General features: G+C 44.9%; 1 pseudogene across 1 annotated transcript; it reads right to left on the bottom strand.

The window, feature by feature from the left end:
* Nucleotides 1-18,521: 18,521 nt before the first annotated feature.
* Nucleotides 18,522-54,363, bottom strand: LOC309550276 (large ribosomal subunit protein eL42-like; annotated as a pseudogene). The gene is made up of 2 exons: nucleotides 54,294-54,363; nucleotides 18,522-18,892 (listed from the first exon to the last, which is right to left on the bottom strand). The product of its transcript is annotated as a large ribosomal subunit protein eL42-like (transcript).
* Nucleotides 54,364-72,089: the final 17,726 nt, after the last annotated feature.

The following is a 72,089-nucleotide window of genomic DNA, read 5'->3' as shown; positions in this document are numbered from 1 at the left end:
TGCTGAGAAATCCAGGCAGATACTTATCCATCATGCCATACCCCCAGGGAAGCCTGTGATTGGCCCCAAATTATTTCTGCAACAGGACAACCACCCCAAACATACAAGACAAATAAACATTGGATATTGGTGCAAAGATGTAGATACTAGTGTGTGCCTGCAATTCTCAATGTAATCAATATTCATGAATTATACCTGGATCTATAAGATAGTCCATGATGTCCATCAAAAGTCCATAGGCAGGCTCACTTTAGTGGCAGCTCAATGTTGAAGCAAGAAGCAGCTCAAAGGCACAACTGAGGAGAGAAAGCACAAGCGCCATACTAAGTGTAGCATGTATGGATTTTAATGTAGACTCTCAAGAATAAAAACATCGAGTATCACTGGAGTGGGGCGTCAGGATGGTCTCAGCAGCTGGGTTCTCAGAGGGACATTTCAGGTGGATTCTGGCACTTCCTGGAGCCATGCAACGTACAGAGATTCGATCGTGAAGTCACTCTGGATGTGAAGTAATGACGTAGGCAACGCGTTTGCAGAGCATGCGCTCCTTCCTAAGGCCTTGTTTTTGTATCATACTTTATTCATGGCGGTGTTCTTAGGCAAAATTGTGAGTAAGCCCTCTCCCTTGGCTGAGAAGAAGCCACACACATGAATGTTCCCAGGATGCTTTACTGTTGGCATGACACAGGACCAGACTTGTATAAAGTACTCGAAATTTCTACTTGAGTAAAAGTACAAGTGCTCGATCAAAAAATTACTTGAGTAGAAGTGGAAGTGCTCGCAGAAAAAGTTACTTAAGTAGAAGTACTAAAGTATTCAACATTTTTTTTACTTAAGTATTGCAAGTAGTTTTTTCAAAAAATTTGCTACTTAAGTACTAAAAGTAAAAAGTACCAGTAGTTTTGAAAAAAAAATTCTACTCAAGTACTGAAAGTAGAAGTACAAGTACTGTGTTATGTAGTTATTAAAGAAATAAGTCAAAAGTTTGAACATCATATTGTTTTTATTATTTCAAATGATTTATTCAAATGATTAACCTGTGTTTGTTAGTAGTTTCTTGATGCACTTTAAGCGCTGTAGCACCATTTATTTGTTTGTTTCATATTTTCTTTTTATTGGAAAGATTTGGTATAGCAGCTTTTATTATACACAGCCTTTATTTTCGTATGCGCTGATTTACAAATGACATTATACACATTTTTTTGAGCTTTATGCAACCTGCCATCTACTGTTCTGGCAGTGGTAATTTTTTTAAAAGTAACGAGTAACTATGCAGCACAAAAAAAAAATACTTGAGTAGAAGTATCGAAATCATCGAAAAAATGTAGTGAAGTAAAAGTAGAAGTAGGAGGAAAAAATTCTACTCTAGGAAAGTACAGATACCGCATTTCGGTACTTAAGTACAGTACTTAAGTAGTTCTACTTCGTTACTATACATCTCTGCACAGGACTGATGGTAGTGCTTGCCTTTTCTTCTCCGGACAAGGTTTTTTCTGAAGCCCCAAACAAACGGAAAGGGGATTCATCAGAGAAAAATACTTTCCCCCAGTCCTCAGCCATTCAATCCCTGTATCTTTTACAGAGTATTAATCTGTCCCTGATGTTTTTCCTGGAGAGAAGTGGCTTCTTTGCTGCCCTTCTTGACACCAGGCCATCCTCCAGAAGTCTTCTCCTCATTATGCGTACAGATGTACTCACACCTACCTGCTGCCATTCCTGAACAAGCTCTGCACTGGTGGTGCCCCGATCCCACAGCTGAATCATCTGTAGGAGACGGTCCTGGTGCTTGCTGGACTTTCTTGGGTGCCCTGAAGCCTTTTTCACGACAACTGAATCTCTCTCCTTGAAGTTCTTGATGATCCGATAAATGGTTGATTTGGGTGCAATCTTAGTAGCATCAATATCCTTGCCTGTGAATCCCAGTCTGTGAAAAGCAATGATGACCGCACGTGTTTCCTTGCAGGTAACCATGGTTTACAGAGGAAGAACAATGATTTCGAGCACCACCCTTCCTTTAGTTTAAAGCTTCCAGTCTGTTATTCAAACTCAATCAGCATTACAGAGTGATTTCCAGCCTTGCCCTCGTCAACACTGACAACACTGACATGATGCCAGCTGGTCCTTTGATGGAAGGGCTGAAATGCAGTGGAAATGTTTTTTTGGGATTAAGTTCATTTTCGTGGAAGAGAGAAACTTTGCAATTTATTGCAATTCATCTAATCACTCTTCATAACATTCTGGAGTATGTACAAATTACCATCATAAAAACTTGGGCAGCAGACTTTGTGAAAATTAATATTGTAGCACCCTTGTCTTAAAGCAGGGTTGCTATTGAAATTTAGTTTGCTGGGCTGTAACTAGCTTGGCTATATTAATACTGTGGTAAATTGGACTTCCTCTTAATCTGGGTTTGGCTGTGATTCTCCCTTCCGTCAGTAGGTGGCACTGTTGCCTCTGACATTAGAGTGAGGAATACAGTTAAACAAGCTATTAATATCCATGTCTCTCTTAGCCAATTACAGTGTGGCTGTGGCATGCTGGGAGAGACTATTTAACTGAGGGGAGGTCCAATGATCACTCTCTTGCCGCCCGGACCCCCTTCGGGGTGGGTGTGTGCCACTATGCTGCTGCTGGCTAGGCCTGAAGCCTGGGGCCTAGCCACATGCCTGGGACTCTGCTGATGAGAGCCAGCGATCTGCATGAAAGAGAGCATCCACAGAGATCCAGCAACCTGTGTGAGGTACCTGCCTGTTTCATATGGAAGACAGCTGTCCAGCCAGTACAGACCACTAAAAAGAGATTGGATCTGGTGGAGAGGAGTTGCCTCCCAGATCAATATGAAGCTTTATGGATACTGAATGAACCTCAAGGTCTGTTATTCTGTACCGCTGTCTGAGTACCTGTCTTTTTGTAATCGGAGTCTGCCAAATTGACTGTTCTCCAAGGGTGTCCTGAGCCCTACCCCTCTCTCCCCCAGTTTATTTTTGTCATGTTGAGAAGAAATAAACTCTTCTGTTATTTCAAGCATAAAAGTGACTGGCGCCCATCGTTTCTTCTACTTGTATCATTACCCTCCATGCCTGACAATCCACACCCAAAGGAGGTATGTTGGCCCTCTCTACCCCTAAGTGTCACCACCAGGCCCTAGGGGGTTTCAGGGGTCCGCTACAATATTTGTGTCATTCTCAAAACGTTTGGCCACGGCTGTATAGTACATAGGATGGCGTACATCTATTCTATAGTACATAGGATAACGTACATCTATTCTATAGTTCATAGGATGGCGTACATCTATTCTATAGTACATAGGATGGTGTACATCTATTCTATAGTACATTGGATGGCCCACATCTATTCTATAGTACATAGGATGGCGTACATCTATTCTATAGTACATAGGATGGCGTACATCTATTCTATAGTACATAGGATGGCGTACATCTATTTTACAGTACATAGGATGGCGTAAATCTATTCTATAGTCCATAGGATGGCGTACATCTATTCTATAGTACATAGGATGGCGTACATCTATTCTATAGTACATAGGATGGCGTACATCTATTATTCTAGTATGCAGAATACGAAACAAATGGTGCAGCTGACTCCCTCTGAAGACCAGCAACATTTATAGGGCAACAATGCACACGTTTTCCAAATCATCGAGCAGCGGCACAGTTCCCGGTTGTGAACGCTATTTGTGCGCGGGGTCATGTCAGAACACCAGCGACAAGCCGTTCTGCATCAGGACGCAAATGCTTTAATTTGGGGGCCGTTGGAAGTTGACTGTTTTATAGAAGCAGTTTTATCGCCTATGAAGAAAAAGGATTTATTGTATCAATGAGAAGAATGCAGGGATCAAGGTGAATGCATTGTATCGTTGCTGCTGGAGGCCTTTCCTGCAATTATTCCGCCGAGCTGAAAAATCAGAATAATTGCTGCAGAGTTAATGTTTGAGGTCAGCTCTGTCACCGCTTTTACAGCTCCGATGAACCGTCTTCCTTTCCACCGCTAATTCACATTCTTGTTGACTAAGTCAGAGCTAGAATGTTTTACTAACTACCGTACACAACGCTGACCCTGGACCACTTTAAGACATAAGTGGACGGAGGGAAAGATCACTTGAAGGGGCCCCAGCCACTCCATTATTACCGAACACCAGGCAGATATAAAAAGCACACATTATTGCAGCTCTTTCATGATTAATATATCATTATTTTTTTCCATGTAAGGTAGGGTGACCAGACGTCCCCGGACTGAGGACACTGTCCCCAGACCAAGTCTATCCCTGGATAGGGTTGCCATCTGTCCGGTATTGCCCAGGACAGTCCAGGTTTAGACACTTGTGCCCGGGTCTCTGTCCACCTGTGACCCGGGCACAACATACTTCCAGTCCCATCCATCCACCCATCCAGGTTATATGGCCTTAAGGAATGGAGCTAGTGCCGGACCAAGTTCCGGCACTGCGCTCCATTCAATGAGATTCTTGTCGGCTGTGCAGTGGCGGCTGGTGCTCAAAATTTTTGGGGGAGCGAAAACAGAAAAACGTAATAGGCATTGCTTTGCGGCAAAAAACGCTGTAAAAAATTGCGTGACTTGGAGGTCACAAAAGTGTGAAAGGGGCCTTCAGTAATTAAGGTATAGCATGCCCCCTTTCAATGCACAGAGACCAGCGTGCCCCCTTTCAATGCACAGAGACCAGCGTGCCCCCTTTCAATGCAGTGACCAGCATGCCCCCTTTCAATGCAGAGAGACCAGTGTGCCCCCTTTCAATGCAGAGATACCAGCATGCCCCCTTAAATGCAGAGATCATCGTGCCCCCTTTCAATGCAGAGATGCCAGTGTGCCCCCTTTCAATGCAGAGATACCAGCGTGCCCCCTTCAATGCAGAGATCATCATGCCCCCTTTCAATGCAGAGATACCAGCGTGCCCCCTTTCAATGCAGAGATGCCAGTATGCCCCCTTTCAATGCAGAGATACCAGCGTAAGCGCGCCCCCCGTGAGACCATTGCACTTACCTCAGGCAGCGGCGGCTTCTCCACAGTCCCCGAGCATCTCCTCGAGTCCTCCCGCCTCCTCCTCGGCCAATGGCATGGGGTTTGCCTTTCGGCCAATCAGGAAGCGGTAGGACCCGCTTCCTGATTGGCCAGGAGGAGGATTCGTGTGACAATAGCAAATTTTCATTCGCTATTGTCACACAATGGGTGGGCTCGGGGCGCACTGCTCTGCGCCCCGGGTCCACCCTTTGCTGAAGCCTATTAGAGCCTCTGGCTCTAATCAGGTGATTAAAAAAAAAACCCATTGAACTCCATGCGTCCGGCGCCCCGCATGTAGATTAGGGGGCCAGACGCATGGATAGGAGGGGCGGCGCCCCTGCGCCCCAACGCACCGGCCGCCACTGCGGCTGTGCCTCTCTACCTCCTCTGCCCGATGCCTCTCTCACCCCCCCTCGCCACTTTCGCCACCTTGATAATCTCCTTTGTAGTCATTGGTTGCTGTCCTAGCAACCAATGATATGCTTTTTCTGCTGTTCACACTGCATAGTGTGAGGTGAATAGTCGTAGGGCGGCTCCACCTCCCAGCTCCACCCCCCCCCCCCTTCCCCGGCTTGGCTCTCACACTTCCCTCCTTGGTTGCAGTAGCTTCCGGGTCCCGCTGGTAGGGCAATCTGAATGGATCTGTTAAAGAGGGCAGGGGGCACTGATATAAGGGGGGGTCCTCTATGATCTCTGGGGGTCTCTAAGGAAGGGGGAGGGGGGCACTGATAGAAGGGGACTGTGAGCTAATGGGGGTCTCTAAGAGGGGGTACTGACTGCTGATCTAATGGTTGGTGATCAACCCTTAGATTGGCCTGACCCCCCTTAGAGACCCACAGTCCCCTTACATAAGTGCCCCCTCCCCCTTCCTTAGAGACCCCCAGAGATCAGAGAGGATCCCCACCCCTTATATCAGTGCCCCCCCTTCCTTATCAGTAATGCCTGTCAGTGCCACCTATTGGTGCCCATCATTGCTGCCTATCAGTGCCAATCATTGCTGCCTATCAGTGCCCATCAATGCAGCATCATCACCGGCATCTTCACTAAGGGAAACAGGAAGTAAAGGCTTGCGGCTTCACAGCCGGTTTCCTACTGCAAATGCGTGAGTAGCGCAGCACTTTCTGAATGGTCCCGCTGTCGTCTAGGACCTGTGTGTTTCCCAGAAGGCAGCAGGGGGGAGGGGCCAGAAATTGCATAGATCGATGCACAACGATTGCGGCGATCTTACCTGGAAGTGGGAGCGGGTACCTTGGTTTTGACAGGTATCTGTTCCCCCGCGAAATGTACCAAATGTGGCAGCGGAGGGGGTAGGAAGCAAACAAGCTGAGCTTCCACTTTTGGGTGGAGTTTCGCTTTAACTAGGTGGAAGCAGCATCGATCTGATGCTGCATCTGTCTCCTGCTGCCTCTAAGATATGAGCGATCAAACACTGCCAATCGCTCGGGTCTCAGGGCTCGCTGAGCAGAGAGCTGGTGACTGTCAGTCACCGGCTCTCTGCTCTGACCCCCGCACTCACTGAAGCGCTGGGCTGTGGAGGGGGCGGGAGCGGTCGGCTCAGGCTCTCAGCAGCTTGCCGGGTGCCGCTCCAGGCATTTTGACGTAGCCAAACCTCAGTGTCGTAATCTTGCCCAAGTCTGGACCAGCTCTGTGACGTCAGCAGACAGCGGAATTTAGCTGTGTTTCCCCTTTAAGAATAGCCAGTAAAGAAAACTGACTGCAAAGCATTGCAAAGCTGAAAAAAGCAGCCTGTGTGTTTAAAGGGTAATTCCAAAATAGCAAATAAAAATAAATAATAATATAGCGTGTACAATAGTGACACAAATCATATTGTAATTGAATGTTATTAAAAATGACTGTAGCGGAGTAGCCGTACGATCCACGATATCTCCACTGGTAGTCAGGCAGAGCATACAATAATCCTGGTAGCGTATAATATTAACAACCCATTAATAACCAGCAGACACATGGCTTGAAGGTCAACACTAGACTGCCTTGTTTATTGAAAAAACACAGGGATTACACTCAGCCAAAACCCCTCCCTCTTCGAGACATTCCACACACAAAACTGAACATCCCATAATACCTTACTCTGCCAGACAAACAATAGGACAATATCCAGTGGCTGTGTTTGCCACACGGGGTCTCCACAGAGGGACAGCAGGGGTTTCCAATACACATTCATGAGCCAGCAGCTAACACAATACAAAATCCTACAAGTGCTGCACGGGTTACGTTTGCACATACAATACACACATAATACAGTTGGACAATCATTCCTGACAGAATACTCTGTAAGTGGCGATGTTTGTCACAATGCTCCCCCCAGAACCAAGCCGGCATACACAGTCTGATCCATAACGGATCGGCTTGGGGATGTCCGGGGAATACTCACAGATAATTTTTCCAGTTCAGTTTGTCGAGATAACCGTCAGCATTGCCATTCTGTTTTCCGGGGCGGTAGTGAATAGTAAAGTCATAAGGTTGTACCACCAAACTCCAGTGCAACAACCGGGCTCAATACTGTTCTTAATCCAAACATTGAAGCGTCTGGACCTCAGAAGGCCAGTAGGTCTCCAGGATATTGGCCGGGGATCTGGACTGGCAGGATCGCTGAGGGCAACTGGCCTAGATCGTTCCCCAGTAAGATGTCGGTGGGGAGCTCCCGTATCAACCCCACGTCAATCAGACCTGCCCCGGCACCCCAATTCAAGTGGACTCTCGCAGTGGGTAGTCGGTGTACTGCTCCCCCTGCCATCCGTACCACCGCTGAGCCTCCGGTTCGGGCGGCATCTGGAACCAGGTGTCGCTTGACCAAGGTGAGAGTGGCTCCCGTGTCTCGGAGACCTTGAGCGGGCCTTCCATTTAACTGGACCGGTTGTAGATGATGCTGTTGGTTCTCCGTGGTGGCTTGCACCGGGTTAGCTTCATGAAGGGTACCCCATTGCTCCTCTGTGTGTTTGAACCTGGGTACAACTGGGGAAACCTCTGTGGGATAGTAGGGGACCGTTGTCCGTGCTGAAGGGGGTGACCCTGGTCGGATCCATGCAGCTTGGTTCCTGCTATGGGTACAGTCTCGTCGATAGTGCCCAAACTGCTTGCACCTGTGGCACTGTACCCCACTGCGGGACGGGTATCTGGGTGTCTGGTGTTTGGAGGAGTTTCGCCCCGTCTGTGGTAGTAGTGGTCCTGTGGTGCGAGCCTGCTGCTGGGTAACAACTGAATAAACTTCGTGGATGGTAGATTGGGGAACAAAAGCTGAAGTCAGCTCCCCCAGGTCGTTGCCCAAAATAACATCTGCGGGTAGATCCTGCATCATGCCCACCTCCACATTCCCTGACCCAGCTCCCCAATTCAGGTGTACTTTCGCAGTGGGAACTTTGAAAATGGCTCCCCCAGCTACTCGCACAGCTACAGAATCCCCAGTGAGTTGTCTGGATGCAATAAGGTGATTCCGGACCAATGTGATGGTAGCCCCAGAGTCACGTAACCCTTCTAGTTGTCTCCCCTCCAGGTGAACAGCTTGCCGGTGGTTTTGTCGATTGTCCGATGCCGCTTGGATGGGGTTAACCTCGTGTAGGGTGCCCAGGGGTTCCTCCATTTGGAGTGCTGTGGGGGGTTGTAATGCAGCGGCTGCTTGGTAACAGTGTACAGTGGCTCGAGGTGCTGGTGCGTAGCCCTGATTCGGCCAGGGCTGACGAGGCCGATTTCGGGGACAGTCTTTCTGTATGTGCCCCATTTGGTTGCAGAGATGGCACCGGGTATGGGCTCCTGGTTGGTACCTGGGGTACTGACAGTTACCTCCTCCTGAACGTGGGCGTGCTGGTTCAGTAACTGCTGGTCGGTGATAGGGTTGCTGGGCAACTACCCTAGGCGGTGGTCGTTGTTCCCGTCTAGTGTCTTGGTGCTCATCTGCTAATTTAGCAGCCTCTGGAAGGGTGCAAGGTTTACGGTCCCTTATCCAGAGCTGCATTTCTTGAGGTAGTCTCCGGAAAAACTGCTCCAACAATAATAATTGCAAAACATCCTCTCGTGAAGTGGCTTGTGTTGCATCTAACCATCCGGTGGCCGCCCTGTGCAACCGATGGGCAAACTCAGTGTGGGAATCTTGGTCCTGCTTTTTAAGATCCCGGAATTGGAGTCGGTATGCCTCGGAGGTGATGGCATACCTGGTCAAAATCGCCTGCTTAACTTTCTGGTAGTCCCGGATGTCGGCATTAGGGACTGCCCGATACGCATCGGCCGCCCGGCCAGACAATTTCCCAGCCAATATCTGTACCTGATCCTCTGGGTCAATGTTATGTAACTGGCACAGCCTCTCGAAGTCTTGCAAATACCCATCTATTTCTCCCTCTGTGTCCGTGAAGTTTTTAAATGCCTGGTACGGTATTTTGGGTTTACCTTGCGGCATGCTGAGTGGAGTTGGGTGTACTTGGAGAGGTTGTGGCTGGGGCCCCCTTATGGCCATGATGTATTCATGTACGTCCGCTGCGACCCGTTCATGGGTCTCCATTGATGGGGTACTTGGATACAACGCTATCCTGCTGAGAAATTCCAGTTCAAATTCCCGGTCTGTTTCTGGCCTTGCATCCATGGCTGCTCTGTCTTCTTCCATGAGTTCTTCGATCAGTGTCGCCTTGTTCTTGTTGCTGGCTATCTTGCCTCTTGCCTCCAGCAATGCTTTCAATGTCTGCCGCTTTAGCCGTGTATAATCCGTTCCCATTCACCAGCCTTTCGTGTAGTTTTACGCACTGCCGAACTCCGGTTTCATCTGAATGGTTTCTTTTCTCTTTGTTCGCATGAATACTGCCAAACGCTGCTTCGCTGTGTGGATAAAGATCCCGTCGCTTGCCACCAATTGTAGCGGAGTAGCCGTACGATCCACGATATCTCCACTGGTAGTCAGGCAGAGCATACAATAATCCTGGTAGCGTATAATATTAACAACCCTATAATAACCAGCAGACACATGGCTTGAAGGTCAACACTAGACTGCCTTGTTTATTGAAAAAACACAGGGATTACACTCAGCCAAAACCCCTCCCTCTTCGAGACATTCCACACACAAAACTGAACATCCCATAATACCTTACTCTGCCAGACAAACAATAGGACAATATCCAGTGGCTGTGTTTGCCACACGGGGTCTCCACAGAGGGACAGCAGGGGTTTCCAATACACATTCATGAGCCAGCAGCTAACACAATACAAAATCCTACAGGTGCTGCACGGGTTACGTTTGCACATAAAATACACACATAATACAGTTGGACAATCATTCCTGACAGAATACTCTGTAAGTGGCGATGTTTGTCACAATGACTTTTCCTTTTCAATCTGCAGCTGTTGTAATTTTCTGAAAATGCAATGCAATATGGCCGCCTGGAGCCGTTCTGTACACAGAATGTATACTGACCACACCCCCAGAAACATCATTTCCTGCTTGTGTGATTGGCTCACCATTTTTCCCAGAAGTCTGCACTAAGTCAGATTTCTGGCATCCCCTGCAACACAAATGTCATTTTTGGTGAGATACTCCCAATAGGAGCACTTCTAAAGGGATGCAGGCCCAGCAGATTTCCTCATTAGTGCTCTAAAGCTGCCACAGCTGATAGATAATTATGAAACCACTCCCATTAGACCCACTCAGCACAGAGGAACAAACAATGATTTCTTCAAAATAACAAAAGATAGGAATCTGCAACAAAGTTTGTTACAATCCCTGCAAGGCACAGAGATGACCCAGAGGGGAATGTTATTTTCTCAACAAAAGTGGATTTACACTTTAAATATGACCGCCCCGCGTACATACAGAATTACAAATAAGAAATCTGTTTTTAAGACACTAGCACAGTGCATACCTCCCAACTTTCTGATGGGAACATGGGACACCTTTTAGCAAAAGTTTGAAGGCATAGGACACACCCCTTGCCAAGCCCTCCCTTAAAGGAGAATTATATAAAAAATGATTGATAAAACCTGCAAGTGCTTTTTTTTTTTACCACTACTATTCCTTAATATTTGCTTTTGAAATTGGCAAATGGAGCAATTTAGAAATTGGATGAAAGTTTGAGCGCTGTAAAATAATTTTTGATATTTAGTGCATTTTATATACAACTATTTAGATCAGACAAAAATGAGGGACAAATGAGGAGGAAAGAGGGACAGAGGCAGTGGTGTACCTAGAGCATTTGGCACCCGGGGCAGATCCTATATCTGGCACCCCCCAACTTTAAAATGTAAAAACACCGGCAAAAGAGAAACCAGAGACAGAGGACATGATACAAAAGATGGTCAGAGACTGAGGACATGGTACAGGAGATAGTCAGAGACTGAGGACATGATACAAAAGATGGTCAGAGACTGAGGACATGATACAAGAGATGGTCAGAGACTTCGGACCTAATACAAGAGAAATCAGAGACTGAGGACATAATACAAGAGATGGTCAGAGACTACGGATGGGATAATAGAGATGGTCAGAGACTGCAGACAACATACAGGAGATGGTCAGAGTCTGAGGACATGATACAGGAGATGGTCAGAGACTGAGAACATGATACAGGAGATGGTCAGAGACTACAGACATGATACAGGAGATGACCAGAGACTACACACATGATACAGGAGATGCTCAGACACTGCGGACATGATACAGGAGATGGTCAGACACTGCAGACGTGATACAAGAGATGGTCAGACACTGCGGACATGATACAGGAGATGGTCAGACACTGCAGACGTGATACAAGAGATGATCAGAGACTGCGGACATGATACAAGAGATGATCCGAGACTGCGGACATGATACAGTAGATGGTCAGACACTGCAGATGTGATACAAGAGATGGTCAGAGACTGCGGACATGATACAAGAGATGATCCGAGACTGCGGACATGATTCAAGAGATGGTCAGAGACTGAGGACATGATCCAAAAGATGATCAGAGACTGAGGACATGATCCAAGAGATGATCAGAGACTGAGGACATGATTCAAGAGATGGTCAGAGACTGAGGACATGATCCAAAAGATGATCAGAGACTGAGGACATGATACAAGAGATGGTCAGAGACTCCAGACATGATACAAGAGATGGTCAGAGACTGCAGACATGATAGAAGAGCACTAGGGGGGCAGGAGAGCACAGGGCAAGCAGAGAGCACTGGAGGAGCTGAAGGGAGGGGGGGGGGCTGGAGAGAATTAAGAGGGGTGGTGTTAGGAGCAGGGGGGTGATAAGAGCCCTGGGGGGTGTTAAGAGCACTGGGGGAGGTGGTAAGAGCAAGGGGGGGGGGTCATAAGAGCACTGGGGGGGGGTGTTAAGAGCAGGGGGGTGTTAAGAGCACTGAGGGGGGTGTTAAGAGCAGGGGGGGGATAGGAGCGCTGGGGGGGGTGTTAAGAGCAGGGGGGTGATAAGAGCACTGGGGGGGGGGGTGTTAAGAGCACTGGGGGGTGTTAACAACAGGGGGGTGATAGGAGCACTGGGGGGGGGGGTGCTGGAGAGCAATAGGGGGCCAGCAAGTTGTATAGGAGGGGGATGGGGCAGCTGCATATAGATGATTTGATCTTTCCGTATTCCTCCTGCAGCCGCTGAATGACTGTAGGAGGGAGAGGAGAATCAGCCATTCAGCAGCTGCAGGAGGAATACGGAAAGATGAATTCCTCTATATGCAGCTGCCCCATCCCCCTCTCCTATCCAGTCACACACACGAGGCTGCTCACCTTCTTCCCGCCGGCCGCCGCCCCCGCGAGCAGCGCGGACTGAAGGAGCTGCCACTGCAGCTGCCTTCACACTGGACAGAGAGGCTTTGTTCTAAAACCAGGGACAGTTGGGAGCTGTGCACAGCGATTGTCAACTTATGACCTAAAGGGAGCCTAACATCACCAAAGGGCCATATATATGTAATGCTGGACAGGACTGCAGACCTAATAGAGGAAATAAGGGTCAGAGAGTGGACAGGATACGGGACTGGGAATATGATACATCAGGCTGGTAGAGATCAATGCTATTACCCCAATCAATTTTCCCAATACAGACTGTTGAGGTCCAAGGTAGGGTGACCAGACGTCCCCGGTTTCCAGGGACAGTCCCCGGATTGAGGGCCGGATTAATGTAGACAGGACATCACATGCTGGCTGAGAAACAGCCTGGTGGCTTGGATGCAGACGCCCCCTGCTGGACGATCTCACTGCGCCTTCTGCTGCTGTTCAGTGGAGGAGAGACAGAGACAAAAATTGACTGTGTCGAGGGCTGAGTGAGAACCGGAGATGAGCAGATGTGGGGGGGGGTGTCTGTTTGTACACAGGTGAGGGCAGTGGGGGAGCAGTGGTCAGAGCTGAAGCAGCTGTATGGAGAGATGGAGAGTTTAGCTGTTGTGGGGGAAGGGCTAAGAGGTGGCTGCAGAGATAAACTGTGAGAGAAGGGTGCAGAGGTGAGCTATGGATGTGGGGGCAGAAGTGTCCTCTGTGCATAGCAAACCTCTGAACCCTGCACTCTATGCCTAACACCCTCCTGTATATTATGCAGTCCTGTGCCCAGTGCTCTGTGTATTATGTAGTCCTGTGCACAGCGCTCTGTGTATTATGCAGTCCTGTGCCCAGTGCTCTGTGTATTATGCAGTCCTGTGTCCAGCGTTCTGTGTATTATGCAGTCCTGTGCCCAGCACTATGTATATTATGCAGTCCTGTGCCCAGCGCTCTGTGTATTATGCAGTCCCGTGCCCAGCGCTCTGTGTATTATGCAGCCCTGTGCCCAGTGCCCTGTGTATTATGTAGTCCTGTACCCAGCACTCTGTGTATTATGCAGTCCTGTGCCCAGCGCTCTGTGTATTATGCAGTCCTGTACCCAGTGTATTATGTAGTCCTGTACCCAGCGCTCTGTGTATTATGCAGTCCTGTGCCCAGCGCTCTGTGTATTATGTACTCCTGTACTCAGCACTCTGTGTATTATGCAGTCCTGTGCCCAGCGCTCTGTGTATTATGTAGTCCTGTACCCAGTGCCCTGTGTATTATGTAGTCCTGTACCCAGTGCTCTGTGTATTATGCAGTCCTGTGCCCAGCCCTCTGTGTATTATATAGTCCTGTGCCCAGCGCTCTGTGTATTATGCAGTCCTGTGCCCAGTGCTCTGTGTATTATGCAGTCCTGTGCCCAGCGCTCTGTGTATTATGCAGTCCTGTACCCAGTGCTCTGTGTATTATGCAGTCCTGTGCCCAGCGCTCTGTGTATTATGCAGTCCTGTACCCAGTGCTCTGTGTATTATGCAGTCCTGTGCCCAGCCCTCTGTGTATTATATAGTCCTGTGCCCAGTGATCTGTGTATTATGCAGTCCTGTGTCCAGCGTTCTGTGTATTATGCAGTCCTGTGCCCAGCACTCTGTATATTATGCAGTCCTGTGCCCAGCGCTCTGTGTATTATGCAGTCCCGTGCCCAGCGCTCTGTGTATTATGCAGCCCTGTGCCCAGTGCCCTGTGTATTATGTAGTCCTGTACCCAGCACTCTGTGTATTATGCAGTCCTGTGCCCAGCGCTCTGTGTATTATGCAGTCCTGTACCCAGTGTATTATGTAGTCCTGTACCCAGCGCTCTGTGTATTATGCAGTCCTGTGCCCAGCGCTCTGTGTATTATGTACTCCTGTACTCAGCACTCTGTGTATTATGCAGTCCTGTGCCCAGCGCTCTGTGTATTATGTAGTCCTGTACCCAGTGCCCTGTGTATTATGTAGTCCTGTACCCAGTGCTCTGTGTATTATGCAGTCCTGTGCCCAGCCCTCTGTGTATTATATAGTCCTGTGCCCAGCGCTCTGTGTATTATGCAGTCCTGTGCCCAGCGCTCTGTGTATTATGCAGTCCTGTGCCCAGCGCTCTGTGTATTATGCAGTCCTGTACCCAGCGCTCTGTGTATTATGCAGTCCTGTGCCCAGCGCTCTGTGTATTATGCAGTCCTGTACCCAGTGCTCTGTGTATTATGCAGTCCTGTGCCCAGCCCTCTGTGTATTATATAGTCCTGTGCCCAGCGCTCTGTGTATTATGCAGTCCTGTGCCCAGCCCTCTGTGTATTATATAGTCCTGTGCCCAGCGCTCTGTGTATTATGCAGTCCTGTCCCCAGCGCTCTGTGTATTATGCAGTCCTGTGCCCAGCGCTCTGTGTATTATGCAGTCCTGTGCCCAGCGCTCTGTGTATTATGCCGTCCTGTGCCATTTGCCAATAAAAAAAAAAAAACAATATGTCCCCGGATTTAATTTTAAAAATCTGATCACCTTAGTCCAAGGGCCGCACATAATATACCAAAGGGCCGCATGTGGTCCTGAGGCAGCAGGTTGGGTACCAGGGCAATCACACATACTGGTAGCCTAATGCACATTAAGCTGAGCTCTTCTAAATGTAACAAAGCTTGCACTGACTGCTGATTCCCTGTAAACCTGCAGTGACTGGGATATGCTTTGTACATATAGAGAGATTACTACAGTGCTGTCCGTGGTGCTGAAATACTCACAGTGCTCTCTGCAGCTCATACACTGTCACAGTGCTCTCTGCATCTCATACACTGTCACAGTGCTCTCTGCAGCTCATACACTGTAACAGTGCTCTCTGCAGCTCATACACTGTCACAGTGCTCTCTGCAGCTCATACACTGTCACAGTGCTCTCTGCAGCTCATACACTGTCACAGGGCTCTCTGCAGCTCATACACTGTGACAGGGCTCTCTGCAGCTCATACACTGTCACAGGGCTCTCTGCAGCTCATACACTGTCACAGGGCTCTCTGCAGCTCATACACTGTCACAGTGCTCTCTGCAGCTCATACACTTGTCACAGTGCTCTCTGCAGCTTATACACTGTCACATCGCTCTCTGCAGCTCATACACTGTCACAGCGCTCTCTGCAGCTCATACACGGTCACAGTGCTCTCTGCAGCTCATACACTGTCACAGCGCTCTCTGCAGCTCATACACTGTCACATCTATCTATCTATCTATCTATCTATCTATCTATCTATCTATCTATCTATCTATCTATCTATCTATCTATCTATCTATCTATCTATCTATCTATCTATCTATCTATCTATCTATCTATCTATCTATCTATCTATCTATCTATCTATCTATCTATCTATCGTAATATTATTCTGTCCTACTAGCATGGGATAAACAAGTGCCATTCATATTCTCTGTTTGTGGGTGCCTTGGATTTGATGAAGGATAGCTGGCTCCTAAAACAAAGGTTTGGTTTATTCACAAATAGAGGTGGGTTTGGTTCAAATCACCGGATGGTGAGCTGAAATATCGCTGGGATTGATGAGCTGCTGCTGTGCAGATTTACTTTCTGCTGCTAGAGAGACTGAACCATTTTGGAACTGACCATACAGCCATCTAGTAGCCTTATTTGCTGCCTGAAGCTTGACTAGGACAACTCTGATGCTCTACAGTGGTACAATTGGGCCCCAATGCTAGCCGGCTGAAGAGTTAAGACTAAAGATTGTCTCTTTACAGCTGCTACACAGAGAACTTGACTTATTTATTATGCCAGGAGGTCCCTCTCAGGGGACTTTGCACCATATCCAAGCCATTCTCCAAGAGTGCACTTTAGACTGGTTATAGTGTTATTATTCACATTGCAGGTTAATTGCTGATTTTGCTGGTTTATGTCTTATATCCAGTCTAGTGGTACACAATTCCATTCTAAGATACCTTGGCCTAGTGATTATACTGTATAGCAGACTGTGACTGAACCATAGGTGTGCGCAGGGGGTATGCCAGGTCTACTATGTGTGGTGCCGATTCCCCCTACTGCTCGGGTTTCCACCCATGTTTCCCCCCTCGCTCCGCAGTGCTTCTGGCTTTCCTCCTCTCCCCCCAGCTGCTGCAGGGGACGTTTCAGGATGGAGAGCTGGGAAGGGGACTAGTAAATATGTAATTTACCAGCACATTCACTCACTGTGTTCATCCTTTAACTGAAGCATAGGAAACTATGTTTCCTATGCTTCAGTCTGTGAATGAATAGAAAGCCGCTAAGCACAGAGCACTTCCCATTCTAGTATTATATGTAAATGCTGAGTTAACTGCACTTTATTTCTAGTGATCTGGTGGACAGGGACTGGTTGATGTGGCATGACACACCTTTTGTCCTTCTGACTCGCTTCCTGGCTTTTGAGCAGGAAAAGTTTGGCCCAAAGATCTTGTTTTTTTTGTAGGAACTTTTTTAATCTATTCTTTTCTGGTTAATATTTCATTTTTTTTCTCTCACTATGATCTCATGCAGCGGGTTAGGGGCACATGGTCCTACTGGGCTTTCAGTAAGGTCCTGTGCTCTCCTCTGCACCCCTTGTGGGATGTACCAATAGGTGTAGTACTCTCCCTATGCTGTTTGATGTTGATGGACTCCTTCAGATACACTATATTACCAAAAGTATTGGGACGCCTGCCTTTACACACACATGAACTTTAATTGCACCCCAGTCTTAGTCCTTAGGGTTATATATTGGGTTGGCCCACCCTTTGCAGCTATAACAGCTTCAACTCTTCTGGGAAGGCTGTCCACAAGGTTTAGGAGTGTGTCTATGGGAATGCTTGACTATTCTTCCAGAAGCACATTCGTGAGGTCAGGCACTGATGTGGACGAGAAGGCCTGGCTTGCAGTCTCCGCTCTAATTCATCCCAAAGGTGTTCTATCAGGTTGAGGTCAGGACTCTGTGCAGGCCAGTCAAGTTCCTCCACCCAAAACTCACTCATACAGTGGACCTTGCTTTGTGCAGGGGTGCGCAGTCATATTGGAACAGAATGAAAAGTTCTCTTGAACTTTCTTTGGGCATATCTAGCACTGTACTTTTGATCATGGACATACCAGACAACATAAGTACCCTATGTGAATGGGTTGCAAAGTCATCAGTGATCCCCCCCGTGGAGATTTGCACTCTCCCTGCAGTCCTCGCATCTCTATCTGATATATATGGGTATCACTGCCACAGTTCCCGGTGTAGACCCTCCTAGATGGCCCTTGGTCCTATACACCATATGTCAACAGTTTGAGCTGATTTACATATGGATTGGGCCTGCTCCTGAGGAAGTGGAGTGAATTCCACGAAACGCGTAGAGACATACATGGTGCAATCTTTCTGTTTTAATCATGTATTTAGATGTTTGTTTTTATACTTATTTTTGTTTATCACAGAACAACATTGTAACTTGATTGTGATTTTTCACAAATCGGCTCTCAATTTCACATATCCCCATTCCCCATCAGTGGGTTATGGCTCCCCTGTATCATGGATGTATTAATTTATTATATAAATTGTAGCAATTATGATGTTATATTTGATGAGACTACCCAATAAAATAATTATTCTTAACAATATTATCTTTTGCACTTAAATGTATACCATGTCTATAAGTAATATACCAACTGTTGGTTATGTGCCTCATTCAAAGTCCCAAACCTTTTTTCTTTTTTTTTTAGCAGTAAATTTTGAAGATTTTATTATATTTTTAAAGTGATACTGCAGCTTACAACTGGATGACTTCTCCCTTTCTCTTCTTGTCTCCTCCAGGCTCAGAGTGCTTGCATCTCCTTATAGCCAACATCTGCTTTGATCGGCAGTTGGAATCGACACACTCCAGCCTCAGCACAATCTTCTTGGTGGTCTTGGCCTTTTTACGGAAGATTGGCTTGGTCTGCCCACCGTAGCCGCTCTACTTGCGGTCGTATCTCCTCTGTCCCTGGGCGTAGAGGGAGTCTTTCCCCTTCTTGTACTGGGTGACCTTGTTGAGCTGATGCTTCCCACATTTCTTGCAGTAAGTTCAGCGGGTTTTAGGGATGTTCACAATCTTGGCCGGCCGCGTAAAAGAAGAAAGTCCCAAACCTTTTACCCATTTAATTCATCCTAAAGGTGTTCTGTCAGGTTGAGGTCAGGACTCTGTGCAGGCCAGTCAAGTTCCTCCACCCAAAACTCGCTCATCCATGGCTTTATGGACCTTGCTTTGTGCACTGTTCCAAATCATTTGGTGGAGGGGGGATTATGGTGTGGGGGTTGTTTTTCAGGGGTTGGGCTTGGCCCCTTAGTTCCAGTGAAGGGAAATCTTAAGGTGTCAGCATACCAAGACATTTTGGACAATTTCATGCACCAGTGCACAAAGCAAGGTCCATAAAGACATTGATGAGGGAGTTTGGGATGGAGGAACTTGACTGGCCTGGGATGCCATTAACCACTTAAGCCCCGGAAGATTTTACCCCCTTCATGACCAGGGCTTATTTTGCGATTCGGCACTGCGTGACTTTAATGGACAATTGCGCGGTCGTGCGACGCTGTACCCAAATTAAATTGACGTCCTTTTTTCCTCACAAACAGAGCTTTCTTTTGGTGGTATTTAATTACATGTACGATTTTTTGATCATGCGCTATACACAAAAAAAGAGCGACAATTTTGCAAAAATAACAATATTTTTCACATTTTTTTATATGAAATTCCCCCCCAAAAAAATTTAAAAATCAAAATGTTTTAACATTTTAGGCCAATTTGTTTTATGCTACATATGTTTGGTAAAAAAATCGCAAAAAGCGTATTTTGATTGGTTTGCGCAAAAGTTATTGCGTTTACTAACAAAGGGAAAGATTTTTGTCATTTTTAATGGTTTTTTTTTAACGAGTAATGGCGGTGATCTGCGATTTTTTTTTTTTGCGGGACTGCGACATTGCGGCGGACAGATTGGACCCTTGACTGACATTTTTGACACTTTTGGGGGTACCAGTGACATTACTTCAGTAATCAGTGCTATACATATGCACTGTTACTGTAAAATTACACTGGGATGGAAGGGGTTAACTTTATTGGAGAGGGAGGGGTTAAGTGTGTCCCTAGGTGTTTCTTACTGTCATTGGATGTGGCTGTTTGTGTAACAGCACAGATCAACAGTCCTACATAGCAGGACCGAGTGATCAGTGCTTTTACACAGGGGAGAGTGACAGGCGACTTTGTTTACATTAGCCGCCTGCCTTTCTCCCTCTCCACCCGACGATCGCGTGTGACCGGCGGACATCGGGTCCGCCGGTCACACGCGCCAGCTTCTTCGGGTACGAGCAGGGGCGGGAGCGCGCCTCCTGTGGCGCACGCTTGCCCCCTATTCGCTCCCAGGCTAGTAACATACCGTCACGGTACGTCACTTTGCCTGGGAGGGGCTGACCGCCGCCGTATATAGTCGGGCGGCTGTCGGCAAGTGGTTAAAATTCATGTGGGTGTAAGGGCAGGCATCCCAATACTTTTGATAATATGGTGTATAAAGTTACCTCAGGATAAAATTATGATCTACATTCCGATTTGACTCTGTAACAGGGTCCAAATTCTTTGGTAAGAGTCCTTTTTACTTGAGGTGACAGTGCACCCGGCGTTCACAAGTATTGGATTAACACATTCTTTATATCGGCACTGTGAAGCGCATTTGTGAGGTCAGGCGCTGATATTGCATGAGAAGGCCTGGCTCACAGTCTGCACTCTAATTCATCCCATAGGTTTTCTATCAGGTTGAGGTCAGGACTCTGTGCAGGCCAGTCAAGTTCCTCCACCAAAACTCGCTCATCCATGTCTTTATGGACCTTGCTTTGTGCACTGGTGCGCAGTCATGTTGGGACGGGGGGGGGGGGGGCATCCCCAAACTGTTCCCACATGCAAAATGTCTTGGTATGCTGACGCCTTAAGAGTTCCCTTCACTGGAACTAAGGAACCAAGCCCAACCCCTGAAAAACAACCCCACACCATAATCCCCCCTCCACCAAATGATTTGGATTTGTTTCATGCTACTCCATATCCTGCTCTCCCATAAGCAGCACATGCTTTAATTAAAGGAAAAAAAAATATTTACATTGAGCCTGCAACTTTAAATATAGCATATACGTAGCATATATAATTTGTATATTTGTTTTCTTTTATATACAGATATACATTAAAACAAAAAAATAGAAACATAGAAGACCAAGGCAAAAAAAGTGATCCACCAAGTGCTTAAAGGTTTGTTCCAAACCTCCATCACTCTTTTGGTAACATAATTTTCTCTCTTTTTATAATTACAATTTTCAGAAGTCCCAAAGTCGGTAGGGTCCTTTTTCTCTTTGGTCTTCTCCTTTCAATGGGTGCTCCTTTGAAACAATGCACTGTGAATGGAGGTCCCATGACACTCTGCATTCATCGGTTCACCAAGGTTGAATGATGCTGGGTGTCACTAAACCTGGAAGACTGAAGACATTTTGTAGCAAAAAGGAAATACTGTGGGGCATAACTCCTGATTGAAGGTAAGTGTTTCAGCAAATTCTTTATATTTTGTCATGAAATCTCCAAAGTGACCCTATAAAAATATATCATGAAGTAATCATTGCCTTTAGCCTCTCCTGATACATTGTTATTCCTCAGGCCATTTTTGTTGCTGGTCTCTGGAGTCGTTCTGTCTTATCTATATTTTTTAGTGAGTGAGGTCTCCAGATCTAGCCAGTATACTAAAAGAGGTTGAAATACATATCTATGTAAGAGAATCAGGACTTCATTCTTCTGCTGGTGATCCTTCTATTGATAAAGATATTTACAGTGAAATCAGGACCTCCTTCCTCCTGCTGGTGACCCCTCTAGTGATATAAAGATCTATATAGAGGAATCAGGACCTCCTTCCTCCTGCTGGTGACCCTCTCTATTGATAAAGATCTGTGTGGCTCCCCTGTACACCTGGATAGGAGGGGCGGCGGGGGCAGCATGTAGAGAAATCACTGTCCTCCTTTTTCTTCCTGTAGTTGCAGGAGGAAAATAGAGGAGATTGGTTCCTCTGTATGCTGCCCCGTGTTCTGCTGTCTTTGGGCCCCTGTGTGCTCCCCTGGTCCCCCCCCCCCCCACTGTGCCCTCTTCCCTCTCCTGCCCACAACGAGATTAAAGGGCCCCAGGATCAGTGGGAAGAGTCCCAGACTTGAAGGGAAGAGCCCCGGCCAGGGGTCTGGGTAGGCCCTGCATGGTTTCTTGCACCAGGGCCCTGAAGGTTCTAGTTACGCCTCTGCTTCAGGTGATCCCTCTAGTGATTTAAAGATCTATATAGGGGAATAAGAATCTCCTTCCTCCTTCTGGTGACCCCTCCAGTGATATAAATATCTATATAGAGGAATCAGGACCTTCCTCCTGCTGATGACCCATCTAGTGATATAAAGATCTATATACAGGAATCAGGACCTCCTTCCTTCTGCTGGTGACCCCTCTAGAGATATAAAGATCTACTGTATTTAGAAGTATCAGGACCTCCTTCCTCCTGCTGGTGATCCCTCTAGGGATATAACAATCTATATAGAGGAATCAGGACCTTCCTCCTGCTGGTGACCCCTCTATTGATATAAAGATTTATATAGAGGAATCAGGACCTCCTTCCTCCTGTTGGTGACCCCTCTAGGGATATAACAATCTATATAGAGGAATCAGGACCTTCCTCCTGCTGGTGACCCCTCTAGGGATATAAAGATCTATATAGAGGAATCAGGACCTCCTTCCTCCTGCTGGTGACCCCTCTAGTGATATAAATATCTATATAGAGGAATCAGGATCTCCTTCCTCCTGCTGGTGACCCCTCTAGTGATGCGTTTTAATCATACTGCTTGCTGTCCTTATATATGAGTTGGTTTACTGTGTCAGATGCAAAACTTTTAAGCGCTCAGCTGTGCATGAAATTTTTAATTGCTTATTTGCATGAAAATAACTCCTACTGACAGCTGTCGGAGGTGTCTCAGAACACGGGTTTCATGGTGTTCCAAACGAGATGAGGGCTATTCCCATGATATTAAGGGATAAATAACTCCACATGTAGCTCCATCTATATGCTACCTGAGTATAGTTCTCTTTTTGTTTGGCCAAAATGGAAAATGTTGCCAATAAGCCAAATCTGCTGTCCTCCTTTTTTCCAAATTCATCAGCTTGCAAAGATCTCTTGTAAACATGTTATAAATAGCAGCATATAGCTCTCTTTCTGTGCAACAGCCCTTAATGATGAACTCCAGGAACGTGACAAAAACAGTCATCTCCACCTCCGGCACTGCAAGATTTAAATGCTCATTTAGTCTAGGGGGAGCTTAAAGTGATACTAAAGTCTAAAGGTTTTTTCCTTAGTGCATTCTCTACATTACAGTAAAAAAAAAAAAGGCCCCACTATGTGTCCGACCCACTGCCATCCCTGAACACTTATATGGCTCCTGTCACTGCTCCAACACCACTCCCTCACTTCCTGCTGAGGGCAGCAGAATCATAGGCTCCTGCTGTTGTCAGTCAAATGTCTGGGAGCAAGGAGTGTGTGACAAACTCACTCAGGACAGGGGCTTTTGGAGGGGACTGCCGCCTGGCCTCTTGCCTACCGACTATGGGCCCTGGCTTGTGAGGGAGCACTGCTCTTTGTGGGGTGTATGCTGGGGGGGGGACCCTTGGAGTAATGTTACTTTGGATTCAAGTCCACATCTCCCCAAGACAAACAGACTCTGGGACTCTAGGCCTAGGATCCATGCTAAAGGCTTAGCTGCCTATTGTCAATAGGAGACTTCTCCGCACAGTCAAACTCATGGCAGATGCCAATTTCATCAGCTCAACCACCTGTCTTCCACACATTGTTGATTGTGCTGATTAACTCACCTATTGTCTATTGTGGGGAGAAGTTTACACTTATAATAATGTGTTTTGTACTTTATGAGCTCGATGACAGCACGTCTGCTAGTTAATCAGCTCAAGTGGTGCTAGTGGGAAAGTAGAATACTGTTTGTGTTGGTTGTTCCTTAGATATGTTAATTATATTTCTGTACACAATTTCATCTGCGTATGATAATGTCATCAGGCACCTGACCTGGTGGGGTATATATTCGGTGTGAGTTTGTTCAATAAATGTTCCGGATCTTATACAAGCTATTTTCAGCTAGTTTTGTATGGGGGGCGGCTAGAATATCTGATATCTATATTCAAGACTGAAGGCAGCAGTATTCTGACGTAAGCACACAAGCACAGTGTGGGGTTGTGGTCTGGTTACAGAGTGTTTTTTGGCAGCACTGTGTTGGCCTATGGAAGTGTAGGCAGGTGCAGTCTAATTTCTCCACTGCAGGTGGTGCTCAATCGCAGCAGCATTGCAGAGGTTGAAGAAGTCAAGAGGAATATGGTTCCTCTATGGTTTCCTGAGTCACTGGGGAAGCTATCCAGTTGGATGTTGCCCTCCCCATATGGCTCTGGCGGCCAACTTAGGTCAGGCAGGGTCTACTTAAAGTGATTGTAAACTCTTACATATACCACTGAAGTCACTGACCTCAGGTCAGGTGATACACAGAGATGAAACAAATCCTCCTACATAAGTTGTACCTGTCTATCTGCTGTCTTCTTTTCTCTACGGGCAGGTGGTTAGCTGGACTTTAGCACGTAGTTTAGCAACCTCGTGGGTTGAATGGTGGGGTTGAATGAAGGAAGTAGGGATTGTACCTGTGGGCATAAAGTGTAAAGCATGGAAGCTTACTGAACATCAGAGATCTCCTCATGAATTGTATCAATCTTCCATTTGAAGTGATTGGCAATCTCCTGGGCAGTGGGAGAGTCAGTGGGTGGAGGACAAAGTAGAGAGTTGAAGATAGAGAAGAGTTGCAGAAGATGTAGAGTCAGATTCATGAAGCCAGGTTTCGGTAATGGCGAGTAGATTAAATGAGGTAGCGATAAAAAAGGTCATGGAGAGAGGTGAGTTTATTACAGACAGAGCGGGCGTTCCAAAGGGCGAAAGAGAAAGGGAGTCTGGTCTTGGGAAGAAGAGAAATGGGAACTAAATTGTGTTGATTGCGGCTGCAGCCAGAGGGTGCGGGGTAATGGGTGGGTTGAATACAGGTAAATGATGGAGGCCCAGGGTTTGGGGATATATCTCCAGAGGTTAGGAGAAGTAGAAAGGTGAGGGTGATAATATGAGAGTGTGATTTATCCAGTTCCCGACCACCCGCCGCCTTTTTACTGCGGCAGGCAAAACGACGTAGACCTACGTCACTCGCCTGAGAGGAACTGGGGGGTGAGCGTGCGCCGCCACCGGCGCACTCCTACCCCTGATCGTCAGCGGGGAAGCCGGCACGTGTGTCAGGCGGCTCTGATTGCCGCCTGAAACCCGCAATCGTTCCCCGCTGAGAGAGAAGGGCGGTCGGCTGTTGTAAACACATCTGACCGTTCTATTCCCTGGGATGATCGCAGAGCTCATGTGATCCTTCTTATATAGGATCACATGTTTCTGTGGTCATCTCAGAAGCCACGCCCCCCCCCCCCCCCACAGTTAGAATCACTCCCCTAGGGTCACATTTAACCCCTTGATCACCCACACTGTTAACCCCTTCCCTGCCAGTGTAATTATTACAGTAACAGTACATATTTTTAGCACTGATTACTGTAGTAACAAAAACAAGGAGAGTTCCCTTATTGGTGGGACTTTAAAGGCACTTCAAAGTATCTGATACTTTGAAGTGCCTTTAAAGTCCCACCAATAGGGGAACTCTCCTTGTTTTTGTTCCAATTATCTAGGGATGTGGCACTCACCAAGAAAGCCTGTCAAGAGCACAATTTCTGATTACTGTAGTAACGTCACTGGTCCCCCCCAAAAGTGTCAAAAATGTCAGTTAGGGGTCCGATCTGTCCGTCGCAGTCCCGCAAAAAAATCGCAGATCGCCGCCATTACTAGTAAAAAAAAAAAACAATAAAAAATTACATAAATCTTTCCCGTAGTTAATAGACACAATAACGTTTGCGCAAACCAATCAAAATATGCTTATTGCGATTTTTTTTTAACCAAAAATATGTAGCAGAAAAAAAATTAAAATGTTAAAGAATTTTGATTTTTAAATTTTTTTTTTGGGAATGTTATATAGCAGAAAGTGAAAAATATTCGCTCTTTTTTTGTTTATAACGCAAAAAAAAAAAAAAAAAATCGCACAGGTGATCAAATACAACCAAAAGAAATCTCTATTTGTGGGGAAAAAAAGGACTTACATTTCGTTTGGGTCCAGTGTTGCGCGACCGCGCAATTGTCCGTTAAAGTAACAAAGTGCCGAATCGCAAAATAGGGCCTGGTCATTAAGTTAAATTAAATTAAATTATGGTCCTTCCGGTCCATAACTGGCTAAATGAAGGAACATGCCCCCAGTGTCCTGGAGATTTTGTGTGCGTGTGGATTTAGAAGTAGCAGGAGATGGTGAGTGCAGTAATAAGGAGAGGACAGAAGTTAAAATAATAATAATCAACCTCTTATTAACCCTAATCAGCCCGAATTATTTCCTCTCCCTCCCTCATTAGCTATTATTGCCTTTTTTTTTTTTTGTGCTTTTTTTCTTTTTTCACCATGAATATATTTTTTTCATCTGGTTTGTTATTTTTTTTTTTTTTCCAGTGTCGCAGAACAAGAAATGCACAAAATGTAAAAGTCAAGCCTTTTTTTATGCAAATAACTGCATTGCTTCATACCAGAAACATTATTTTTTTGTGTCATTTTAGGTGAGATAAATCAAAGAATAAAATGTATTCTTTATATTTAGAGTAAAACTACTTTTTAAAAGCTAATGCATTGTTTTTCATTTTTGCACATCTTTTTGTGTATAGATTGCATAGAAAATACAATCATTTTTACAAAATAATATTGCCAGGTTTTTTTTCCTTCCCAAAAACCCTTTGGGGTTGATGCACTAAAACTGGAGAGTGCAAAACCTGGTGCAGCTCTGCAAAGAAACCAATCAGCTTCCAGTCTTTCTGTCAAAACTTAATTGAACAAGCTGAAGTTAGAAGCTAATTGGCTCCCATGCACAGCTAGGGTTGCCACCTTTTCATCAAGCCAAACCCGAACACTTTAGCGGCGCAGCAATTTTTTTTGTTGTTACAGTTTACACTAAAGAATTGTAAAAGACCTGGGATACATTTGGGGGCCCCAAGAAGAATAGTATTGCAGCACATGTAGCGTCACATGATAAAACGTGGGTGTGGCTAAATTGTGTTAATAAAGGGAGAAGCTTAAGGAGCGTAGTTAAATAAAACAAGGTCAGCCTGTCCCCCAGTACACCCCCCCTAGGTCAGTCTGTCCTCCAGTATAATCCCTCCCTGGTAAGTCTGTCCACCAGTACATCCCCCCCAGGTCAGTCTGTACCCTAGTATAATCCCTCCTTGGTCAGTCTGTCCACCAGTACCCCACACCCCCAGGTCAGTCTGTATTCTAGTATAATCCCTCCTTGATCAGTCTGTCCACCAGTACAACACTCCCCCCCCCCCAGATCAGTCTGTACCCTAGTTTAATCCCTCGTTGGTCAGTCTGTCTACCAGTACACCCCCCCCCCCCCCAGGTCAGTCTGTACCCTAGTATAATCCCTCCTTGGTCAGTCTGTCCACCAGTACCCCACACCCCCAGGTCAGTCTGTATTCTAGTATAATCCCTCCTTGATCAGTCTGTCCACCAGTACAACACTCCCCCCCCCCCCCAGATCAGTCTGTACCCTAGTTTAATCCCTCGTTGGTCAGTCTGTCTACCAGTACACCTCCCCCCCAGGTCAGTCTGTACTCTAGTATAATCCCTCCTTCGTCAGTCTGTCCACCAGTACATCCCCCCTAGGTCAGTCTGTACCCTAGTATAATCCTTCCTTGGTCAGTCTGTCCACCAGTACATCCCCCCTAGGTCAGTGTGCACCCTAGTATAATCCCTCCTTGGTCAGTCTGTCCACCAGTACATCCCCCCCCAGGTCAGTCTGTACCCCAGTATAATCCCTCCTTGGTCAGTCTGTCCACCAGTACACCACCCCCCCCCCCCAGGTCAGTCTGTCCTCCGGTGTAATCCCTCCGTGGTCAGTCTGTCTACCAGTACAACACCCCACCCCCCAGGTCAGTCTGTACTCTAGTATAATCCCTCCTTGGCCAGTCTGTCCACCAGTCTATCCCCCCCCCCAGGTCAGTCTGTCCTCCAGTACTCCAGTATAATCCCTCCTTGGTCAGTTTGTTTACCAGTACCTCCCCCCCAGGCCAGTCTGTACCCTACTTTAATATCTCCTTGGTCAGTCTGTCCACCAGTACATGCCCCCTAGGCCAGTCTGTGCCCCAGTAGAATCCCTCCTTGGTCAGTCTGTGTACAAGTACATGCCCCCCCCCCCAGGTCAGTCTGTCTTTCAGTGTAATCCCTCCTTCGTCAGTCTGTCTACCAGTACAACACCCCCCACCCCCCGGTCAGTCTGTACTCTAGTTTAATCCCTCCCTGGTCAGTCTGTCCACCAGTACATCCCCCCAGGTCTGTCTGTCCCCCAGTATAATCCCCCCAGGCCAGTCTATACTCCAGTTAAAGCACCCCCCACCAATATAATTAAAGGCAGTGGAAGCCGCCAGGAGGAGAAAGAGGGTCAGGCGGACTGGTGCTGCAGGGCTGCCACTGATGTGTCCAGGTTTTAGGTGGACTGAAACCCGGACACAGCATCTAAAACCCGGACTGTCTGGGTGAATCCTGGACAGGTGGCAACCCTATGCACAGCTGCACCAGATTTTGCACTCTCAAATTGTATTAAATCAACCTGAATGTTTGTATTGCTTTGTTATCTTAAGTCAAAGTTTCTCCACCAGAGTGCTGCGGCACCCTGGGGTGTCATATGAATTCCCCTTGGGTGCCCCGAACATGGGACCTAGTTTGCACTGGATCAGCATCATGAGTTGCTATGGTGCGGGCAGGCTCGCTGTCAACACTATAATAACCAATGACCAATGGCTTTTTGTTGAGAGGACTGTGTGATTGGGGGATGCTCCTTGATTGGGGGATCTCTAATGTGATAGGGAGATTCTGATGTGATGGGGAGAACTCATGTTTAGGGGGTCACTGATGGGTTGTGGTCACTCTGATGTGATTAGGGTTTTCATGTACAGGGGGGCTTCTGATGTGTAGTGGGGGGGGGGGGTCTCTGAGGTGATGGAGATCCTCTGATGTGAAGCAGTGACTTTGATGTGAAGGGGGATAGGGGGACTTCTTACATAATGGGGGCCTCAAATGTGACGGTGGCCTCTGATGTAAAGTTCATGTTATTGAGGTGGTTGTGCGCCTTGTGCCAAGTTCAGCTATCCCATTGATACCTTACCATATAAAAGTGAAAATTAAAGAAAACCCCACATTCTGGAGATTTTGTGTGCGTGTGGATTTAGAAGTAGCAGGAGATGGTGAGTGCAGTAATAAGGAGAGGACAGAAGTTAAAATAATAATAATCAACCTCTTATTAACCCTAATCAGCCCGAATTATCTCTCCTTCCCTCCTTAGCTATTATTGTCTGCTGGTTTTTTGTTTTTTTTTTGTGTGTTTTTACTTTTTTTCACCATTATTATATGTTTTTCATCCGGTTTGTTATTTTTTTTTTCCAGTGTCGCAGAACAAGAACTGCACAAAATGTAAAAGTCAAGCCTTTTTTATGCAAATAACTGCATTCCTTCATACCAGAAACATAATTTTTTTGTGTCATTTTAGGTGAGATAAATCAAAGAATAAAATGTATTCTTTATATTTAGAGTAAAACTACTTTTTAAAAGCTAATGCATTGTTTTTCATTTTTGCACATCTTTTTGTGTATAGATTTCATAGAAAATACAATCATTTTTACAAAATAATATTGCCAGGAGTCCTAGTTTTTTTTCCTTCCCAAAAACCCTTTGGGGTTGATGTACTAAAACTGGAGAGTGCAAAACCTGGTGCAGCTCTGCAAAGAAACCAATCAGCTTTCAGTCTTTCTGTCAAAACTTAATTGAACAAGCTGAAGTTAGAAGCTAATTGGCTCCCATGCACAGCTAGGGTTGCCACCTTTTCATCAAGCCAAACCCGAACACTTTAGAGGCGCAGCAATTTTTTATTTTTTTTTGCAGTTTACGCTAAAGAATTGTAAAAGAACTGGGATACCTTTGGGGACCCCAAGAAGAATAGTATAGTGTCACGTGACAAAAAGTGGGTGTGGCTAAATTGTGTTAATAAAGGGAGAAGCTTAAGGAGCGTAGTTAAATAAAACAAGGTCAGCCTGTCCCCCAGTACACCCCCCCTAGGTCAGTCTGTACTCTAGTATAATCCCTCCTTGGTCAGTTTGTTCACCAGTACATCCCCCCAGGTCAGTCTGTACCCCAGTATAATCCCTCCTTGGTCAGTCTTGTCACCAGTACACCACCCCCCCAGGTCAGTCTGTCCTCCCGTGTAATCCCTCCGTGGTCAGTCTGTCTACCAGTACAACACCCCACCCCCCAGGTCAGTCTGTACTCTAGTATAATCCCTCCTTGGTTAGTCTGTCCACAAGTCTATCCCCCCCAAGGTCAGTCTGTCCTCCAGTACTCCAGTATAATACCTCCTTGGTCAGTTTGTTTACTAGTACCCCCCCCCCAGGCCAGTCTGTACCCTACTTTAATACCTCCTTGGTCAGTCTGTCCACCAGTACACCCCCCCCTAGGTCAGTCTGTGCCCCAGTAGAATCCCTCCTTGGTCAGTCTGTCTACCAGTACATCCCCCCCAGGTCAGTCTGTCTTTCAGTGTAATCCCTCCTTGGTCAGTCTGTCTACCAGTACACCTCCCCCTAGGTCAGTCTATACTCTAGTTTAATCCCTCCCTGGTCAGTCTATCCACCAGTACATTCCCCCCCAGGTCTGTCTGTCCCCCAGTATAATCCCCCCAGGCCAGTCTATACTCCAGTTAAAGCACCCCCCACCAATATAATTAAAGGCAGTGGAAGCCGACAGGAGGCGAAAGAGGGTCAGGAGGACTGGTGGTGCAGGGCTGCCACTGATGTGTCCAGGTTTTAAGTGGACTGAAACCCGGACACAGCATCTAAAACCCGGACTGTCTGGGTGAATCCTGGACAGGTGGCAACCCTATGCACAGCTGCACCAGATTTTGCACTCTCAAATTGTATTAAATCAACCTGAATCTTTGTATTGCTTTGTTATCTTAAGTCAAAGTTTCTCCACCAGAGTGCTGCGGCACCCTGGGGTGTCATATGAATTCCCCTTGGGTGCCCCGAACATGGGACCTAGTTTGCACTCGATCAGCATCCTGAGGTGCTATGGTGCGGGCAGACTCGCTGTCAACACTATAATAACCAATGACGCTGTTGGTCTTGATGCATAATGGTAGGTGGCTTGCCTGCACTAAGGCAATGCATGACTCTAATCCAGTCAACATGGCATTCTGGGCTTCTCCCAGCATTCAGGAGAAAACTGGACTCTGTCTAATCCAAACCTCTTCTACCTTTTGCCCTCTGCTGCACTTCTGGAACCAAAATCTAGGACTGTGATGTGAAGAAGGGCTTGTGTGATTGGAGGTCTCAGTGAGGGGGGCCTGTGTGACTGGGGGGGGGGGGGCTTTTTGTTGAGAGGACTTTGTGATTGGGGGATGCTCTGTGATTACGGGATCTCTAATGTGATAGGGAGATTCTGATGTGATGGGGAGAACTCATGGTTAGGGGGTCACTGATGGGTAGTGGTGACTCTGATGGGATTAGGGTTTTCATGTACAGGGGGGCTTCTGATGTATAGGGGGGGGGTCTCTGATGTGATGGAGAGCCTCTGATGCAAAGCAGTGACTTTGATGGGAAGGGGGATAGGGGGACTTCTTACATAATGGGGGCCTCAAATGTGATGGTGGCCTCGGATGTAAAGTTCATGTTATTGAGGTGGTTGTGCGTCTTGTCCCAAGTTCGGGTATCCCATTGATACCTTACCATATAAAAGTGAAAATAAAAGAAAATCCCACATTTTGGGTTGTCCCCAGAACAGTAATAGAGGGGAAATCTTCCAATGGGGACACTAGTTCTGGTGACCTGGGAGACCCCATTTGATTCCCTTAACCACTTCCTGCAAACTGACATACCTGCAGGTCTTTTGGAGAACGGGTTGTACCGGGGTGATGCCTGCAGCTAGAGGCATCACCCCGGTACCGTTTTTTTTAGAGCTGGTGGTCAGCTTTCTAGTGATAACAACTGATGCGGCTCAGCAGCCACTCGGCCATCATCACAAGAAGGGGACATCTCCTCCTCCCGTTGCCTTCCGCTGCTCCGCCTGGGTCTTTCGTCCCACGTGGAGACCCGAGCCACCAGCCGCCACGTCCGCCAGCTGGCTGGAGTCCCGAACAAAGCCGGATCCAGCTTTGATTGGGTCTTTGATGTAGTAACCCAGAAGCGATGTCACAACGTCACTTCCGGTTTACTCAGCTGCCAATGGCGCCGATTTAAAAAAAAAATGACAGTATTCAAAAATCAGATTTTGGCATTTTTAATACTTTTAAGTGCAGTGGAGGGTTTTGGGGTGTTTTAGACCCACGATCCCTCCATAAAGAGTACCTGTCACTGCCTATTACTGTTAGAAGGGATGTTTACATTGCTTGTGACAGTAATAAAAGTGATCAGATTTATTTTTTTTAAAGTGACAATGAAAAAAATAAATAAAATAAATAAGAAAAATATATTTTTTAAAGCGCTCCTGTAGTGCTCGCATACCCAAGTAAACGCATATGTATGTCGCGCCCGCAAATGTAAATGGTCTTCAAACCACACATGTGAGGTATCCCCACGATCGTCAGAGCGAGAGCAATAATTCTAGCAAAAGACCTCCTCTGTAACTCTAAACTTGTGAGGGCTCTTTCACACGGGCGATCCGATCAGATCCGCCTGTCAGTTTTTTAGGCGGATCTGATCGGATCTGATCGGATCCTCCATGTATCCCTATGGGGCAGCGGATGTCAGCGAAGACACCTCCGCTGACACCCGCTGCCATCCGCATCCGATCCTGTCTGTGAAATCTGGACGGATGGAAACCCTATTTTTCCATCCGTTTTCCATCCGTTCAGGGATCGGATGAGAGCGGACAGACGGTCCGCTCTCATCCGATCCCCCATAGAGAGCAGCGGGGGCTGTGACACCTCCCTCTCCGCACTGCAAGCGGAGACGGAGCTGTCATCCGCCGGCTCAGCAGGGATCGGCGGATCGAACCCCGCTGAGCAGCACGGATCCGCCTACGGAGGCGGACCGTGTGAAAGAGCCCTATCTGTTAAAAATTTTAGAAGCGTCGCCTTTGGAGTTTTTTTGTACCATAGCATTCCACGAGTGTGCGCAATTTTAAACCATAACATGATAGGTATCTATTTACTCGGCATGTCATCATCTTTCACATTACACAAAAAAAATTGGCCTACTGTTTACTGTTTTTTTTTTGTTTTTTTTTTATAAATTCAGTGAAATTTTTTTTTTCCAATACCAATGTGACCAACCATTTTATTCTCCAAGGTCTTTGCTAAAAATATATATATATATATATAAAGTTTGGGGGTTATATGTAATTTCTAGCAAAAAATACTGATTTTAACTTGTAAGCAACAAGTGTCAGAAATATGCTTGGTCCTTAAGTGGTTATATATATATATATATGTATACAGTATAGAAATAGAAATAGAAATATATACATATATATATATATATATATATATATATATATATATAAATATAGATATTTATATATATATATAGATATATATATATATATATATATATATATATATATATATATATATATATATATATATATAGACAAACACACATACACATATATACAGACAGACAGACACACTCACACCACTGTTTGCCTGCTCATTTCTCCTTATGGATCTCTACAGTCTCCTGTTATCTCTGCCCTCATCCAGCTTTGCAGCTCTCCTTGGCTCTCCTATGACTCACCACTCCTCCCTTGCTGGCAAACTCTCACGAAAGTGAGAGAAAGAGCTGTGCATGATGTCATTAACCTAGGGCAGTGATGGCAAACCTTGGCACTCCAGATGTTTTGGAACTACATTTCCCATGATACTCATGCACTCTGCAGTGTAATTGTGGAATTTTATTGTGGAATTCTCTACCACAAGAGGTGGTTTCTGCGGGTAGTATGGTGGCTTTCAAAAGACTCTTAGACTTACATCTCAAGGATCAGAACATTCAGGGGTATGTGAGATGAGTACAGCCACACACACCTACACAGGTTGAACTGGATGGACTATTGTCTTTATTCAACCTCACCTACTATGTAACTATGTAACTATGTAATTGAGCATCATGGGAAATTTAGTTCCAAAACATCTGGAGTGCCAAGGTTCACCGTCACTGCCCTAGGGGCTAATGACCGGACAAGTAAGAGGAAGTGGGCTATATAAGGTATTTACTAGCGGGGAAAAAAAAATGTTTTACTATCCAAGGTTAAAACAGCAAGGACAGAGGATTTATGAGATGGAAAGAGGGAAAAAATTACTGAAGAGCCGCTTTAAGAATGAGCTGTACTAACCCAACAAGAACCTTTCACTTTGTCTGAATGCAAGGGAACATTACAATTTTTATTTTTTTTTGCCAATTCAGAAAATCAGGACTGGCTGCAAGTTGTAATGTAAAGGTCATATTTAATAACATTACATTTCAAAACGGCTTGTACAGAGATTATACTATATCATATATATATATATTTTTTTTTTTTATCAAAAATGGATATTGAACCTTGAAAGGAGAACTCTATAAAGGTTTAATGGGAAGAGTTATAAAAGAGCCACCAATTATCACTTTACTGTCCTTTCCTATCAATGGCAGAGCATCTAATACGCAGATCGGTACCGGACACGTGGCAAAAAGGGATGAGCTCAAGGTTCAGTCCGAACAAAGGTTTGAACCCCCAGTTTAGTGTTCTCCACTGCTGCCAGTCTGATAACTCCCTCTGCTTTCCAGAGACCTGTGAGAATTTTTTGGAATATACACTATATTACCACAAGTATTGGGACGCCTGCTTTTACACGCACATGAACTTTAATGGAATCCCAGTCTTAGTCCGTAGGGTTCAATATTGGGTTGGCCCACCCTTTGCAGCTATAACAGCTTCAACTCTTCTGGGAAGGCTGTCCACAAGGTTTAGGAGTGTGTCTATGGGAATGTTTGACCATTCTTCCAGAAGTGCATTTGTGAGGTCAGGCACTGATGTTTTAAAGAAAAGGCCTGGCTCGCAGTTTCCGCATCTTATCCTTAGTATGTAGGGTTCAATATTGAGTTGGCCCACCCTTTGCAGCTATAACAGATTCAACTCTTCTGGGAAGGCTGTCCACAAGGTTTAGGAGTGTGTCCATGGGAATGTTTGACCATTCTTCCATAAGCACATTTGTGAAGTCCGGCACTGATGTTGGACAAGAAGGCCTGGCTACCAGTCTCCACTCTAATTCATCCCAATGGTGTTCTATCGGGTTGAGGTCAGGACTCTGTGAAGGCCAGTCCTCCACCCTAAACTCGCTCATCCATATCTTTGTGGTTTGGGGTGGACTTTACTGGCCTGCAGAGTCCTGACCTCAACCCGATAGAAAACGTTTTGGGATGAACTAGAGTGTAGACTGCAAGCCAGGCCTTCTCGTTCAACATCAGTACCTGACCTCACAAATGTGCTTCTGGAAGAATGGTCAAACATTCCCATAGACACACTCCTAAACCTTGTGGATGGCCTTCCCAGACGAGTTGAAACTGTTATAGCTGCAAAGGGCAGGCCAACTCCACCCTACGGACTAAAGCCTCGTACAGACGCTATGAATTTCAGGCGACCAATTGTCCATATTTTGTCGAAAGCACGTGTCCATGATGTTGAACTGTGGTCTTGACTTGTCCGATTTTTTTCATTTGACAAAGGCTAACGTAACTACGTACTACAATGGTATATAGAGGAAGTGATTTTGTATGCATGACCCCTCTGGGCTCCTTCCGCTAATTAATTAGCATTCTTTTTGTGAATGAAGGTTTGCCACAATACAAGATATAATTTGAGGACCAACTATGATGACGGATGATTCTACTTTTGCTGTTGTTGGGCTGGGAGTAATTGCTCTAGGAATAAGTCTTTGCAAAAAATGCAAAAGAGGAGCTCCTGGTCCAAAAAGTGGTTGCTCAACCGTGAGCAATTTTCCCACACATCCTTGCTGAGGAAGCTTCAGGAAAAGAACCCTGATGACTTCAGGAGTTATCTCTGGATGATGGATCCTTGGTTTACCGGCTTTTAGCCTTGGTGTCCCCCTATATCCATAAGCAGGATACATGTGGGCTTCAATCACTATGGAGCAAAAGCTAATAGCAACATTAATATTGAACCCTACAGATTAACACTGGAAGGCAATTAAAGTTCATGTGCGTGAAAAGGCAGACGTCCCAAAACTTTTGGTAATATACAGTAGTGCAGGTGTGGAGCTATGCAGATGGCAGTATGAACATTTATGCAGACCTGGCCAGTCCCCGGGAGCTGGGCCCTGAAGACTGCTGGGAGTCTGCATACATTCTCTGAGCACACTAAGCTTTAGGTCTTTTCCTGCAGAGTATTAATCCAACCTTGAGGGCTTGCTGCCCTCTAAGGCAACACTGCCTTATGCTTGCTGTTAGGGAGGCCTCAGGTGGGCGACCTGAGGGCCTGGATGTTGAAGCTGCAGAGAGCTGACTGAGGGGCTGTCTGTTGAAGATCTAGTCTGGTATCACGGGAGGAAATTGTCGCTTGGAACTTGGAAGTTGGAAGGACTGCTGCTACATCTCTGGTGCTAGAAAGTCAGCTGTTTGTTTGCTAAAGGGGACATTGGCTGGGGTCCTGAAGAAATCAGTTTATCGAATTGCTTAACCAGTTCCTGCCCGCGCTATAGCTGAAAGATGGCTACAGCGCGGGCTCTAATTTCCGGAAGGCCGTCTTTAAACGGCCTCCCAGTAACAGGCTCCCCGCGCGCTCCCGCGCGCACGCATCAAGGAAAATCTGTGTCGGCCGTGTCCCTTGGACACAGCCAATCACAGATCGTGGTGAATGGCCAATCACAGCGGCCATTTGCCACGCGATCGGAACATCCAATGTACTCCTCACCTGATTGCGGTGGCAATCAGGTGAGGAGTACAAAGACAAGTGTGTCTTGCCTACAGTCAAGCATCGTGGTGGGAGTGTCATGGTCTGGGGCTGAATGAGTGCTGCCCGGCACTGGGGAGCTACAGTTCATTGAGGGAACCATGAATGCCAACATGTACTGTGACATACTGAAGCACAGCATGATCCCCTCCCTTCGGAGACTGGGCCTCAGGGCAGTATTCCAACATGATAACGACCCCAAACACACCTCCAAGACAACCACTGCCTTGATAAAGAAGCTGAGGGTAAAGGTGATGGACTGGCCAAGCATGTCTCCAGACCTAAACCCTATTGAGTATCTGTGGGGCATCCTCAAACTTAAGGTGGAGGAGCGCAAGGTCTCTAACATCCACCAGCTCTGTGATGTCGTCATGGAGGAGTGGAAGAGGACTCCAGTGGTAACCTGTGAAGCTCTGGTGAACTCCATGCCCAGGAGGGTTAAGGCAGTGCTGGAAATAATGGTGGCCACACAAAAAATTGACACTTTGGCTCCAATTTGGATATTGTCACTTAGGGGTGTACTCACTTATGTTGTCAGCGGTTTAGACATTAATGGCTGCGTGTTGAGTTATTTTGAGGGGACAGTGTATTTACACTGTTATACAAGCTGTACACTCACTACTTTACATTGTAGCAAAGTGTCATTTCTTCAGTGTTGTCACATGAAAAGATAGAATAAAATATTTACAAAAATATGAGGGGTGTACTTACTTTTGTGAGATACTGTATATGTCTGTGGTGTTCTCCTTGCCCTTATAGTCCCACAACCCACAGGGGGGTTTCTTTTTGTGCTACATTGATCTCTGGGATGTTGGGAATGAGACACCTAACTCTGTGAGGATGAGTGAGTTTTGATTTGACTGAACTAAATTATAAGCGCAGCACTTTTGTTTTTGCCCCCATTTTTTATGAGCTGAACTCAAAGATCTAAGACTTTTTCTATGTACACAAAAGGCCGATTTCTCTCCAATATTGTTCACAAATCTGTCTAAATCTGTGTTAGTGAGCGCTTCTCCTTTGCCGAGATAATCCATCCACCTCACAGGTGTGGCATATCAAGATGCTGATTGGACAGCATGATTATTGCACAGGTGTGCCTTAGGCCGGCCACAATAAAAGGCCACTCTAAAATGTGCAGTTTTATCACACAGCACAATGCCACAGATGACGCAAGTTTTTAGGGAGGGTGCAATTGGCATGCTGACTGCAGGAATGTCCACCAGACCTGTTGCCCGTGAATTGAATGTTCATTTCTCTACCATAAGCCGTCTCCAAAGGCGTTTCAGAGAATTTGGCAGTACATCCAAACGGCCTCACAACCGCAGACCACGTGTAACCACACCAGCCCAGGTCCCCCACATCCAGCATCTTCACCTCCTAGATCATCTGAGACCGGCCACCCGGACATCTGCTGCAACAATGGGATTGCATAACCAAAGAATTTCTGCACAAACTGTCAGAAACCGTCTCAGGGAAGCTCATCTGCATGCTCGTCGTCCTCATCGGGGTCTCCTCCTGACTGCAGTTTGTCGTCGTAACCAACTTGAGTGGGCAAATGCTCACATTGGATGGCGTCTGGCACTTTGGAGAGGTGTTCTCTTCACAGATGAATCCTGGTTATCACTGTACAGGGCAGATGGCAGACAGCGTGTATGGCGTTGTGTGGGTGAGCAGTTTGCTGATGTCAGCGTTGTGGATGGAGTGACCCATGGTGGCGGTGGGGTTATGGTATGGGAAAGCGTATGTTATGGACAATGAACACACAGGTGCATTTTATTGATGGCATTTTGAATGCACAGAGATACCGTGACGAGATCCTGAGGCCCATTGTTGTGCCATTCATCCATGCCCATCACTTCATGTTGCAACATGATAATGCATGGCCCCATGGTGCAAGGATCTGTACACAATTCCTGGAAGCTGAAAACATCCCAGTTCTTGCATGGTCAGCATACTCACCGGACATGTCACCCATTGAGCATGTTTGGGATGCTCTGGATCGGTGTATACGACAGCGTGTTCCAGGTCCTGCCAATATCCAGCAAGTTCGCACAACCATTGAAGAGGAGTGGACCGACATTCCACACCACAGGCCACAATCACCAACCTGATCAACTCTATGCCAAGGAGATGTATTGCACTGCGTGAGGCAAATGGTGGTCACAGCAGGTACTGACTGGTTTGTGGACCCCCCCCCCCCCCCACGGACCCCCCTAATACAGTAAAACTGCCCATTTTAGAGTGGCCTTTATTGTGGCCGGCTTAAGGCACACCTGTGCAATAATCATGCTGTCTAATCAGCATCTTGATATGTCACACCTGTGAGGTGGATGGATTATCTCGGAACAGGGCCGTAGATAATTTTTTTCCTGGGGAGGGTTCAGGATTGAGTACCCAGAGAACAATAATTATCAAGCCTGCCACGCTGTGACAAATTGTGGTGTGTAAATATATACAGTATATACAGCGCCACCAGCAGGCAGATCTGTTAGCGAAGCAAATAGTAAACATGGCTTCAATGTAAGCCGGGCCCTGCCTGTCAGCCTTGTGAATGAGACAGGTGGTCTTCCCAGTGGCAGTGCGGCTTCCCCGCAGCTGATAGGCTATACTATCCTAGCTGCTGTGAAATTGACCGATGCTCTGGAGGAATTGGACCCCCCTGACCCCCCCCTTATCTACGCCCCTGTCCCGGAAAAGGAGAAGTGCTCACTAACACAGATTTAGACAGATTTGTGAACAATATTTGAGAGAAATCGGCCTTTTGTGTACATAGAAAAAGTCTTAGATCTTTGAGTTCAGCTCATGAAAAATGGGGGCAAAAACAAAAGTGTTGCGTTTATAATTTTGTTCGGTGTAATTCAAAAGTGTTAGTTGGAGCTGAGCTTTAATTTGTTGTTTCTTATTCTGCTGCGTGATTTCAGGGCAAGTACACAAAGCAGGGCGAGTATACAGAACAAAGGGCCCAGTTTAACAGGAATAGGAATCCACCACTTTCCCGTTCAAAAATGTACGGCAGTATATAAGCGATTAACCACTTGCCGACCGCCGCACGACTATTTACTGCGGCAGTCAGCCCCGTACAGGCAAAGTGACGTAGGGCTACGTTGCTCGCCTGAGAGCCTCTAGGGGGCGAGCTCCCACCCCCGCTCGTTCCCTGACATGTCCGCGCGTGTGACCGGCGGATCCGATGTCCGCCGGTCACTCGCGATCTCCCGGTGCAGAGGGAGAAAGTCAGGCGGCTGATGTAAACAAAGCCGCCTGTCATTCTCCCTGATCTAACTGCAGAGATCATACAATCCTGCTATATAGAATCGTATGTCTCTGTGGTTACATCACTAGCCACGCCCCTTTACAGTTAGAAGCACACCCCTAGGGACACATTTAACCCCTGCATCTCCAATAAAGTTAACCCCTTCCCTTCCAGTGTCATTTTTACAGTAACAGTGCATATGTATAGCACTGATTACTATAGTAATGTCACTGGTCCCCCCCAAAAGTGTCAAAAATGTCAGTCAAGGGTACGATCTGTCTGCCGCAATGTCGCAGTCCCGCAAAAAAAATGGCAGCTCGCCGCCATTACTTGTTAAAAAAAAACAATAAAAATGACATAAATCTTTCCCTTGTTAGTAAACGCAATAACTTTTGCGCAAACCAATCAAAATACGCTTATTGCGATTTTTTTTTACCAAACATAGGTAGCAGAAAACAAATTGGCCTAAAATGTTAAAGAATTTAGATTTTTACAATTTTTGGGGGAATTTCATATAAAAAAATGTGAAAAATATTGTAATTTTTTCAAAATGTTGCTCTTTTTTTGTTTATAGCGCAAAAAATAAAACTCGCACAGGTGATGAAATACCACCAAAAGAAAGCTCTGTTTGTGGGGAAAAAAAGGTCATCAAATTAGTTTAGGTACAGCGTCGCACGACCGCGCAATTGTCCGTTAAAGTCACGCAGTGCCGAATCGCAAAATACCCCCTGGTCAGGAAGGGGGTAAAATCTTCCGGGGCTTAAGTGGTTAAATTCACGCAGTGCCGAATCACAAAATAGGGCCCGGTCTTTGAGCAGCCAAATCCTCCGGGGCTGAAGTGGTTAACTAAGAGTTAAAACAGACTCGACGATAGTCTTGCTATGTATTTAGCGGAGTTTCTCTTTAAGCACAATAAATTACCTCCCGATGCACCATCACGACAAGCGGGACAGATCATAACGACCTCTCTCCTGTTATGTGCTAATTGCTGAGCGCATTAAAATTCCTGCGGAAGAAAAGGGGTGTTAGAAGAACGCGCTGAAAATGGATCTTCGATGCTCCTCTGTAAGAATCTGCACTCGCAGCCTCTGTGTTTACCATGCCGTAATAACACACGCATTTCAATGAGGCCTCAGAAGAAAGGGTTCAAAAAGAGCCCTTCTGAGAAAGCGCTTTGTTTTGTTTGTCTTCTGAGCTGCAAAAAAAAGAAAAAAAAAAAAATCCTCTTTTATTCATCTCTCGGTTACGCTGAGCATTTTAATTACACGTTTGTCAGATGTACAGTATTAATTAGCTGCGCCGCTGACTGCCGGCAGTTTCCAACGCTGAAGTATCTTGGCGAAACCTAATGACGAGCGCTCGGAGGTTGATGAGGAAAGGTGGGGCTTTCTTTTATTTTTTTTTGTGAATTTGTTACTGATTGTATCTGCAGTAAATTGTATCAGTGCAATTTCCTGTGCTGCTACTGCTCTGCTCTTCATATTTCAACTTTATGAACCTGCGTAGGAAAAGGACATTTTTGCAGTTTGGGCTGCATTGACTATAAACTATGTTCGGGTTCTGAGAGTTTATAAAGAACATATTGGAAAAAATGGAAAGGAGGCACCAAAAACTGAAATATCTGGGTAAACTGACCTCTTTCTTTTATACCCACGCAGGGCAAAATAAAAGGTTTACTAAAAGGATAACTATAGTGAAAATGATTGCATTCTTGCAACTGTATGGCAATAATGCAATGTATGTAAATGTAATGTAAAGCCTCTTATGTAATGTACATAGGTGTGCGCAGCCTATTGCATTAGGGTGTGCACCCAGGGCCGATGCTTCCACTAGGCAAACTAGGCAGCCGCCTAGGGCGCATTGCCACCTAGGGGCGCAGCCACGAGTCAGCATTCTCTCTCCATCATGAATGATCCTTGGGAGCTGAGGGGAGGTGTGGCAGTGGGGGATGAAGAAGGGACAGAGGAAGATGCCAGGTGTCTGGGGCAATGGCGGAACTACCAGGCCCTGGATTTCCACCATTGTTGGGGGGTGGCCCAAGAGGCAGGAAGGGAGCCCACCGGAGTGCTGCCTGCATAATGATCCTCTTCATCTGGAGCTGAGCGGCCAAAACCCTGGGCTGGAAGTGACTCTCTACACTGAGCTGGTGGGCAGCCGTTCATTTCCCTTGGTCAGTATTAAGGGGCGGCATCTTTACTGGAGCAGAAGCGACGAGGTACCGGAATGGTCTGAGGAGGTTGGTAATGAAGGACATGCGGAGCTCTCTGACTGCTGCTTCTCCCTCCACCAGGAGCCAGTTGGAGCTGTGGTGAGCACTGTGGTCCAGGAGAGGAGCGTCCTGGGAGAAGGAATTTAGCAGGATCACAGTGAAGGAGGACAGAGTGCGGGCCACTCTCTTCATACTGCCCAGTGAGTGTCCCCAGAACAGGGGATCAGGGTCCCTGGGTGTGACAGAGAATTGGGGTCACCAGGTGTGCCATGGGGAATTGGAGTCATGAAGGTATGACATGGGGGATAGGGGTCACCAGGTGTGCAATGAGGAATTGTGACCCCTTGGTATGCCATGGGGGATTGAGGTCCCCAGGTGTGACATGGAGGAACATCAGGGTCCCCAGGTGTGACATGGAAAAACAGGGTCTCTGGGTATGACATGGAGGAGCATCAGGGGCCCCTGGTGTGACATAGAGGAACATTTGGGTCACTGGGTATAACAGCACGACATGGAGGAACACAGGGATCCCTGGGTGTGACATGGAGGAACATCGGGGTCAGTGGGTATGACAGCACAACGTGGAGGAATATTGGGGTCCCTGGGTGTGACATAGGGGGACATCAGGGTCCCCGGGTGTGACATGGAGGAATATGGGGGTCACTTGGTATGAAAGAATTACATGGAGGAACCATCATATCAGGGTCACTGAATATGACATAGAGGAGTTTTTAAACCCTTCCCTTTTTGTTTTATTTATTTTTGGGGGGGGGGGGGGCACGAGTAGCTGGTCTCGCCTAGGGCGTAAAATAGTCTAGCACCGGCCCTGTGCTCAAACACGTATCCATGTGTATATACTGATGGTGTTAGTAGGGCAGAGATCGGTGTCTGTAGTTCTTCTTGTTATTTTTTATTCTTTTTTACAATTTTATTTATTTTTTTTATAATATTTTTAGTTGCCCAGTTTATCAAGGTTCTAAACGGGGAATCTGCACCACAAGGGGTGATTAGTCACTTAAGCCCCGGAAGATTTTACCCCCTTCCTGACCAAGGCCTATTTTGCGATTCGGCACTGTGTGATTTTAACGGACAATTGCGCGGTCGTGCGACGCTGTACCTAAATGAAATTGACGTCCTTTTTTTCCCACAAACAGAGCTTTCTTTCGGTGGTATTTGATCACCTGTGCAATTTTTTGATCATGCGCTATAAACAAAAAAATAGGGACAATTTTGCAAAAATAACAATATTTTTCACATTTTTTTTATATGAAATTCCCCCCCAAAAAATGTAAAAATCTAATTTTTTTAACATTTTTGGCCAATTTGTTTTCTGCTACCTATGTTTGGTAAAAAAAATCACAAAAAGCGTATTTTGATTGGTTTGCGCAAAAGTTATTGCTTTTACTAACTAAGGGAAAGATTTTTGTAATTTTTATTGTTTTTTTTTTTTTAACGAGTAATGGCGGCGATCTGCGTTTTTTTTTTTTTTGCGGGACTGCGACATTGCGGCAGACAGATCGGACCCTTGACTGACATTTTTGACACTTTTGGGGTTACCAGTGACATTACTACAGTAATCAGTGCTATATATATGCACTGTTACTGTAAAAATGACACTGACAGGGAAGGGGTTAACTTTATTTGAGAAGGAGGGGTTAAGTGTGTCCCTAGGGGCGTGCTTCTAACTGTGATTGGCTGTGGCTTGTGATGTAACAGTAGAGATGTCCCAAACTGTTCGCCGGCGAACAGTTCCCGGTGAACTTCGCATGTTCGCGTTCGCCTCGGCGGGTGAACATATGCGATGTTCGGTCCGCCTCCTATACATCATCATTGAGCAAACTTTGACCCTGTACCTCACAGTCAGCAGACACATTCCAGCCAATCAGCATACCCTCCCTCCCAGACCCTCCCACCTCCTATAAAAAAGCAAGGACAGCATCCATCTTAGATTCATTCTGAAGCTGCAGAGTTAGTTGGAGCAGGGAGAGGGCTGCTGTTGCTGCTGAATTGATAGGGAAATCATTAGCTAGGCCAGTGTTCTGTGTCCACTCCTGCTGTAAGGACAGCATCCTGACAGCACCCCAAAAAGCCCTTTTTAGGGCTGGTACATCAGTCTGCTTTTATTTATTTTTTTTCTATATATTTATCAGGCACTTTTGGAGGCAGGCATGACTTTTTTTGGATTAGTGTCGGGGGGGGGGGGGGGTCTAAAAAGTGTACCTGTGAAGTTTCAGCTCTGTAGCATGCCCAGAACCAGAAAAAAAGATCATATAGGTGTAAAAGGGGTTCCCACCATCCCTGCTCTACTGAAAAATTATCTTTTTTTCTGGTTCTGGACATGCTACAGAGCTGAAACTTCACAGGTACACTTTTTAGACCCCCCCAGACACAAAATCACACAAAAAAAGTTCTTAAAAATTGTAATTTTTGATAGAGAGCCAATTGTTGAAAAAATAAAAAAATAAAAAACTTAAAAAAAAAAAAAAAAATCTTTGGATTTAGTGTCGGGGGGGGGGGGGGGTCTAAAAAGTGTACCTGTGAAGTTTCAGCTCTGTAGCATGTCCAAAACCAGAAAAAAATTAGAATTAGGGTTAGGGCTAGGGTTAGGGTCAGGGCTAAGGTTAGGGTTATTTTTAGTGCTTAGGGTTAGAGGGGTAGGGGTAGGGTTACTAACTCTAACCCTAAGTATCTCACCGTAACCCTAACCCTAGCCCCTAACACTAAACCTAACCCTCTAACCTTAACCCTAACCCTCTAAGCCTATCCATAAAAATAACCCTAACCCTAATCCTAGCCCTCTAACCTTAAACTTAACCCCCTAACCCTAGCCTTAACCCTAACCCTAGTCCCTAACACTAAACCTAACCCTAACCCTAACCCTTAAAGCCCAGTTCCTGTCCCATTTTGGTCGGTTCTGGTCTGTTTGCGGATGTTTGCGGTGCGTTAAATGGGGAGTTTGGTCTGTCAGAGTTTCGTCTGTCACTGTGAAGCGGGCGTAACCCTTACACTACCTGATCGATACAACATCATACCTGATCGTATTCACACACTGGATGTTTTAAAGCACGTTATTCCAAACAATTTAGGAATGTTAGGTGATTTATGCCCTTTATGGATAAAAATCCGACTCTGCGTCAACTACGTAATTTTCCATGGGAGTTTTGCCATGGATCCCTCTCCGGCATGCCACAGTCCAGGTGTTAGTCCCCTTGAAACAACTTTTCCATCACTATTGTGGCCAGAAAGAGTCCCTGTGGGTTTTAAAATTCGCCTGCCTATTGAAGTCTATGGCGGTTCGCAATGTTCGCCGGTTCGCGAACATTTGCGGAAGTTCGCGTTCGCCGTTCATTAAATTTTATGTTCGCGACATCACTATGTAACAGCAGAGATCGATGGTCCTACATAGCAGCACCGTATGATCTGTGCTGTTACACAGGGGAGAATGACAGGCGGCTGTGTTTACATTAGCCGCCTGCCTTTCTCCCGGTGTAACCGATGATCGCGAGTGACCGGCGGACATCGGGTCCACGGGTCACTCGCGCGGGGGGGTCTGTGAGCGAGCGGGAGCGCGCCTCCAGCGGCGCGCGCTCACTCCCTAGAGACTCACAGGCTAGCGACATAGACTTTGCTTGTGAGGTGCTGACTGCCGTCGTAAATCGTCGTTAGGCAGTCGGCAAGTGGTTAGAGTGTGCCCAGGCACACCTGGCACACCCCGTGCGCACGCCTATGGTTATGTAGCACCCTCTTGGTTAGGCTGCTAGCAGGACTGGCCCAAAACACTGTGCTGCTTGGGTCCAAGAATAAAATGATGCGAAAATGCGATTCTCTAGGTAGCCTATACTTCATAAATTGCCAATTTTGGGGTCCTCAAACCAAGAAAAAAATGAGACTATGTAGGCAAAAATCAGTCGTAATAATTTGTAAAAAAAAGCATAATTTTATTATGAAAATTACCAAAAAAATACTATAATAGTCAATATGGTAGATCACAACATTGTAGATAAATAGGGTTAACCACTTACCACATACTGACGAACCCGTACGTTGGCAGACTTTGCGGGGTTATACCGGGATGATGCCTCTAGCTAGAGGCATCATCCCGGTACCGTGGTTTAGAGCCGACGGTTGGCTTTCCGTCGGTAAGGACCGATGCGGCCCGGGAGCCGCTCGATCGTTACCCGGGTGAGCGGGAGGGGACTCCCCCCCCCTCCCGCCGCCTTCCGTGGCTTTGCTCGGAGCTCCCATCCCACCGGGAGCCCCGAGCACCCAGCCGGCACGTCCGCCGGCTGGATGGAGTCCCGATGAATGCCGGAAACGGCATCGATCGGGTCTCCGATGACGTAACCCAGAGGCGGCGTCCATGACGTCGTCACTTCCAGGTTACTGTGCTGCAAAAGGCGGCAAATTTAAAAAATGGCTGTATGCAAAAATGCCGTTTTTGGCGTTTTGCATACAAGGAAGTGCAGTGGAGGGGTTTGGGGTTTGGGGTCTTTTAGACCCTCGATCCCTCCATAAAGTGTACCTGTCACTACATATTGGTGTCACAAGGGATGTTTACATTGCTTGTGACAGCAATAAAAGTGATCAGATTTTTTTTTTTTTTTTTAAAAACTGTAATAAAGTTAAAAAAAAGAAAAAAGAAATAGGAAAAAAAAAAATTTAGCCCCCCCCGTCACCTTTAGCTCACGCACAAAAAAAAACGTATACGCAAGTCGAGCCGCAAATGAAATCACTGTTCAAACCACACATGTGAGGTATCGCCGCGATCGCCGCGATCGTGGGCAATAATTAAAAAAAAAGAGCTACACTCTAACTCTAAACTGGTAACCGTTAAATAAATTTAAAGCGTCGCCGATTGAGATCTCTATTGACCGTAGTTTGTCGCCATCCCACCGGGGGGCGCAATTTTAAACCGTAACATGTTGGGTATCTATTTACTCGGCGTGACATGTTCTTTCACAATATACAAAAAAAATGGGCTAACTTTACTGTTTAGTATTTTTTAAATGCAGTGAAATGTGATTTTTAAATTTTTTTTAAAAAAAATGGCGTTTTAAAGACCGCTGCGCAAATACCGCGTGACAAAAAATTTTGCAATGACCGACATTTTATTCTCCAGAGTCTTTGTTAAAAAAATATATATAATGTTTGGGGGTTCTAAGTAGTTTTCTAGGAAAAAATACTGGTTTTAACTTGTAAACAAAAAGTGTCCGAAATAGGGCTGGGGCTTAAGTGGTTAAAGACCCACATCAGTGAAAACACAAGGAAAGAGAGGAAGAAATTGTGACATAATGCAAAAATGGTGATTCCTGATGTTTATAATCTGTCACCCATGCTTGGAGAGACTCTGGATGCGACAAAAACATCTGGATTCCATGATGTTGTGATCTACCATATTGACTATTATAGTCTTTTTTTGGTAATTTTCATAATAAAATTATACTTTTTTTTTATAGTCCCATTTTTTTCTTGGTTTGAGGACCCCAAAATTGTTGGCACAGAATAAAATGCTGCCCCCCCCCCCACCCCCTTAAAAAGAAAAAATAAAAAAAAATCACACTCATCAAAAGGCCCCCACATCCATTTTTTTAATATATGTAGCCCCCTCCTAGATAGGTGCTAGGTAAAACATAATTTTTGCTCTGCCTGCTCATCAGGAGAGCCTGATCGATAGTTAGGCCTGTTGCATGTGTCCATGTGTGATTCACTTGGTCTAAGGGAGTGTCCCCACTGTATCCAATAGGGGAGCCTGTTGGACAGTGGAGGAAACCCAGCCAGTGCCACACAGGCTTTTGCGACTGTCACAGTGGGAGGGCACAAACAGTGGTGCATCCTGGGATTGGTCATAAAAGCCAAGGGCACATGTGACAGGGTGTCTTTGGGCGGGAAGCCAGGTCCCAGGAGGAGGGTGACGGCTGTCTCTCCTCCTGTCAGTGTGGAAGGTGGTCACAGTCAGTCAGCCTAGTGGACCAGAAGTGTGGTGCTGAGCTAAGAGGTCCAGAGGATACTGACGGTGGAGCTGGGAGCAGAGCAACCTGACGAAAAACAGTGTCTGCGAGTACCAGGGAGCTTGCCAGGGGTCTGCCCAGGAAGGTGACCGCTCCAGTGGAGAGTCACTGGACAGGAGCTAGCACACACAGCAAGTAAGAAAGGGGGTGCCAAGTTAGACCCTAAAGAGTAACCTAAAGCATAGTTCACTTTTATATCTTCACTGCAGTGGCAAGGTGAAGCAGCGGCCTTGCCGCACACACTACAGCTAGATGTCCTCAGGATTTGTGCATAGTTACTAAGTTGGAGTATCCCACTCATCCCTTCTCCCATCCCAGTTCCCAGAAAAAAATCACACCCACCAAAAGACCCCCACATCCATTTTTTTTATATAAATATAAAATTTGAAAATATTATGTATACCGTTATCTTCTTCCATAACTCACCACTGGACCGACCCACCAAACAACTGCTATCTGTCCGCTATCCTCCTGTTTCTCCTGTGTCTGCCGCGGTCACCGCCCTAGAAGATCCAGCCTCTCCTGCGTGAGATGGAGTGCGCTGATGTCTGACGTCATTGCGCAAACCACGATCACATGAGGGACGTTCCCTGGAGGAGACGCTCAGCCTCCTTATACTTATCAGTTTGCACTATGGGCGGCAGTATGAGATGGGGAAATGCCGCCTGTAATGCGCTGCAAACTGATGACACACAAAACTGCTGGGGAAAAAAAAATTGTGGGCGTCATTTTGCTGTCCCTCTCAAAGTGCCACCTGGGTCCAATGGGACCCAGCAGGACCCAATGTAGGACCGGCCCTGGCTGCTAGGTACATTTAGTCAGAGGATCAGTAATTGTTTGATCTGGTCTGTTCGGGGGTTCACAGGCTGTAAGCTTGATTTCTTCCCCCTGCCTCTGGAAAAAGTTTCTGGAGTTTAGGGAGGGAGAATTCAAATGACCAGTCTGAATATTGAGCAGGGCCTAGCCAATACCTGGAGAGGTGTGCCCAGATAGTGGCTGGGATGTGGTTAAAGCGGAGTTCCACCCATTTTAATACGTTGAGATGTACGTAATCCCCTTTAAATATACTTTTACCAATGCAAACTATTTTTTTTTTCTTTTTTGTAAAGAAATACAGTTTTTCTTCTTTATTCATCCTCACTTCCGGGTCCTGCTGCCTATAGGCGATTACGTCACTCGGCGATTCGCAAGGGCTCCTGAGATAGCGGCGTCATGTATCCCAGCAGTCCTTGCGAATCGCCTAGTGACGAAATCTTGCGTTATTTCCAGACTGGCACCAGGGATGTATTGCATTCAGTCCGCGCTCCGCTCCGCCTCCTCTCAGTGAGCTCTCTGGAATGTAATGTACACTTTTGATCATTGGGAAGAATTACCCACTTCCATCGCTAAAAAAAAAAAAAAAAAAAAACAGTGGGAACTTATCTAAGAGGCAGAAATTGTTCATTGCTCAAGGAACACCTAGCAACCTCTGGAGGAACCCTAGGTTTCCATCAAACCCTGGTTTAGAAACCTTGCTGTATACTATTCCAGTCTGCCTTTACCCTTGCCACAGCTACTTCATGGTCTCCAGCCATTTGGGCCTTTTTACAACAAACCATTAGCAATTTGAAATCCTATAAATGGCAGCCCATGGTTACCAATTTGACTTCTGGACAACTAATAGCCCTTCAATCACTCCAAGCCAAGGATGACATTGTCATTAAACCATCCGAGAAGGATGGGAATATTGTTGTTATGTCCCACCCTCAATATCAGACTACGTGTCTCAACATTCTTAAGAATCGACAGTGTTATTGTCCAATTCAGGAGGAACGGATCCCATTCTTTGCAAACAAACTCCATTCATTAGGCATTAAGACATATATGGATGGTCTTATACATAAGTATACCTTGGAGTATTTGACTATTAACCGGTTGCCGACTGCTCACAGTATATTTACTGCGGCAGTCAGCCCCGGCCAGGCAGAGTGACGTAGGTCTACGTCGCTCGCCTGTCACTCCTTTTAGAGCCAATAGCGGGCGAGCGCGCGCCCGCTGAGGCGCGCGCCCGCCTCAGCTCGTTCACAGAGGAGTGCAGGCGTGTGACCGGCGGACCCGATGTCCGCCGGTCACACTACGATCGCCGGTACAGCGGGAGAAAGACAGAGCGGCTTATGTAAACAAGCCGCCGGTCATTCTCCCTGTGTAAAAATGAAGATCAGACGGTTCTACTATGTAGAACCGTTGATCTTTGTTTTTACACTAGGAGACCTGTCCCCCTACAGTTAGAATCACGCCCCTAGGACACACTTAACCCCTCCCTGTCCAATGCAGTTAACCTCTTCCCTGCCAGTGTAATTTTTGCAGTAACAGTGCATATATATAGCACTGATTACTGCAGTAATGTCACTGGTACCCCCAAAAGTGTCAAAAATGTCAGTCAAGGGTCCGATCTGTGCGCCGCAATGTCGCAGTACCGCAAAAAAAAATTGCAGATCGCCGCCATTACTCGTTAAAAAAAACCCACCAAAAATGACAAAAATCTTTCCCTTTGTTAGTAAACGCGATAACTTTTGCGCAAACCAATCAAAATACGCTTTTTGCGATTTTTTTTTTACCAAACATATGTAGCGTAAAACAATTTGGCCGAAAATGTTAAAAAATGTTGATTTTTACATTTTTTTTTGGGGGGGAATTTCATATAAAAAAAAGTGAAAAATATTGTTATTTTTTCAAAAATTACGCTCTTTTTTTGTTTATAGCGCATGATCAAAAATTCGCACAGGTGATCAAATACCACCAAAAGAAAGCTCTGTTTGTGGGAAAAAAAGGACGTGAAATTCGTTTAGGTACAGCGTCGCACGACCGCGCAATTGTCCGTCAAAATCACGCAGTAAAAAATCGCAAAAAAACCCCTGGTCAGGAAGGCGGTAAAACCTTCCGGGGCTTAAGTGGTTAAATTCCCACGTTTGGCCACTTTCTTTGAACTACCCAAGGTGCATAAGGACCTCCTTAATCCCCCAGGTAGACCCATCATCTCGGACAATGAGTCATTAACTGAAAGGGCAAGTAGATTTGTTATTCATTTTCTGATGCCCCACGTTGTGGGACTCCCTTCCTACATATGTGACACCTCTGATCTCCTTAGACATGTGGAGGGGACTCATGTTCCTCAGGTGCCCTGCTTGTTGCTGTGGATATAGAAGCTTTATACTCTAGTATCCCGCACGAGCAGGGCATCCAGGTGACTGAGTCCTTCCTCATGGAGAAGGATCTAACTACCTTGCCCCTTAATAGATTCATTTTGGATCTATTGAGGTTCATTCTGACTCGCAATCATTTTATCTTCTTGGATCAATTATATCTTCAAATCCAAGGCGAATTCTACTCACTATACATGTTAATCACTACATGTTTATGCAGCTTGGAAATATGGTTTTATGTTTTTTTGGAAAATGTTTGACTGTTACATTGTAACTTTTTTTTAGTCAATTGTTTCTACAGAGGCTTTGGTTGGCTGAGCAGTCAATAAAGTGGTAGAGAGATTGATTTACTAAAACTGGAGAGTGCAAAATCTGGTGCAGCTGTGCATGACAGCCAATCAGCTTCTAACTTCAGCTTCTTCAATTGAGTTGTGACAAAAAAAAACAAAAAAAACTCTAAGGGCTCTTTCACACGGGCGGTCCGATCAGATCCGCCTGTCAGTTTTTTAGGCGGATCTGATCGGATCCACCATGCAGCTCTATGGGGCAGCGGGTGTCAGCGGAGACACCTCCGCTGACACCCGCTGCCATCCGCATCCGATCCTGTGCTTGAAATCTGGACGGATGGAAACCCTATTTTTCCATCCGTTCAGTAATCGGATCGGATCGGATCTGATGAGAGCGGACAAGCGGTCCGCTCTCCTCCGATCCCCCATAGAGGGCAGCGGGTGCTGAGACACCTCCCTCTCCGCTCTGCAAGCGGAGACGGAGCTGTCATCCGCCCGGCTCAGCGGGGATCGCGGATCGATCCCTGCTGAGCAACACGGATCCGCCGACGGAGCGGACCGTGTGAAAGAGCCCTTTATTGATTGGTATCCATGCAGAGCCACACCAGATTTTGCACCCTCTAATTTTAGAAAATCAACCCCAGTGGGTCCAAAAAGCTCAATATTTGGATCACCAGCACAGATTCCCAATACCATCAAAGAAGCAGTCAATAAAGTGGCAATCATGGTGAGTTTCTCCATAAATTCTCAGTTACCTTAACCTCCCTGGCGGTATGATTCTTTCCGATTTTAGGTGCTGAAAGCGGTACCATTATCTTGCATGTAATTCTCAAGAATGAGCAGCCCAAACCAACTATTTACATATGATTTTTTTTTTTACTGTGCGTTCTTCTTTATAACATCTCGGGTATGATAAAGTTTGAAACACAAAATTATAAATTATAATATAATAAATAACTATAAATAAGTTAAAGCATGTGTGTATATATATATATATATATATATAAATATACACTGTGTATATATATATATATATATACACGTATACATATATTATATATATATATACATATACATATATATATACTGTATATATATATATATATATATATATATATATATATATATATATATATATATATATATATATATATATATACAGTATATATATATACATGTATATATTATATATGTATATTATATATATATATACAGTATATATAACTATATATATATATGTGTGCATACATATATATATATATATATATATATATATATATATATACATAAAAAGCACAGTAAAACTGCAGGAAAGGGCACTGGGGGGGCTAACTAATGTGAATGTATTTTATTTTGTAATATATGAGTGTGTTTGGTGTGTTTTACTGTTTGAATTTGCCGCTGGTTCCACCCCCCTGCGGGCGTCATGTCGCAGGAGACGGAAGCCGGGGCACAGAGCATCGGGAGGAAGATCCGGCCGCCACACACCGCCGGGATACATCGCTGGATCCCGGGGACAAGGTGATTACCCTCTCTTCCAGGATCCAGCGATCTTCCTAGCGGTACCCCGAGTGTGGCTCGGGGTTACAGCTTTTTGCACTGAAATTTAACCCTGAGCCACACTCGGAAATACCGCTAGGAAGGTTAAGAAAGAATAATTTTGAAACGCGTTGGTATGAGGGGAATTCTACTCACTATACATGGTAATCACTGGATGTATATGCAGCTTTGAAATATGGTTTTATGGGTTTTTTGGAAAATGTTCGGCCGTTACATTGTAACTTTTTTTTAAGTCAATTGTTTCTAAAGATGCCATGGATGGCCGCGCTGTCTGATTTAATGAGCTCTTTAGCCTAATTTACACCTTCACTTTCTTACATAACTTCAGCTATGAACATTCTTTATTGTAATAAATTGTCATCTTCTAATAAACCTGGGCAGATTTTACAATAATTATCAGTCATGTATTTCCCTGTAAACACGGAATTAATGACACATAACACTAAGCGACCCGCTAAAGCCTGACCGGAGAATTGATTAGCCGATCTGAGGCTGGCACACGGAATTGGAGGAAAAAACGTTCGCCGCTGCCATATTGGCTGAGCTTTACCTGTAGAATGGGGGAAGATAAACTAATTTCTCCTGCTCCCCACCCCCTTTGCACAGCGACAATTATTAGGGAGGAGAGGTCGCTCTGCACCTTGTCATTAGTGTTGAAATTCAAATCTGGGTCAGACTCAAAGCCAATTTCCAGAGCGCCATCAAATTTGAATTTCAAATTGCATTGGTTTCATATTTAAAAAGGAAGTAAGCTGGCATATTTTTTTTTTTTTTTTTATTGACCTGCAAATGAATGCCATAATGTGCTAGTATGCAACGCATACTAGCATATTATGTGAAACTTACCTGCAAACAAAGCCTTTGATTGATGCCTTGTTCCCACTGCAGGCCGCATCCATCTTTTCCCGTCTTCCATCTGGGTCTGCAGACGCCGGCTGTGTGATTGGCCGGTGCCGCGTGATGTCACTCCCGCACATGCGTGTGGGAGCCGTCGTTTGCGGCACAGGAATCTAAAGAAACGGCACAGGCACCCATTCCTTCAAAGCGCTTGCACCGATGACGTCATTGGCTGCATGTATACTAAATTTCTCCTAAATGGTGCCCATTTAGGAGATATTTACAGTACCTATAGGTAAGCCTTATTATAAGAAATGGATCAGAGTTTTCTTCCTCTTTAACCACTTCAATACTGGGCACACACTTTGAATGATAATTGCGCGATCATGCAACACTGTACCTACATTATCCACTTCTGGACCGGAAGGATTTGCCCCCTTAATGACCAGGCCATTTCTTGCGATTCGGCACTGCGTTATTTTAATGAACAATTGCGCAGGCGTGCAAAGCTGTACCCAAATAAAATTGATGTTCTTTTTTCCCCACAAATAGAGCTTTCTTTTGGTGGTATTTGATCACCTCTACGATTTTTATTTTTGCGCTATAAGCAAAAGATAGCTACAATTCTGAAAACAATATTTTTCACGATCTGCTATATAACATTCCTAAAAAAAAAAGAAAATTTAAAAATCAAAAATTTTTAACATTTTACGCCAATTTGTTTTCTGCTACATATTTTTGGTAAAAAATCGCAATAAGCGTATTTTGATTGGTTTGCGCAAAAGTTATCGCGTCTACTAACTACAGGAAAGATTTATGTAATTTTTATTGTTTTTTACTAGTAATGTCGGCGATCTGTGATTTTTAGTGGGACTGCGACATTGCGGCGGAGAGATCGGACCCCTAACTGACATTTTTGACACTTTTGGGGGGACCAATGACATTACTACAGTAATCAGTGCTAAAAATGTGCACTGTTACTGTACTAATGACACTGGCAGGGAGGGGGTTAACACTGTGGGTAATCAATGGGTTAAATGTGAGCCTAGGGGAGTGATTCTATCTCCCGTCTGATCAATGTTTATAAACAATGTTACTTTGTATCTCTCTATCTCCTGTCTGATCAATGTTTATAAACAATGTTACTTTGTATCTCTCTATCTCCTGTCTGATCAATTTTTATAAACAATGTTACTTTGTATCTCCCTATCTCCCATCGAATCCATGTTTATAAACAATGTTACTTTGTATCTCTCTATCTCCCGTCTGATCAATGTTTATAAACAATGTTACTTTGTATCTCTCTATCTCCCGTCTTATCAATGTTTATAAACAATGTTACTTTGTATCTCTCTATCTCCCGTCTGATCAATGTTTATAAACAATGTTACTTTGTATCTCTCTATCTCCCGTCTGATCAATGTTTATAAACAATGTTACTTTGTATCTCTCTATCTCCCGTCTTATCAATGTTTATAAACAATGTTACTTTGTATCTCTCTATCTCCCGTCTGATCAATGTTTATAAACAATGTTACTTTGTATCTCTCTATCTTCCGTCTGATCAATGTTTATAAACAATGTTACTTTGTATCTCTCTATCTCCCGTCTGATCAATGTTTATAAACAATGTTACTTTATATCTCTCTATCTCCTGTCTGATCAATGTTTATAAACAATGTTACTTTGTATCTCTCTATCTCCCGTCTGATCAATGTTTAGAAACAATGTTACTTTGTATCGCTCTTTCTCCCATCTGATCAATGTTTAGAAACAATGTTACTTTGTACCTCTGTAGTTTCTGTCTGAAAAATATTTTAAACAATGTTATTTTATATCTATTTCTTGTTTGAACAATGTGTATATAAAATGTTACTTTGTATCTCTTGGGTTTAAAAACAATATTGATAAACACTGTGTCGGACGGTCAGTGTCCTAACAAATACAGCTTTCTTATTTGCACAGCAATATAAATTTTGTTTGGGTGCAGCGTTGCATGACCATGCAATTACCAGTTAAAGCAGCCCAGTGCTGAATAGCAAAATATGGTCTGGTCATGAGGGGGTAAAATCTTGAGGTGGTTAATTGATCCAAGCTGAACCAATGCAACTATGTAAAAATATCTCCAGTGCATCCGGAAAGCATTCACAGTGCTTCACGTTTTCCAAATTTTGTTATGTTACAGCCCTTTTCCAAAATAGATTCAATTCATTATTTTCCTCAAAATTCTACAAACAATCCCCCATAATAACAACGTGAAATATGTTTGTTTGAAATTTTTGCCAGTTTAACCACTTGCCGACCGGTCACGTTGACCGTACTGCGGCAAAGTGGTTCGTTATCGTCCAGTGACGTAGTACTACGTCGCTGAACTCCTCCCCCTGTAGGCTCGCTCCCTCTGTTTTCATTCACAGCGGGAGTCGGGCCAGGGGAAGAGCGGCGGCGATCACCGCTGCTCTTCCCCGATCGTCGGGGAATCGAGTTTGGAGATCCACCCGCCTGTGTAAACAGAGCGGGCGGATCTCCTAAGTGACAGGGAGTGACAGATTGCAGGGTTCAGCATAGCTGAACCTGCGATCTGTCCTTGTCACCTCCCCCCACACACATCAGTAAGCACCAGGCATACATTAACCCCTCCCTCTCCAATAAAATTAACCCCTTCCCTGCCAGTGTCATTTTTACATTAACAGTGCATATTTATAGCACTGATTACTGTAGAAATGTCACTGGTAACCCCAAAAGTGTCAAAAATGTCAGTTAAGGGTCCAATCTGTCCGCCGCAATGTTGCAGTCCCGCAAAAAAATCGCAGATCGCCGCCATTACTCGTTAAAAAAAAAACACCAAAAATGACAGAAATCTTTCCCTTAGTTAGTAAACGCAATAACTTTTGCGCAAACCAATCAAAATACGCTTATTGCGATTTTTTTTACCAAACATAGGTAGCAGAAAACAAATTGGCCAAAAATTTTAAAAAATTTTGATTTTTACATTTTTTGGGGGGGAATTTCATATAAAAAATGTTAAAAATATTGTTATTTTTTCAAAATAAACGCTATTTTTTTGTTTATAGCGCAAAAAGTAAAAATCGCACAGGTGATCAAATACCACCAAAAGAAAGCCCTGTTTGTGGGAAAAAAAAAGACCTAAATTTCGTTTGGGTACGCCATCACACGACCGTGCAAATGTCAGTTAAAGTCGCACAGCGCAGAATCGCAAAAAGTGGCCCAGACGTAAGACAGCAAAATCCTCCGGTGGTAAAGTGGTTAATAAAAATAAAAAAACAAAGAAAAAATCACACGTACATACACGTTCACAGCCTTTGCCATGGCACTCAAAGTTTAGCTCAGGTGCATCCTGTTTCCACTGATCATCCTTGAGATGTTTCTACAACTTGATTGAAGTCCACCTGTGGTAAATTCAGTTGATTGGACATGATATGGAAAGGCACACACCTGTCTATAAAAGGTCCTACCGTTAATTGTGCATGTCAGAGCACAAACCAAGCCATGATGTCCAAGGAAACGTCTGTAGACCTCCGGGACAGGATGGTATCAAGGCACAGATCTGGGGAAGGGTACAGAAAACTTTCTGCAGCATTGATGGTCCCAATGGCCACAGTGGCCTCAATCATCCCTAAATGGAAGAAGATTGGAACCACCAGGACTCTTCCTAGAGCGGGCCACTTTGCGAAACTGAACAATTGGGGGAGAAGGGCCTTAGTCAGGGAGATGACCAAGAACCCGATAGTCACTCTGACAGAGCTTCAGCATTTCTCTGTGGAAAGAGGAGAACCTTCCAGGAGAACAACCATCTCTCCAGCACTCCACCAATCAGGCCCGTATGGTAGAGTGGCCAGACGAAAGCCACTCCTCAGTAAAAGGCACATGACAGTCCACCTGTAGTTTGCCAAAAGGATCCTGAAGGACTCTCAGACCATGAGAAACAAAATTCTCTGCTCTGATGAAACAAAGATTGAACTCTTTGGCCTGAATGGCAAGCGTCATGTCTGGAGGAAACCAGGCACCGCTCATCACCTGACCAAACCATCCCTACAGTGAAGCATGGTGGTGGCAGCATCATGCTGTAGATATGTTTTTCAGCAGCAGGAACTGGGAGACTAGTCAGGATCAAAGGAAAGATGAATGCAGCAATGTACAGGGACATCCTTGATGAAAACCTGCTCCAGAGCACTCTGGACCTTAGACTGAGACAAAGGTTTATCTTCCAACAGGACAACGACCCTAAGCACACAGCCAAGATAATAAAGCAGTGGCTACAGGACAACTCTGTGAATGTCCTTGAGTGGCCCAGCCAGAGCCCAGAGTTAAACCCGATTGAACATCTCTGGAGAGATCTGAAAATAGCTATGCACTGACGCTCCCCATCCAACCTGATGGAGCTTGAGAGCTCCTGCAAAGAAGAATGGGAGAAACTGCCCAACAATAGGTGTGCCAAGCTTGTAGCATCATACTCAAAAAGACTTGAGGCTGTAATTGGTGCCAAAGGAGCTTCAACAAAGTATTGAGTAAAGGTTGTAATACTTATGTACATGGGATTTTTTTATTTTTAATAAATTTGCAAAGATTTAAAAAAAAAAACTTCTTCCACGTTGTCATTATCAGGGATTGTTTGTAGAATTTTGAGGAAAATAATGAATTTAATCCATTTGCGAATAAGGCTGTAACATAACAATACGTGGAAAAAGTGAAGCGCTGTAAATACTTTCCGGATGCACGATCTGTCACGGTCATGGGTCAGGCGTGGAAGCCAGTAGCTATAGCAGTAGAGAGGCTCCCACCAACCAGCTGGATAAGTAAACAGGCAGGTCACCCTGGCGGATGACGCGGTCTCCCCTGAGGTGTGGGGTCTAAGTCCTAACTGGTATTCACTGGAGCTCAGGATGGTGAAGATTAACCACTTCCTTACCGAGTCATGTAAAATGACGTCGGCAAAGTGGTTGTCTAGATCCGGGCCGCCGTCATATGACGTTGGCCCGTTCTAGCTGCTACTGCGCGCCCCCGGCGGCGCGCAGCGGCGCGATCAGGGATGAGGCTCGTCCCTCGGACATAGCCCATCACTGATCAAGGTAAACAGCCAATAGAAATTGGCTGTTTACCACGTGATCGGCTGTGTCAATCACAGCCGATCACATGAGCGGCTCCAGCACGAGCCGCTCGTTCTCTCTGCAATGCGCGCCCCCGGGGGCGCGCAGAGCAGCGATCGGGGACGAGGCTCGTCCCTCGGACAGAGTCGATCCCCGATCTAGGTAAAGAGCCAATGAAATTGGCTCTTTACCACGTGACCGGCTGTGTCCAATCACAGCCGGTCACAAATGTCAACAGAGAACACGGTAACCAGGGCCGGACTGACCATAGGGCATAGCGGGCATATGCCCGGTGGGCCGCCGAGTCCTCCGCTCCGAGTCCGGGCGCATGATAATGTGGAGTGTCCGCCTGTCCGGCTGACGGCCGTTGCTGGCCTCTCCGCGGCCGATTCCGCGGAGTCTGAGGGCCGCCGCATTATCGCAATCTGGCCGCCCGCCCCGCCGCTGTCCCCGACTCCCCGGATTACCGCAAATTTATTCTATCATCTGGCCCGGCTGTGGCCGGCCGCCGCTGTCCCCGACTCCCCACTCCTAACTTGGCTCAGCTGGCAGCCGGCTCCGCAGCTGCATCCAGCGTAGCTCAGGAGGAGGGGGTGGAGTCGGTCGGTGCTGTGCTGTGTGAAGAGTCCCCGGCGTCACGTGACTAAAGCCGGGGGTGGAGCTAGAGGCCGGCGGGGAACCCATGCTGCCTTGTTGTCGGGAAGAAGCAGAAACAATCGTCAGCCGGCGCTGCACAGCAGACAGACACTGACAGTCTGTCTCTGAGTCAGTGAGTGGAGTGGCCTTCACTAGTCTGTCACTAGTGCCTGTCTGCCTGCCCAGTGCCCTGGAGCTGGAGTCACTGACTGCCTGAGACTGGACTGGAGACTGGAGTGGAGTCGACTGTCTGTGACCTGCTGTGAGACACCAAAAACACCACCACCACACCCACAACCAGGACAGGAGCCAAGGCCTGCAGCAACAGCAACAACAGGTAAGGAAAGGTCAGCACAGCAACACACAAACACACCACAGACCACCACTGTCACCGCTGGGATTTGTGGTTCTGGGTGGCCTCCGGCAGAGCATTGTTCACTTCTGGCTTAGCAGCACGCAGGCAGGCCGCAGGCGTAAAAAAAACAGATAACAGTCAGCTACACACTCTGTCACTAGTGCTAGAAAACATGTCATGCCAGTTTGCTTGTTACATGTGATGTGACAGCCAGGTGCACATTTTCAACTTGAAAATGTGCACCTGGCTGTCACATCACATGCAACAAGAAAACTGGCATGGCACATGTTTTCTAGCACTAGTGACAGAGTGTGTAGCTGACTGTTATCTGTTTTTTTACGCCTGCGGCCTGCCTGCGTGCTGCTAAGCCAGAAGTGAACAATGCTCTGCCGGAGACCAGAACTGTTCTGGCCTTCGGCAGAGCATTGTTCACTTCTGGCCAGTGGATGGCCGGCCGATAGGGGACGCAGGGGCACCGCCCCCCCTAAAAGAAGAAAGGAAAAAAAAGATTTAAAAAAAAAGTCAATATTTAGCCTACTAGGGGGGCCGGACCTAGTGCTGGGTATGGGGGGGTGGGGTTTTGCCTCTCACGTGAGGCAGACAGAGACGCCGATTGGCGGCCTTCTGGGGGGTCATCGGGGGCAGAGCAATGCGCCCGACACTCCCCACTTTCCTGGACTCCTGGCTGTGATTGGTCCAAACTCCAGCCTGGACCAATCACAGGAGGACATCCCGGGATGGTCCTGGTAACGTGATGCGTGGGGGCGGTGCACCGCCCCGGCGTCACGTTCTTCCCACCCGCAGACGGAGTGAGAGCCTGAGGAGAGCAACCGCATGCGTCCGACCAGACCGTACGTACTGTCATTCGGGCTCGCTCGGGCATCGGCATTCGCAGCTTGCTTAGCTGCGTGGCGTGAGACCGGCGCTGACCTGGAGGAGTGGAGTGACCACAGTGCAGTGTCGGCCTGGTCCGGATGTCGGACATGTATCACTGCATTGGAGGCACGCACGCTGATCTCTGCATTGGGGACATGTATCACTGCATTGGGGGAATGTACGCTGATCTCTGCATTGGGGGCACTGAACTGGTCACAACATTGGGGGCACGCTGATCTCTGCATTGGGGGCATCATGTGTGCTGGTCACTACATTGGGGGCACGCACGCTGATCTCTGCATTGGGGGCACCATGTACGCTGGTCACTGCGTTGAAAGGGGGCCTGTACTGTGGGGTTTGTGCTAGGGGGTCTGTACTGTGGGGTTTGTGCTAGGGGGTCTGTACTGTGGGGTTTGTGCTAGGGGGTCTGTACTGTGGGGTTTGTGCTTGAGGGGTTTGTGCTAGGGGGCCTGTACTGTGGGGTTTGTGCCACTCTCAGTCAGTGTATCCCATAATAGGGTGTCTCTCACATGTCACTCGTATGTATCTGGCACTCCCAATTTCTTTGAAAACATTTTTTGGCACACTGTGCCCAAAAAGGTTGTCTACCCCTTGATTAGAGTAACCCTCATCTTGTGCTGCTTCATACTATTTTTAGAATTCAACGATCAAAACAGGATTTAAAGTAAGACAAAAAAAAACAGCATCACATGGCAGCTCTGATCTAAATTGGACCCAATCTGTCAGATTAAACTGAAAAAGGTACCCTAATCGAATCCACACATCCTGGAACATTAAATCCTGTCATCAACCATCCCGACGAACGCCACGCCCCCGTCACGCCCCCCCCCCCGGGCTGCTCAGTCCAAAATGCCCGGGCCTATTTTTTGTCCCAGTCCGGGCCTGACGGTAACTAGCTGTCACCGTGTTCTCCTCCTCACACACTGATCCTGTGTGAGGAGGAGAGTGTGGTAACAGCTAGTTACCAACTACAGTGCACCCTAAACACACTGATTGCCCCCCCCCCCCCAATAAAGAGCACCTGTCACTAGCCCATCAAAGTACCCGAGTACCTGTCATCAGGTACTCAGATGACAGGTACTCGGGTACTCTGATGGGCTGGTGACAGGTATTCGGGTACTCTGATGACAGGTACTCGGGTACTCTGATGACGGATACTCTGATGACAGGTACTCGGGTACTCTGACGGGTACTCGGGTACTCTGATGACGGGTACTCGGGTACTCTGATGACAGGTACTCGGGTACTCTGATGACGGGTACTCGGGTACTCTGATGACAGGTACTCGGGTACTCTGATGACAGGTACTCGAGTACTCTGATGACGGGTACTCGGGTACTCTGATGACGGGTACTCGGGTACTCTGACAGGTACTCGGGTACTCTGATGACAGGTACTCGGGTACTCTGATGACGGGTACTCGGGTACTCTGATGACAGGTACTCGGGTACTCTGATGACGGGTACTCGGGTACTCTGATGACAGGTACTCGGGTACTCTGATGACAGGTACTCGGGTACTTTGAGTACCTGTCAACGGAGTACCCGTCATCAGAGTACCTGAGTACCTGTCACCTACCCATCAGAGTACCCGAGTACCTTCCACCTGCTCATCGGAGTACCTGACGCCTGAAGTACCCAAGTACTTGCCGCCTGCTCATCAGTACCCATCACTACTCATCAGTACTCATCAGTACCTATCACGTATCAGTACTGATCATCAGTACCCATCAGTACAGTATCACCTATCACCTATCAGTCAGTGAGTACTACTCATCAGTACCTATCACCTGCCTGTCACCTGCCCATCAGAGTACCCGAGTACCTGTCACCTGCCTATCGGAGTACCCGAGTACCTGCCACCTGCTCATCAGTACCAGAGTACCTGTCACCTGCCTGTCACCTGCCCAACAAAGTACCCGAGTACCTGTCACCCTTCATACAGCCACCATGTCCAAGTCCAAAAAGGTTTATATACGTCGTCCGTTTAAACCTAAATACCGGTGTTATGGTAGCAGATAGCTGCCATAACCCTGGTATTTTTTTAAACGGTGGACGGTTGGCTTTCCGATAAGGGTGGTCCCAGCGGCGGATTCGCCGTGGGATCACCCTTCCGGGATGGCGGAAGAGGCGCCCCCCCCCCCCTCCCGACGCGTTCCGGTCCTTTTCCCCGCTTACCGGACCCGCCGGCAGCGGGGAAAACGATCCGGTCCCGAATCCTCACAGACAGGATGTCGAGTGAGGGCAAGCTTGCCCTCACTTGACTCTATGGTCTTGGAGGACCGGAGCTACGGAAAATGTTGTTGCCTAGCAACCGGTTTAAAGGTCCTTTTTTTTTTTTTTCATTTTATATTATAATTATTATTTTTTTTTTTTTTTCTATCTTTTAGTGTACTTGTGAGATCTGAGGACTTTTTGACCCCAGATCTCACAAAAAAGAGGTCCTGTCGTGCCTATTTCTATTACGAGGAATATTTACATTTCTTTTAATAGAAATAAAAATGATCAATTTTTTTTTTTTTTTTTTAAACGGTGTAAAAATAAAAAATAATAAATAAAATAAATAGTAAAAAAAAAAAAAAAAAAAAATTAAAGCGCCCTGTCCCCGTTAGCTCGCGCGCAGAAGCGAATGCATACAGAAACCCCGCCCACATATGTAAACGGTGTTCAAACCACACATGTGAGGTATCGCCGCGATCGTTAGAGCAAGGGGAATAATTTGAGCCCTAGACCTCCTCTGTAACTCAAAGATGGCAACCTGTAGAAATTTTTAAATTGTCGCCTATGGGGATTTTTAAGTACCAAAGTTTGTCACCATTCCGTGAGCGTGCGCAATTTTGAAACCTGACATGTTGGGTATCTATTTACTCGGCGTAACATTATCTTTCACATTATGGAAAAAAATTGGGCTAACTTTACTGGTTTCTTATTTTTTAATTAAAAAAAGTGAATTTTTTCCAAAAAAACTGCGTTTGGAAGACCGCTACGCAAATACGGTGTGATACAAAATAGTGCAATAATCTCCATTTTATTCTCTAGGGTCTCTGCTAAAAAAAAATATATAATGTTTGGGGGTTCTAAGCAGTTTTCTAGCAAAACAACTGATTTTAGCTTGTAAACACCAAATGTCAAAAATAGGCCTAGGCAAGTGGCTAGGATGCATGATGATGCTCCTTGGATGTTCGGCCCCTCTATATGGCTAGGCTGTGAAAAAGTCTCACACATGTGGTATTGCCATACTCAGGAGGAGTGGCAGAATGTATTTTGGGGTGTCATTTTTGCTGTGTACATGCTATGTGTTAGGAATATCCTATAAATTGACAACTTTGTGTAAAAAAAAAAAGTTTTCATTTTTTTCCCACATTTTCCAAAAACCTGTGGAAAAAAATGACATGTTCAAAGGACCCATAATGCCTCATAGAATATACGTTGGAGTGTTTGCTTTCCAAAATGGGGTCATTTTGTGGACTTTTCCATTGTATTGGTGCTCTAGGGCCTTGAAAAGTGTGATAGGTAGTAAGAAAGTTTTATGTGTATTTATGCTCCTAGAACGCCTGAATGTGCTTCTTGGACGTGGAGTCTCTTTTTGTGGCCAGGCTGTGTAAAAGTGTCACACATGTGGTATCGCCATACTCGGAAGGAGTAGCAGAATGTATTTTTGGGTGTAATTTTTGCTGTGTACATGCTATGTGTTAGAAATAGCTTATAAATTGACAACTTTGTGGGAAAAAAAAGAAAAAAAAATTTTTTTCTTCATTTTCCCAAGAATTGTGGGAAAAAATTACAACTTCAAAAAACTCACCATGCCTCTTACTAAATACCTTGGACTGTCTACTTTACAAAAAGGGGTCATTTGGTCGGTATTTGTACTGTCCTGACATTTCAGGGCCTCAAGAAAGGAGATAGGCAGTCAGTACATCTGGTGTGATCAATTTTCAGTAATTGGTACCATAGCTTCTAGACTCAATAACTTTCACACAGACTAAATAATATACACTAATTTGGGTTAATTTTACCAGAGACATGTAGCAGTATACATTTTGGCCCAAATGTATGAAGAAAAATTTATTTTTTGCAAAATTTCATAATTGAAACTAAAAAAAAGTGTTTTTTTTTCAAAATTTTTGCTCTTTTTTTGCATATATCACGAAAAAAAAAAACCCCAGTTGTGATCAAATACCACCAAAAGAAAGCTCTATTTGTGTGAAAAAAATGATAAAAATTTTGTTTGGTTATAGTGTAGCATGACTGAGCAATTGTCATTCAAAGTGTGAGAGTGCTGAAAGCTGAAAATTGGTCTGGGCAGGAAGGGTGTCTAACTGCTCTGTATGGAAGCGGTTAATTTTGCTGCGTGTCTTGGAAATGTAAAAATTAAGCGTGCACGTAGTTCTGCGCATTTTCCTGAGTTGCCATTTCAATGGACTGCCCTATGCGTGTTAACGTTCAAAATAAATCCCTGACTCTTTTGAGAAATTGTGCTGCACCATTATAATGCACATGAAAACGCACATGTTCGCAGATGCAATGGGGTGCCCTTAGGATATAATGGCACCTCTGGGCCTCTGCAAAAGGGCAGTGCGGTTCTGTGCATTGCGGGAAAGCACACAATTTAGCGCACATCCTACAATGCTGAAACTTTTGGGACAGACTAGGAAAGGCAAAGCTTCTCCATGAAAATCAAGGATGGAAGACAAGTGTGGTACAAGCAGGGGAAGACTGGGCCAGGGGGCAGGGGGGGGAAGTTGCCCCCTGGGCCTCTCTGATGCCCTGTAAAAAGGCTGCACTGCTTCTGCCACAGACATGCCTAAAAGGTTTCTGTTGAAGAAAAGCAAAAAGTGCCCACTGCTAACCTACTGAGTGCAGGATGAAGAAAAGGACAGAAACTGCTTCCGAAGACATCATACGTCGCCTCGTTTTAAATGCTGGTTGGAATGCACGCTGTTTACAGCTTACATGGCATTTGCATTGTTCCCTTGCATGGTGCGGGAAGCCACACGGGAACATCCCTATTGCTTATTATCTATTTTTTATCATTGGTTTTTATCTTTTGTATGCTGATCCCCTTTGGGTGAATATTTATAGACAATAAAGTCTGAACGTTTTTACACTATGAAGAGCCTGTTTTTTTTTTCATCCCCTCTCTCTGGGGCTACTTTGAAGTGTCACTTACCTAGTGAAGAAATCTGATTAGGAGAAGCAACTCGAGAAGCTGATCCTAGGTCACGGTGACCATTACAGCCTGTCCTGATCCCACTTGCCATAAGGTAGGAGGGATCAACATCGTGTACCCAGTGCTCTGTGTATTATGCAGTCCTGTACCCAGCGCTCTTTGTATTATGTAGTGCTGTGCCCAGTGCTCTGTGTATTATGCAGTCCTGTGCCCAGTGCTCTGTATATTATGTAGTCCTGTACCCAGTGCTCTGTGTATTATGCAGTCCTATGCCCAGGGCTTTGTGTATTCTGCAGTCCTGTACCCAACGCTCTGTGTATTAGGCAGTCCTGTGCCCATCGCTCTGTGTATTATGCAGTCCTGTACCCAGCTCTCTGTGTATTCTGCAGTCCTGTGCCCAGCACTCTGTGCATTATGCAGTCCTGTGCACAGCGCTCTGTGTATTATGCAGTCCTGTGCCCAGCGCTCTATGTATTATGCAGTCCTGTGCCCAGCGCTCTGTGTATTATGCAGTCCTGTGCCCAGCGCTCTGTGTATTATGTAGTGCTGTGACCAGTGCTCTGTGTATTATGTAGTGCTGTGACCAGCGCTCTGTGTATTATGTAGTCCTGTGTCCAGTGCTCTGTGTATTATGCAGTCCTGTACCCAGCGCTCTTTGTATTATTCACTCCTGTACCCAGCGCTCTGTGTATTATGCAGTCCTGTGCCCAGCGCTCTTTGTATTATTCAGTCCTGTGCCATTTGCCAATAAAAAAATATTCCCTGGATTTAATTTTAAAAATCTGGTCACCTTACTCTGGACTGTACCTCCCCCCTGGGCCAAAAGCTGCCAGTCAGCCCCTAGGTACAAGAATATGTGCCAAGCTTCCATCTTCTGTTGTATCCTGGATCTTGTACTCCCCAACGTTGGGAGGGCACAGTTGGCCTAGCATTGGCACACACACATAAGAAGATTGGGTAATGACCGGTGACATTGCGACAGCTTACTGACCCTCTGCAAAAAAAAACTCTGCTGTGAAATCCTAAAAACTCTGCATATACCACCGGCTCAGCTGCAAATTTAAATAGTAATAATAATATTTTATTATGGAAATGTTTCCTGTGCTCACACTGCGAATCTTTGGAAACAGGATTAAAATGATGTAACTCAGCCAGACAATATTCCTCCCTGAAATATTAACAGCGCTTCTCCCTGTAATAATTTTACCCGCAGTGTAATAAGCGTAGATCAAGCAATTTTCATTAAATCTGTTTCTAAGGAAACCTGTCTATCCAGACTTATGAGCTAAATGTCACCTTTATTTCATTTTTTTTTCTTTTTTTCTTTTTTTAGCATTGCAGAAATAGTTTGGTGCGAGAGTTTAGTGAGGAGATATTAAAAAAAGATGGTGGACTTTAGTTTTATGGCATCTTTATTGCACAGATAGTGAAGGCATGTTTTATGCAGAAAGGTCGGGCATTGGAGAGGCTTGACCTCTTTTAAATTGTTTCTTACAGTCTGATCCTCGGGATTTCTTCCTCAATCCATCCATGATTGTAGCCGTATTAGTGCACTTTGAGCAGTGTTAATTTTTTACATTAAATTTCGATTTAGTTTTAGTTATAGTCTTTTGACTAAAATGCCATTTTAGTTTTAGTTTAGTCATCTGAATTGTTTTAGTTTTAGTCGTATTTTAGTCTACTAAAATCTCCAGCACATTTAAGTAGAGTAAAATCTCCAGTACATTTAAGTAGAGTAAAATCTCCAGTACATTTAAGTAGAGTAAAATCTGCAATACATTTTAGTTGAGTAAAATCTCCAGAACATTTAAGTTGAGTAAAATCTCCAGTACATTTAAGTTGAGTAAAATCTCCAGTACATTTTAGTTGAGTAAAATCTGCAGTACATTTTAGTTCAGTAAAATCTCCAGTACATTTTAGTTCAGTAAAATCTCCAGTACATTTTAGTTCAGTAAAATCTCCAGTACATTTACGTTGAGTAAAATCTCCTGTACATTTTAGTTGAGTAAAATCTCCAGTACATTTTAGTTCAGTAAAATCTCCAGTACATTTTAGTTCAGTAAAATCTCCAGTACATTTTAGTTCAGTAAAATCTCCAGTACATTTTAGTTCAGTAAAATCTCCAGTACATTTACGTTGAGTAAAATCTCCTGTACATTTTAGTTGAGTAAAATCTCCAGTACATTTTAGTTCAGTAAAATCTCCAGTATATTTTAGTTCAGTAAAATCTCCAGTACATTTTAGTTCAGTAAAATCTCCAGTACATTTTAGTTCAGTAAAATCTCCAGTACATTTACGTTGAGTAAAATCTCCTGTACATTTTAGTTGAGTAAAATCTCCAGTACATTTTAGTTGAGTAAAATCTCCAGTATATTTTAGTTCAGTAAAATCTCCAGTACATTTTAGTTCAGTAAAATCTCCAGTACATTTACGTTGAGTAAAATCTCCTGTACATTTTAGTTGAGTAAAATCTCCAGTACATTTTAGTTCAGTAAAATCTCCAGTATATTTTAGTTCAGTAAAATCTCCAGTACATTTTAGTTCAGTAAAATCTCCAGTACATTTTAGTTCAGTAAAATCTCCAGTACATTTACGTTGAGTAAAATCTCCTGTACATTTTAGTTGAGTAAAATCTCCAGTACATTTTAGTTGAGTAAAATCTCCAGTATATTTTAGTTCAGTAAAATCTCCAGTACATTTTAGTTCAGTAAAATCTCCAGTACATTTACGTTGAGTAAAATCTCCAGTACATTTTAGTTGAGTAAAATCTCCAGCACATTTACGTTGAGTAAAATCTCCTGTACATTTTAGTTGAGTAAAATCTCCAGTATATTTTAGTTGAGTAAAATCTCCAGTATATTTTAGTTGAGTAAAATCTCCAGTACATTTAAGTAGAGTAAAATCTCCAGTACATTTAAGTAGAGTAAAATCTGCAGTACATTTTAGTTGAGTAAAATCTGCAGTACATTTTAGTTGAGTAAAATCTCCAGAACATTTTAGTTCAGTAAAATCTCCAGTACATTTTAGTTCAGTAAAATCTCCAGTACATTTACGTTGAGTAAAATCTCCTGTACATTTTAGTTGAGAAAAATCTCCAGTACATTTTAGTTGAGTAAAATCTCCAGTACATTTTAGTTCAGTAAAATCTCCAGTATATTTTAGTTCAGTAAAATCTCCAGTACATTTTAGTTCAGTAAAATCTCCAGTACATTTTAGTTCAGTAAAATCTCCAGTACATTTACGTTGAGTAAAATCTCCTGTACATTTTAGTTGAGTAAAATCTCCAGTACATTTTAGTTGAGTAAAATCTCCAGTATATTTTAGTTCAGTAAAATCTCCAGTACATTTTAGTTCAGTAAAATCTCCAGTACATTTACGTTGAGTAAAATCTCCAGTACATTTTAGTTGAGTAAAATCTCCAGCACATTTACGTTGAGTAAAATCTCCAGTACATTTTAGTTCAGTAAAATCTCCAGTACATTTTAGTTCAGTAAAATCTCCAGTACATTTACGTTGAGTAAAATCTCCTGTACATTTTAGTTGAGTAAAATCTCCTGTACATTTTAGTTGAGTAAAATCTCCAGTATATTTTAGTTGAGTAAAATCTCCAGTATATTTTAGTTGAGTAAAATCTCCAGTACATTTAAGTAGAGTAAAATCTCCAGTACATTTAAGTAGAGTAAAATCTGCAGTACATTTTAGTTGAGTAAAATCTGCAGTACATTTTAGTTGAGTAAAATCTCCCGAACATTTTAGTTCAGTAAAATCTCCAGTACATTTTAGTTCAGTAAAATCTCCAGTATATTTACGTTGAGTAAAATCTCCTGTACATTTTAGTTGAGAAAAATCTCCAGTACATTTTAGTTGAGTAAAATCTCTACTACATTTTAGTTGAGTAAAATCTCCAGTACATTTACGTTGAGTAAAATCTCCTGTACATTTTAGTTGAGTAAAATCTCCAGTACATTTTAGTTGAGTAAAATCTGCAGTACATTTTAGTTGAGTAAAATCTGCAGAACATTTTAGTTGAGTAAAATCTTCAGTACATTAAAGTTGAGTAAAATCTCCAGTACATTTAAGTTGAGTAAAATCTCCAGTACATTTAAGTCGAGTAAAATCTCCTGTACATTTAAGTCGAGTAAAATCTCCTGTACATTTTAGTTAAGTAAAATCTCCAGTACATTTAAGTTGAGTAAAATCTGCAATATATTTTAGTTGAGTAAAATCTGCAGCACATTTTAGTTGAGTAAAATCTCCAGTACATTTTAGTTGAGTAAAATCTCCAGTACATTTACGTTGAGTAAAATCTCCAGTACATTTTAGTTGAGTAAAATCTCCAGTACATTTAAGTAGAGTAAAATCTCCAGTACATTTTAGTTGAGTAAAATCTCCAGTACATTTTAGTTGAGTAAAATCTGCAGTACATTTTAGTTGAGTAAAATCTCCAGTACATTTTAGTTGAGTAAAATCTCCAGTACATTTTAGTTGAGTAAAATCTCCAGCACATTTTAGTTGAGTAAAATCTCCAGTACATTTACGTTGAGTAAAATCTCCAGTACATTTTAGTTGAGTAAAATCTCCAGTACATTTACGTTGAGTAAAATCTCCAGTACATTTTAGTTGAGTAAAATCTCCAGTACATTTTAGTTGAGTAAAATCTCCAGTACATTTTAGTTGAGTAAAATCTCCAGTACATTTTAGTTGAGTAAAATCTCCAGTACATTTAAGTTGAGTAAAATCTCCAGTACATTTTAGTTCAGTAAAATCTCCAGTACATTTAAGTTGAGTAAATTCTGCAGTACATTTTAGTTCAGTAAAATCTCCAGTACATTTTAGTTGAGTAAAAATCTCCAGTACATTTTAGTCATCTAAAATTTAATGGTTTTAGTTAGATTTTAATGCATTATTTAGGCATTTCTTTAGAATTGCCAAACTCATTATATACTCCTGGAGTAAAAATCTAATAATATGTTATTATTTCTGGTATTAAGGGTTGAACGTGCACTACAGACATAGATTTAGCCGTTGTGATATATAACTTCTTTATAAATAAAAGCAAGTTTATATAAACAACCAAAAATATTGCTTTTTGAAAAGCAAAAGTACAACTTGAAATGATAAAAAAAAACTATGTTTGCACTGTGGACTTTATACGCTTTGTACGATGTATTTCTACTCTATTTTGGAAAACTTTAATAAAAAATTATTGAAATGAAATTATAAAAAAAAACTAAAAAACTGTAAACTCTATTGACTGTTATGCCATTGCACATATTAACTGAGTATACTACCAGCATTAAAAATAACCAGTTCTGGACCGGAAGATTTTTCCACCTGAATGACCAGGCCATTTTTTGTGATTCGGCACTGCGTTACTTTAACAGAAAATTGCGCAGTCGTGCGATGCTGTACCCAAATACAATTGATGTCCTTTTTTTCCCCCACAAATAGAGATTTATTTTGGGGGTATTTGATCACCTGTGCGATTTTTATTTTTTTGCGCTATAAACAAAAAAGGAGCGACGATTCTGAAAAAAAGAACCCAATATTTTTTACATTCTGTTAATAACATTCCTAATACAAATGTGAAAATCATATTTTTTCATCAAATTAGGCCAATTTGTGAATCTGTGGAAAGAACTG

The sequence above is a fragment of the Pelophylax lessonae genome, assembly GCF_965119305.1.
Source record: "Pelophylax lessonae genome assembly, chromosome: 1".
NCBI classification, from domain to species: domain Eukaryota; kingdom Metazoa; phylum Chordata; class Amphibia; order Anura; family Ranidae; genus Pelophylax; species Pelophylax lessonae.
The sequence above is the reverse complement of the archived record's forward strand: the minus strand, read 5'-3'. Positions and strand labels throughout refer to the sequence as shown.